This window comes from Furipterus horrens, unplaced genomic scaffold (genome assembly GCF_987537825.1).
Source record: "Furipterus horrens unplaced genomic scaffold, mFurHor1.1.pri manual_scaffold_17, whole genome shotgun sequence".
NCBI lineage: Eukaryota > Metazoa > Chordata > Mammalia > Chiroptera > Furipteridae > Furipterus > Furipterus horrens.
In genome coordinates, this window is record NW_028327187.1 from 113,414,546 (window position 1) to 113,486,634 (window position 72,089).

The 72,089-nt window shown below is 43.9% G+C and overlaps 1 protein-coding gene across 1 annotated transcript; it reads right to left on the reverse strand.

Moving 5' to 3' along the window:
• Positions 1–3,496: 3,496 nt before the first annotated feature.
• EGFL6 (EGF like domain multiple 6) lies at positions 3,497–50,423 on the reverse strand. Its single transcript, XM_090264563.1, has 12 exons — positions 50,118–50,423; positions 34,005–34,117; positions 29,764–29,856; positions 25,322–25,441; positions 22,186–22,305; positions 20,419–20,553; positions 18,311–18,433; positions 15,447–15,773; positions 13,982–14,062; positions 9,909–10,013; positions 7,032–7,297; positions 3,497–4,041 (listed from the first exon to the last, which is right to left on the reverse strand). Exons 1-12 carry the CDS (start codon positions 50,189–50,191, stop codon positions 3,931–3,933), a joined length of 1,668 nt encoding a protein of 555 aa, XP_090120689.1. The 5' UTR covers positions 50,192–50,423; the 3' UTR covers positions 3,497–3,930.
• Positions 50,424–72,089: the final 21,666 nt, after the last annotated feature.

The window sequence follows — 72,089 nt, forward strand, 5'->3', positions numbered from 1 at the left end:
GCTTCATTGTCTGCTGTTCTTGCCCCATGTGGCTTCAGGGCTTATTCTGGGGTCTACTGTACACACGACTCACAGCCCTCCTTTCATGATGTACCCTGGGCGTGCTGCTAGCAGGGACCATTCATCAAAACGACACTACAAAGGACAACCATGTTCCTTCCAGGTCTTCTAAGTCTTCAGGGGCGCACATATTTGGCCAGAGTGCACCGTTCTGATTTATGGTGCCCAAGAGAAGCATTTTCCATATTGGCCTCACACCCCTCCCCCCTTAACAACCTAACACATTGTACTTGCTGCATCATTTGGCTCATACACTAGGTTTTATCAGTTGTTTTTCATTTCAAACCTGACCCAAACGCCACCTAGGTCTCTAGTTGCCGAAGAGAATGAAAGCATCGGCCCCTTTGTCATGACAAGAGTAAATCATTTAGATTGGTATGTTGACTGGGACAACTGCGTGTAATCAGTCCCAGCTGTTATGTGATATGGTCCACGTGATAGACTTCGGTGGGTTTGCGCCAGCAGCTTTGAGCCCGCTTTCTGAACGGCTAATTAGGCACCCCGACCTGCCCTAGCTAGGGGGCAGCCACGTGACCCAGGCTGGCCTGACTGCACGCCCTTCCCCAGAATGTGAATTTTCAGCAGGGTAATGTGGAGAATAACATGGTGAGCGATCATTCCGGCAATGGTGACATCCCGATGAGCAAGGGCTTTCTTTCATACCTGTTTCTAGTGCTACAGCCCCTTCCCAAGGCTGGATTGCTGGCCTTTTCACCTGCCTGCATGCTCCTGCTTCTGTCCTGCAGCTTCCCTTTGGCATAAGTTGGCTGAGGTCTGTTTTTGTTGCTTGTTGCCAGCGAACACTCACCCACACAGCCCTCGTCTTAATGTAGCTGTGATGTTTGAGGGCCATCAGAAGAGAGCCCTGATTTTACCAAGGTGCTCACTCCTTCGTATGAAAATATTAGTCAGGGTTATACACTTGCAGCTGTTTATTCCCGACCCTTGAGTTATCTTGTAAGGGTAGCATCCCTTCACTTGTCACGCAGGACCAGGAAGCGTTGACAGGAAAGAATGCGAGTTCTGCAAGATTGGATTCCCCAAGATCTCAGGGGTGACTGAACTGAAAGAAGCATGACTTCGTTCCCAGGACACCAGGGGAGGGAGAAATGGAGGAAAGTGGGGAGCAGCAGATACTGAACACAGCCCTTCCAGCTGCTTGCCTGGGGGCAGCCACACACGTATCTGCACACAGACTGCCACAAGGGGGCACTGCCAGAACTCTGAGAAAGGGTCTGAAAAATGAATGGCGCAGGTGGCAAAGTGTCATTTAGCCGGCAGGAGAGCTGTGTGACTGCAGGTTGGACTCGTGAGGAAAAAGATTTTTAAAAGGCCAGTGACAGGGAGGAGGTGATGGTAACTGGGATAGAGGAAGTCAAAGCACTGTGAGGCCAGGATATTGGACGGGTCATTTGCATAGATGTCATTTGTACAGATTGGTTGACAATGGCTAGGAAGGACAGAGGGCTGTAGAGCTACTTAACAGCACCTCCAATAACAATGGGTTTTACATGGAAGTTGAAAAATAAGAGATTGTAAACAAGACTAGGGCACGAAAGATGTTGCCTTCAACTCCAGACCCTGCCTGACCCTGTGTGCAGTGTGAGAGGATGAGTGGCAGTCATCTGATAAGGCTTCAGGAGTCGAAGCAGCTCTGGGAGAGAGCTCAGTTCAGCTAAGGCTGAAAGACAGAGGAAGACATCACTGGCATGAATTAAGATGAAGCAGTTTGTTTTCCAGACCATGGGGTATGTGTGATGGGGGAGGGGCAGAAACAGTGGGAGTAGGTGTCCAGAAGAGGAAGCCCGTAACAGTGTGGGGATGAGCAGGTGGGAGAGGACAGATGACCTGGGGGCTTTGCGCACTGGATAATGGCCAGGGTCAACAGATACGAGAGTCATGGCTGAACTGGGTGACCTTAGGTCTCCTTAAAGGAAGCAAAGTATGAGTCGGTGCTGGTGCAGGCTAGAGCCCCATGACACTACAGGCTTTCGGGTGGGATTTAAAATGATTTGTTGGTATTTAAGGGTCTAGGAAGTCAGTCCCAAAGACCGTGCTCTTGGGGTAGAAATGGCAGAAGCAGCCTCCAGGAATCGGAGAGTCATGACCTGAGTCTGGATTGTGCTTTGTTTCAAATCCTAGATGGGCCAAGGAAGGATTTACGTTTCTTTCACTTAATAAAATATCGAGCAGTGGCCAGTCTGGGACAGGGGTAGAGATGCCAGAATGTCATTAGTGACCCAGGCTTCCTCCAACTATGCGCTCCTTCATACCATGTGGTCCTTGCCCTCAAGATCACAAGGTAGCTCCCAGAGCTTCTGCCTTCACTACCACATTGAAGGCAGGAAGAGAGATGGCAAAAGTGGGCTGCCAGCGAGAGCCCTTTTAAATGATCCTTCCTAGAATTGCCACCGATGCTTCAACTGAAAGAGATTTTGAGAAACAGTGTTTTAGTTGATGACATTGCCCCCTAATCTCCCAAATATATTTATATATGGTTATATTAGCAAGGAAAAAGGTAAGGATGGATATTGGGTAGGTAACCAGAAGTCTCTGCTACAGATATTAGGGAAACGGGAAATATTATTATTCAGTTCAACTTAGCTCAGCTTCATGATTTCATTTTGGATCCAAAAAAGAAATCTTCCTCAGATTCTACCACAGTATTCAAAACCACATGTATCAGTTATCTTTTGCTGTGTAACAAATTACTCCAACTTTGAATGTTTTAAAACAACCATTTCATTATCTCTTACAATTCTGTGGGCTGATTTGACGTAGCTGGGCAGTTCTTCAATTAATCTCACTAGAAACACCATTTTGGGGGGTTTCTGTAATTACTAGTTATCCTCACACTAAAAAAAAAAAAAAAAAAAAACCAATGTGTCCCACCCCCACCTCTACCACCTGCCAAGAGTTTCAGTATAAAAACACTTTAAGAGTGAGACTACAAATGCCTTCATTGCTTTAGGGGAGAGCAAGCAAGTATCTGGAGTGCCTTCTATTTGGGAGCTATCTTGGAGCAATTTGTGATTCAGAATCTTAAAGCAAAATATCCTTTCATCCTCACAGAATTCACTCAGGACTCATTACCACATGAAGCTGTTCTTGGATTTGGAAAAGAGAAACAGAAAAGAAGGTATCCATCTTTCTTTTGAGTCCTGCTACTTGCTTAATTTAGTTTTAGGTCCTCTGAGGCCTTGAATTCAACGATTTATGCTAATATGCATCACAGTTATGATGCCTAATAAAGGAGTCACGTATTCCCATAATAGATAGTAATTTTAAGAATTTTTAAGGGCACAAAGTATTTCCATAGAGAAAAAATAAAAACCATGTTTTCCAGCAAAGCAAATAATTATATACATAATTGAACATAAGATCAAACAACCACATTTTCTTACTTAAAAAAAAACTTAAACCATAACACAAGGTGATTATTTTAATGTTATTATTACAAAGAATTTATATATACAAGCTTGGCTATAAAAAATCTGGCTAAGCCACTTAGGTAAAAGTCTATCTGTGATGTCATAGTTTCTAAGATGTGCCATAAAAGTCACACACTTAAATATTACTCTGTTGTTTTTATGTAATTCTAGAAATGTTATATGGAGAGGCTCATTATCTCATGTAGACATATCAGATATACAGGGTGGGGGGTAAGCTTAACTGACAGTTTCACATTTTATTTATTCAGAAATGAATTTAAAGCAAATATCGATGCACCTATACAAGAAAGGCATCTTACAACAATGTTTTTCAGTTTGTACTTTTAAAATGGAAGGGTCTCTATAATGTAATATTTAAAAAAAACATCGAACTGACATTAAAAGTGAAATATAATGATAGAAAAGACAACAATAACATTCATGCATCCACCGACAAAAAGCTGCCCGGACAGAAGCCCGGCGCCAGCACAACACCGTCTACTGCGATCTCTCCGGTTTCGCCCTTGCCACGCTCGGCTTCAAAAATGATCTAAGAATGGAGAGGGAATACAAAATTACTTCAAAATACTCAAAACAACGATATGATCAGACTATTTAATGGCTATTAAAGAGGATTAAACTCATGTATCCCTACTGCACAGAAACAAGCTTTGACATTGAATAGTAGTAATATATTCTATTTTTTCAGATGACAGGTAGCCGTGCTGCGTGGGTGATGTGCAGAGAAAACAGAGTCACTGTAACACCTAAAACCCCTGGGAACCCATGTAAAGCTGAGAAGGGTAAGGTTGAAGAAGAAATTTTTCAATTCCCACTTCAAAAAAAAGCAAAAATAAAAGAATATGGTTTTCTTTAAAAAAAAGTGGCTAAAAGAAATGTAATATTCACTGTAAACATCTCATATAAAACTATATAGTTGAAAGGGAATTATTCCGATCTATTCAGATTTTGGTAATTTGTAATAATACGGTATAGTTTGTTTTTTCTTAAAATATTGATTCACATATTCAGAAATCATATGGCATGTCATTGTTTTCATGTGTTGAGAAATGTTTCATAATAGGCTATAATCACTTTTATCTAAGACATTTATTAATAATAAAGAGAGAACTAAACTTCTTTATGTTTTAGAAATTTCTACAGTAGAAAGAAGATGAATACTAAAAATACATCTTCAAATTGAACATAAAATGACAGGGGTGACTCACTTAACAAAATTAAAGATATATAGTGACTATTTATATTCACTCATTCACCTAAAAATATTTCCAAAGATATATTATTAAAATAAATTTCTGCTGAATGATGTTTATAAGTGTCTTCAATTTCTAAATGTTTTAAAAAATAGTTCATGTTAGTTTTATAATCAGAAAAAGACACCAAAGTATTTTAATTTGATAATTATGAAAGTAATAATAGCTACAATTTATGAAGCACCTATTAAATACCATTAATTATAAGGAGAGACAATAAAAAGGGTAATGTTCTTAGTGTGCTCTTTAATTCTTTAATTCTCACAACCAGAGATAAGCAGATTTAGAGGACAGCAAAATTACTCTGATTCAAACATGATTAAGGTTACCCTGGAACAAAAATTTTAGAAAATAAAAGAATATTTAAGCTGGAACGTGTTATTCTTCTTTAACATGCCACACACATGTAATTCTCTCAAAGTGAATTCAACGACAACATGTACTGTGTTTGTACTGTGGATATAAATACATTAACATATGTATTCATGTGGAAAGTAAAATACAAAATATAGAAGCGTTGAAGCTACTGTGGAATGATTATGAATCTTTAATTTTTTCCAATAAAGTCATTTCCCTTTGTCTTTTCTAAGCTTTTAAAAAAAATCAATTCAAACTTACAGCAAATTGGCCTTGTAAAGAAAGATCCTTTAAAAATCACGGTCACAACAATACCATCATGCAGCTATTCGCCATCCCCAACATCATCTCTTTCCTGCTTCACAAGTAATCGTGGAATAGTTTGCAAGGACGCAGAGATGAAGTGATTGTAGGCTCCTTCTCCTCACTGCCCTAATTTCCCAGGATCTCCAAATAGAGAAGGGGAAGGCTCAGAGGGATAAATGGGGTGAAGAGAGACTATAAACTACTTGGATTCATTTTCTTGAGAACTGCTGGAGACAAGTCATCACCAGGCAGCAAGTGATAGCTCAGCTGGGTATAGAAATTTCTTCCTCCCCTCGTCTCTTTGTGGGAAGGAACAGCTTTCAGAAAGATGTCCTTCTGGGTAGTTTTAAAAAGTAATAGGCTAGAAAGCAGGCCTCTCACAGCAGCTGCACTAGGTAGGATAATGAGGGCAGGCAGGTCTAGATCTTGGGATATGGCAGCTTCTCCAGGACTGAAACCCCTGACTGGTCCCCCTGGATAACTAAAAGGAAATGTCAGGATAATTCATTGCCTTCCTAATTTGTGTTGGTGTTTAACTGCATTTTTCCTTATCCTGGTACAAAAATATGAGGCAGGCTTCTTATGTTGTCTTTTATAAAGGACATTTGGGATCTAACGATCGAAAGCAGACTTTTCTGCAAGACAAGTCCCTTCCTGATGTTGGTCCCCACAAGCTTAACCTCCCTGAGTAGACAATGGCAACAGAAGGTGGAGTGGCCTTTGGTTCCTGGGATATCACCTCTAAGTCCTTGGAATATTCGACCTCTTAAGAGCATTGTTGGTCACACCAGACAACTGATGATAACGATGTGACTTATGGTGGGGCCTTGAGTCCCATAAGTTTATCAGCCTGACCTCCGGAGAAGCTAGAGACTGAGCAAGTAAGGCCAGCCACAGGGTCAAGTCATGCAGGCAGGCCGACCCCCAACAAAAACCCTGAACTCCAAGGCTTGGGTGAGTGGCCGTGGTGGGCAGTACTTTGTACACACTGTCACACATCATTGCTGAGAGAATTAAGAGCTGTCTATATGATTCTACCGGCAGAGGACAGCTATAAGCTTGTGCCCAGGCTCTCCAAGACTCTGGCCTCAGTCTATATTCTTTGGCTGTAACAAACTGCGATCATGACTGTAACAGTTTTTCCAAGTTCTTTAAGTCTTTCTAGGGCTAATGGAATGTGAGGCTGGTTATGGGGCCTTCAGACAACAGTCACTTTCTCAATTCAGTTCAAAAAACATTTTTAAAATGACCTTGGGGTTTTCACTTGTCCTGACAAGTGCTGGGCATAGAATGAATGAGCAAGATGTTCTTTTACATATGAAGGAATTTATAGCCTGACGCAAGGAAGTTAGTGTGAGGAGCTTGACCCACAAACGGATCGTTCCCACACAATGTGGTGTGTGTGCACTTGACAAGTATTATCGCTAGCTGTGCTGATCACTGCCTTGCCTGTTTTGTTCCAGGATATAAGCTCTTTAAGTGTAGGAGAAAAGCCTTATTCACCTTGGCAGTCCTAGTGCCCAGGTACTTCAGTAAGTCTTTTGTTCCTTAAATCATTGAAAAAGAACATCAATATCTCGTGTAATACTCTTTTCCCACTTACGCTTTCGGTAGTGTCAGTCCCTTGATGTAACTGAATTTTCCCTGTCTTCCACCTTTCATCCTCACTCTTGGTCTCCTCCCATGCCAGAGGACTGTTACTGTTTTTCACAAACACTCGAAGTTTCCCTACTTTGTCTCCGGCCAGCCAGTAGTGAAAGAGCAAACAGAAGTTGCTTTGGGGCTGCAGGTCGGGGAGGAGAAGTTTCAATCGGCCAATGCCTTTCTCATGGCCTGCCAGGGCTGGAACTGCCATGTAGTAGCCGACAGCTTCAAGAGAAGAAAGATGCATAGTTAATGAGGCCATTGTAAAGGGGTTGGCCATAGTGTATAAAAGAGCTATTAAAAAAGGGATGGTAGTCTCCTATAGGGAAAGTTGAAGTCCTTTTCATTTCAAACATAGGAACAAAATTTTCATGCTAAAATAGACTTTAGGGAATCATGGAGTTGAAATCCTTTAAAATTTTTTTTTTAAATTTTGTTCATTTATTTTTCAGAGCCAACATCAGTTGGCTGCCTCATGTACACCCCCGACACAGGGACCTGGCCTGCAACCCAGGGACGTGCCCTGACTGGGAATCAAACCCGTGACCTTTTGGTTCACAGGCTGGTGCTCAGTCCACTCACTAAGTGACAACAGCCAGGGCTGAAATCCTTTTTTTTTTTTTTAATAGAAAAGGCAATTGAGGATCAGAGAAACTGAGGAACTTGTCCACATTCACAAAACTTGGAAGTAGCAGATATGGAGTAAGAATCTAATTAAATGATCCTTAGCATTGTAGATAATTCACAGCTGATCGAGAACTTGTGCTCCAGAACTTTCCGCTTGGTTTTTTGAACCACAGAATGCATTTCCCCACTGAATCAATGATATTTATGATAGTCAGCTCTTCAGGTTGGTTCACAATATGGTATGTAACCCACAACATACCTGAATTTATACTAATGGTTTCATAGAGCTGAACCACCATGTGTAATGTATCTTTTCAACTTCTAATTTAAGGTGACAGGAACACATCTAGTATTTGTAAATATCCATCTTCTAAGTATCTTTTAATCAGGGGTAGTAGATGTTTGTTTATTTCCAATCTTCTGATTGTGGCTTTGATGAACTTGGTAAAAACTCTCATTGAGTGGGGTCTGAAGAAGTTGGTAAGAAAGAGGGATTCCTGTAGAAGCTGGGAGGAAGACACAGGGGTGGGGTGGAGTCTTCTGCTAGTGCAATTCCTGGAGACACTTGAGGACACCGGACTCAGAGACTGTCTGGTCTTCTTAGCCAGCTAGTAAGATTGTCAGATTCAGCAAATGAAAACACAGGATGCCCAGTGGAGTTTGAATTTCAGATAAACAACATGCATGAGATACATGGACAAGTATTCATTGCTTATCTGAAAGTTGCGCATCCTCTGCTTTATCTGGTAACTCCACTAGCTACATTCCCACTGTGGCAGGTTTCCCTTTCTTACCCAGCTAAAACCCACTTTAATCTGACCTTGAGATTTTATCCTTTTAATGATGTTGATTCAGCCTATGGAACTTTTTTCACACTTAACTCTGTAGGCAAAGACAAGCCCACCTAGAGATGGAGGTACAGAAGGGGAGGAAGTATGATTTGGGTGACGCAAACCCCATGGTCTTTTGTGAATCAGGTGTTTGTAAATAGGGGACTTTCCACAGATGGAAATCCCAACTGAAGACATTGTTGACTGTGTGAGCGGTCGAGATCCTGGAATAACCTATGGCCTCCCAATGTGAGAGAGCTCTGGTAAACATAAAATTGGAGATTCTGTGGTATTAGAAAGGAGAATATCAGGTTAGTTATAACAAGACAGCGTCTTCAAATATGGATTGTCTCTGGACTGGTTAAGCTTGCCCAGTGCCTGCTCTGATTCTTCACCGGCAGTCCCAGTCACACAACTTGCTGTGTAGGGTGCATTCCCTCTACCATAATTCCAAATTCTAAAAGGAATTTTTGTCAGGAGATATCCAGGTTTCCTGATGCATGTGTGGGCTTGAACGAAAAAACCGCAGGAAGGAATCAGTCTAGAGGAAGGGTCTAGAAGACGGACCTATTAACTGAGGGGTGAGCCTGTCCATCCCCAAATAAACAAGTTGTATGGTAAGGAACTAGAATCCCTGAAGGTATAACAATTGTGTCTAATTACATCACCGCCCTTAGGAGACAGGGATTCAATATATTCTCCAAATGGAATCTGCCAGCCAAATGGTGTGCCCCAAAGGAAAGTTAGGGCCCAGCAAGAGTGTTTAGGTAGGCAGTGGAAAGTGGGCAGATCACAGCCGAGGCTGAGACATGTCCAAGGTGCAGTAGAAAGAAAGACATCCTCAAGGAACAGAAGGGAATGTTCAGTCCAGGAGCACAAGTGGCTGACTGGACACTCATTACACTTTTGATGCTTTGAGCAGTGACTCTACTAAAATCCCAGGTTTAGGTAGAGGTCCTACTTCCTTTCAAGATTTATTCCTCACTGCCCCCAAAACAAACAAACAAACAAACAAACTATAGAGCACCATAGCTGGTTAACTGGGGAAAAGGAACAACTTCTTTTTACCTTTTCTCCAATACTTTTAAGTCTTACGCAAATCCCAATGTCTCTCTCAGCAGCAGGAGAGGGAGGATGGAAGAGGTTCGCTGGAGCATCGTTTGTGGGGGTAGTAGGTGGTTGAAAGAGGGATTGAGGAGAATACAATATGCTGGACCAAGTAAGTCATTCATCTGGGGAGACTTGGGAAGACCTAACAGTTTCCAAATACAACAAACAACCCTCACCTAAAAGTGATGGGAGTAATAACCCTCCCATTTCTGGACAGCTTTCTTTACCTGAGCTATATCACAGAACATGAACTGGTGAAATCTAAATACCATTATCTCCACCAGCAGGACTCCAGTCAAAATCATCTTCCACATCCTGTTTCCAGTCACAGGCCCCATGGTCGAAGCTGCAGTCAACTGAGATATTTAAATCTGCTAAGAGAAAGGGCGCATTTCATAATCATTAAGAACATTAGAAAAAATGTCTAACATTTGGAGCTTTGGAAGGCAATGTCGTGTTTTCCATTTCGTTTGGCCAAGCAGCCCGTGGGGGCTTTAAATTGATACTAGCCATCATGCAAGCACATGCCCTACCTAGATTTTAGCCTGCAGTGTCACAAGTAAATGTAAGTTTCTGATATGACTCCTCCAATAGTCCTAGTGATAAGCAGTCTCCCCTGCTTCCCAAGGCCTTCCCCTTAGGTAAGACCTCCACAGAGCTTACCTAATCTCTGATCTTGTTGGTTCAAATCAACCAATCCAGCCTTAGCTTGGGAACCGCAGAGTGCTCCACAAATGGACCCTAATAAAGGCATGTGTCCCAGGTCCTGCCTTTCTCTGTCAGCACCCTGCCTTGACCTCCCCATGTGACCATGGGCTTCTGCCAGGACCTATCAGTACTAAACTTTTCTATCTCAATTTCTTCGGTTGTCTTTTGTTGAACCCTGGGGCTCTACTTAACAAATGTTAATTTAACAAAATCATAACAACTGAACTGAGTACTGGGCCAGCATTACAAGTGTGGACCAGTACCTCAAGTTACTTTTATGTATACCAGGGGTGGACAAACTACCATCCCGGCCCACTGCTTGTTTTTGTAAATATAGTTTTATTGCAACCTACTGCGCCCATTCATTTACATATGGTCTGTGGCTGCTTTTCAGCTACAGTGACAGAGTTGAGTAGTTACAAGAGAGCCTACATGGCTCAAAAAGCTGAAACTGGTTTCTATCAAGTCCTTTACAGAAAAGAAGTCTTTTGATTCCTGATGCAGATAACAGGTATTACAACTGGGAAAGGGGCAAGACTGAGATGCTTCCAGTTATAAACCAGTGGCAGCCTCTGGCTCTGACTTGGGGCTTCGGCAGTTGATGCTGAGAAACAGGAATGGCAAGTGAAAGAGAGAAGTGGCAGCGGCTGGTTGTTGACATGACAATCTTGCACAAGATTCTCACATACCTTATATCATGTGATTGTTGCAAAAATTCTAAAATCAGACCCATTTTCAGGAAAGTAAAACTGAGGGTCATACCTGATGTGTCCAAGTCCTACACACATGGAGTGCTAGAATTGGGCCTACATCCCAGATCAGATGGAAACACAGGGCCGTCTATCCTGCCAATATTCTCAGCCAGCATAAACACACTGCTGTTTCCCCAACTCTTCTCGCTTCTAAAGCTTTATCTCCCCCTGGTCCACTGAGGATATTTTATTTCCAGCCTCAGTTTTAAAAGTAAAAGATGCCAGGTACTGCTTGCTTCCAGGCTTCAATATCCTTGAGAGAGTGCTATTACTAGCTTGAGAAGTTGATCTAATGAGCTCACACATTGTGCAACATAAACGTTTCACTTGCTTTATATCGGCGGTGGCATGTTTGTCTCCCAGTCCCTCCTTTCCTCAACATGCAGGAAACCAGGAATATAAACTGGGTCAGTGGAACAGTATAAAGCCAACTGCTCCTCAAAGAGAGAAAAGTCAAGGCTTTGGTCTCTCGAGGACAATATTTCATTTGTACAGCGCTGCGTGGTTTGCAAAGTGCTTTCAAATACATTCTCCAATTGAATCCGCATCACCCCTGAAACAGATGCTGTTGGTGCCACACCAATATCTGTCACAGGTGCACACTTTCCTGCTGCAAACACCCACAACCATCTTCATGGAGGTGCTTTCTGGCTAGAGCACCCTATTTCTCCAGGAGACTCCCCAGCCAGTGATTGACAGGCATTCATGGACACATACCCCCATTTCCTTGCCTTTGGGTAGGACCACTAAGTGCTGGAATTAGACACAGATCTCAAGTCAGATTGAACTCCAGCTTCTGGCCAGTCTTGCAGAAGGTCCGACTAGGATGGAGGTCCGGTCGCCTTGGTGGTGCCCTTCCCTGCTTTCATGGAGGGCCAGGAGCACCAGGAAACTAACAGCCTCCTGGGAGCAGCCTTCAATCAGTGTCAGGTAGGAGTTCGTGTATGAGCACCACAGCTCCCTTGCCCCTCCAGTAGGACAATTCTGAGCTGCATGTCCTACACTGGCCCCCAAACTTCCCCAGCGGGACTGAGCTCCAGTTGCCCACAGAGGAAACTTGTTTGGGAACGCACCCTTTATTGTCTCCTGGTCTTCCCTGTCTCAAGTCTTCCCTCCAAACCACTGTTTCCTGGGCTCACCTCCCACATAAACCGCCTGCACACATATTCTTGCCTCAGGGTCTGTTCCTGAGGGACCTAGCCTAACACAGTACCTTAGACAGGAGTGCTCAAGGCGGCATCTCAGGTCTAAGGGATTTGTTCAAGGTCAACAGCAAGCAGAAGACTTGGCGTGCCCACCTGAGTCTTCTAATTGAGACTAAGTGCTCCGGGCCACCTTACTCTTAAGACTTTGAAATCACAGGGTCATATGACCACAGGCCAAATTGTAAAATTTCTGTGTTTCATTAAGGCTCATGGATGAAAAAGTAAAATATGAAACCCGGTAGGTTTGGAGATCCAAAGAGGACTCAAAAACTTGATTAATGTCACTTAGCAAGTGTAAAACACAGCTGGGGCAGAAGTTCTGAGCTCCAGGGGAATGTCGCTTATTCCCTGAGCTAGGAAACAGTTTCTTCCTAACCAAGAAAATGGGCGATAAGGGGTTGGGTGCAGATTTGTTTTTTAAAGGAACATGGAGGAAAACAAGATGCCTGCACGAGCTGGGTCATAGGTTGTTAATTTGGGGACTTTAGTAGAGCTTCCCAGATTAATCTGGAGAACTGAACTAGAGAGCTGCTTTGTTCATGGCAGAGACTGCCTTATAAACCACAGGGATCAAGTTGAAGGATGTGTTCGTGGGGTAAACACAAAAGGGAATCAAATTAGCAGAAGCTCAGGAAACGTACAATGGTAAATACAAGTTTGAAAAGGAAACAGAAGATCAAGGAATTCATACTGAGACTGAGTAAAAAGGTAAATATACAAGTAGGTTTTTCCTGATGTCTTTAGAGAGCTGCCATATATAATTTGCCATGGGTTGTAAAAATGCTACGTAAACTCAGAGAAATTAGGGATCATACCTAAGGAATTCCAGATTATGAGGCTTTGATAGATTGATTTAAAAAAAAAAAAAAAGGTCTGATTTTACCCTGGTCTATATTCATGCTCATTGCAATATGACTTGCCTTGGCTGAGAGAATATGGTGGAAGTGACATTGGGCCAGTTCTGCACCTAGACCTCAAAAGGCCTGTGTGTCTCTGACCTCTTTCTTGTTTATGAGAACAAGCTTGGTTAGCCTGTTGGAGGATGAGAGACCACGTGGAGCACAGCTGAGTCAGCCCAGTTTTCTGAACTGAGGCCCCGGACATGTGAGAGAGCAGAGCTAAGATCATTAAAGTCACTGAGCAGGTCTGCAGCTGACTGCAGACACACGGGTAAGCGCAACCGGGCCAGCTCAGATCAGCAGGACTGACTAGCCAATCCATAGACTCGTAACCAAAAATAAATATTTATTGCTATAGGCCACTGAGGGTTTGTGGCTGTTTGTTACACAGCACTATTGTGGCAATTGGTAACTGACTGATGCAGGCACTCTGGGCCAGATTTTAGTACATGGGGAGTTTCAGACTGTGAGCCCTCAGGTGCTTGAGTTGAAGCAAACGAGTCATTTTCTCCCACCTCTATACATATAATCTGCCTCAGCTCTTCCCTCTAGGTGTCAGGTGGGAGTGGTGGAGAGGAGAAGACAGGTCACTATGCTGTAATCGTTGGTCTTAATCATGTAAGGACCTACTGTTTTCATACTGGCACTGTGCGTCACAATGTAACGATTTTTCCCTTGGGTGCTTAGGCATGAAGCAGTGACTCATCCACCATCATCTCATCCTGTGAAGAAATGAAAATGACATGGGACTGTGTCCTTGGGAGAAAGGGTTATTTACCTTTGTGTTCCAGTCTGGATGTGATAGCTTTTCTTTGGCCCAGAGCCAGTCCAAATTCTCCTGGTTCATTCACCTTAGGGGCTAATACAGAAGACTCGATCAGATAGGAACAACCCGAAAGCCCCACAAGCTTAGAAGATGTGAACGACTGACTGAACAAACTCTACTGACAGCGTATGTTAGAGCACTGTACCCTAACATTTGCAAGGCACTCACTTGGGTCCAGCTGCCTCCTCCAGAACATCTTTTTCCAAAGATCCCCCAGCTGACCTGAGTATCTACAGCATTCCCTCACTTATCACAGGTATTACATTCTAGATGTCCCCGTGACAGGTGAAAATCCGCGAAGTAGGAACCTTACATTTATTTTAGTATTTATATCTATATTAAGGCTTTATAAACCCTTCCCACACACTTACAAACCATTCCCAGTCCCTTATTAACCTTTCCCACTCCCTTATTAACCTTTCCCACACTTGTATAAACACTGCTTATGTTCTTAAACATATTCTACACTCTTAAACCTATGTCACTTTAACAACATATGTATACAGTACCGCAAAATCCCATGATATAGCAAAAAATCCGCGATAAATAATTAAATATAATATTTTTAAAAATCCTGCGATACAGTGAGGCCGCGATAAGTGAACCATGATATAGAGAGGGACTACTGTACACTAGTAACCCGTCCCTTCTCACCAGGTGTTGGAGATGATGGCATTGGCACACTAGCGCTTGGACGGGTGGGCCTGGGTCTATTTCTCACGTGGTTAAATCCAACAGGCATAGGAGCCAAGAACAGATGAGGCAAGACATAGAGGGAGCAACAGCTGCCCAGTGAGAGTGAGATGGAAAGTCTCAGGGTGAGGGGTTCAGGGTGGGTGAGAAACTGTCTTGGAGGGGCTGTGATTTATGGTGGGTGTGCAGCCACCCAGTTCATGGGGAAAACAGAAGCTTAAGCTCTACTATAGAACTTTCTTCCCTACGATTGTCTGCTTTGGCCTTTAAAATCATAACCACATGACTGTGAAATTCTCCTTTCATTCAATGGGCCCCTGGAAGGTACCTTCAAGAAGGAAAAATGTCGAGTTTGGCAGATCCGTTTGGTAAGGGTCTCTTTGGTTTGGGGGTAGAGATCTGGGCGGCCAGCCAGACAACTGTGGTTGTGGGACAAGTAGGCCGACCTTGCTGGGAGTGGAAGGACAAGGTCTGGGTCAAACAGGAACCCCTGCCCACAGGTAGGGGGAAAGGACCTACGCTCTTTGTTTCCCATAGGAGCGAATTTGATTTCGTACCTATGAAAGACGTTCATTTCCAGGCCTTATAGAGAACCCCGCTTCTTAGGACTTCAAGTTCAACCCGCTTTAGTTAAGGGGTGAAACTGTCTTTTCTGCTTGAATTTCCCAGAGAAACCACAATTCATTTTTCATAAAATGTACACAGTAACAAGAATGATACCCACCAAACACATCTCCTCGAAGGCTTTGCTCCTGCTCCACGTGGTTCTTCAAGGCTATCTCATCTCTTTTCTCTTCCCCCAGCCCTTCTTTCTTTCTCCCCTCAGTCTCCTTTTTCGCTCCATTTGGGTTTCCATCTCTGGAAACACTGTCTTCAGAGTTGAAGGGCCACAGGTTATCCTGAGGGGCAGGAGTCGCAGCAGGTTCTACGGTGATGTTTTTTATTTTCACCTTCTTTTTCATGCTGTTTTTGTGAGCAAGCAACTTCTTGATTCTGTCTTTGATGGTACCAGGTGCTCTGAGGACTTCTTTTGCAGACTTTTCAGGGATAACTAAAACAAACAATCGCAGGGGAGAAGTTCCCCCGTGGCCAATAATTAGATAACACAAAAAATAGAGCATTTAAACTGTTAGGGCAGGAAATGAATGTTTCCAGCAACAACTCACATGAGGCTCTACCATCTGATATTTTCAGAAGAACTATATTTGCATCTGTTTTAAGCAGTTCCAATGTTATGGTAGTACATGAATTACCTTTCCTTAGAGGACATGCTTTTGTTTTGCTTCAGAGAGTATGGTGATGAAATACCTGCTCCTACCAAGTCGAGCTACAGGTTCTAAGGTGATGGATTTTCCCAGTCCTCTAATACTTCCACTTTCACACACGTATTCTCCAAAGCTGGTGCTGTCCAGGTAGCCCTACAGATTTGTCCACATTTGCTGTTCAAAAATTACAGCCATAGCATTAGGCTGACCCATATAAATTGTCAATAATGGGCCATTCGTGACCTACAAAATGGTGAGTTATGGGTTAATGTGTACATACCCAATTTTCCTTCCCTATTCTCTCTCCGCCTTGAATTTCTTATCTCAATCCACTACTACCTAAAGGGAAATAATTTTATTTATTGAATACTTATAAAGAGCCTTCTATATGTACTGTTTTACATGCATTTCCTATTTCTCACCACTAAATGAAGTTGCTTTAAAAATGCACCTCTAGGTTGATCCCTCCTACCCTCAGTGGATCAATGACCCTTGTGGGGGGGGAATGTTAGTGTAGAAGAACTCAGGAGGTAGAAACAAGGCCATTTAGCCCAACACTTTTGTTTTATAGGTGGAACAATGGGGTCATGTTAAGTGACTTGCCCAAAGTCACTCAGATACCCAGGAACAGAGCTAGGATTTGAGGGTGAAGCAGACGAATGACATTTCTCCAGTTATATTACCATGACAGGTTTATTCCTGCTTTAGGGTTGAGGGTTATTTTTTTCTAGACTGGCTCAGATTTCTTGAGATCTAGAATCCAAAGGTACGTGTCCCCCTTTCCAGGGATCTGCTCATGGTAATTAAGAATATCCAGCTGGTGGGGAAAAAAGTAATTTAAAAAAATTAAAAACACTGATCTTTAAAATCAAATATACTGTCATTTTGTAAAATATCTAGGCATGTTCTAGTCTAAAACTAAGCAAGGAGGGGTCTAATAACACCTGAACCAATTTATTCAATTCTACTAATTGGATATAGTTTAGAGGGAAATTAAATAAGGGTATAGATTTCCATTTCAGGCCCGAAAAAGAATACTATAAAAGAAACTGGAAATAACATTTTGCTTGGCAATGTTTTAATCTCTTCTCTTGCTAAATTCCTTCTCTATCATTTGTCTGATTCAATATGTACATAAGTGGTAGACAAATAAACAAGGAGACATCCACAATATTTTGGGCAATGAAAAGGAAAAACAAATGCTTTGAATAATATACATGCTCTTAATTAATACATTGCTTTTACTTTGAAATCAATCCAAGGCTGTTATAAAATGAGCTATGTTTCCCTTTTCAATGAAATGTCCCTTTTCAATGTGACAGCCTCTAGTTACAGGTTCGAAACCAAGTACTGCTAATACAAGTAACACATCAGTACTCATTCCCCTGACCTTCAGATGGGCACAGTACCCATGGGGGCACTGTGAAACGGTTACAGGTGTGCTACTCAGTGCCTCTTGGGGTATGGACAGTTTCTCTTCGCCATCACCAAGTGGCCACTCTGTTGTATCACCAGGAGCATTGGCCAGATGGGGGCATGGGCTGTGATACAAGTCAAGATACAGCTTGCAGCCATACTTATTGGAACACATAGGAACTCTGCTAACAGGCTACATGAGGGAGTAGGGTCAGGGCAGAAAACAATTCTAGTCACCCAACGAGCCAAAAAGAACACGAACAGAGGGAAAAACCTGCATGAGTTAAAACACTGTGAGACGCTTTTGGTCAAGGGAGTGATATTCTATTGTTACACACTTGGTTTATAAATTTAATATTTTACCACCTAAGCATTAGGGAATTCACAAGCAAGAACAATGGGACTCTTTGCTACGCACTAAAAATGTGAATCCTGGTTTGAGGATGAGTGATGAAGTGGCATTGGCTTTATCATACTTTGTTTTGGTTGCACATTCAGGAAAAAAGTCCTCATTCACATGGTTAAAAAACTTTCATGGTCCTAAGCCACTGACATTTCCAGGACTGCTTGTTACTGCACCATAACATAGCCTATTCTGACAGATACGTTTACTCACTGTCATTTGTCTTTCAATTTTATTTTCAGTATTTGAAAGTATGCTGTGACCAGAAAAACATCTAGAACCCTTGCTATTCTTTAAACTGAGCGCCTACAACTTCAGTATTGGAGCATTGGAGATGTGGTTTGATTAGCAGAGAAGAGAGGACTGAAGTAGAGTTAAGTTTTCAAACACTGCAGGCAGAGCCACACCGGAGTGGGTGGGGCAGTACCGATGAAGGGAGGAAGGATGAAGGGAGTGGATGCCTTATGTGGGATAGCTAAGACACCACGACTAAATGCTACTTACCAGAACACTGAAGTCCACTGCCTTTATATCCCTGCTTGCACTTGCACTTGAAGGATCCTTGGGTATTGAGGCAGTTGGCGTAGAGGCTGCACGTATGGGTATTCACAAGACATTCATTTATATCTAAAAATGTGAACATCCTGTGAACAAACTTGTGGTAACAGGGCACGCTGAAAGGCTACCAGCCCTTACACTTGAGCCAACCAGCAACAAATCAAGCGTGGCTGCGGAACTGAGAGGCGCGCATAACCCCTGGTGCCTTGGTCCAGAGCCCCAGCTTGCTTGGTGCCGGGTAGGTGGGGAGTGTCTGTAGCTCGCCAGCCCCATCTGCTTATCAATACTGCTGACATCTGTAAGGTGTTCAGGTTGTTTTCTTAACGGCTTCATCTGTCTAACTTAGAACTAAACCACAATACAAGGACGTAAATTCTATGCATGGAAGGGCTTGGGACACCTAACTGACAGAGGACAAGTCAGGCTAGGAACCACTGACATCATGTGAATATGTAGGCCTTTTGTTCAAAGATTACCGGGAGCAAGGGCAGGCTGGTCGAGCTCATCGGCTGGACTTAGAGCAGGGAAAGCTCTCCAGATTCCACCCAGGGGCGGAGCGCATCGGGCCTCTGTCTGTCCCACTTTCACACTCTGCTTTAGGAGATGTATGCTCACAAAATAACCTATTGCTTTTAATTTTGCCACAAAGGGAGCTCAGATGCTGGTCTCGGGGACTTGTAAATCACATAGATTTGTTTGCTTTGAAAGCTCTCCATGTGACTTCACCCCCTGCCCTGTGGAACCTCCCTGCAGGTATCAGGGAACAGTATCATGCTCTGCGACATGGCCTGACTGACAACGGAGCTGTATGGGTCTGCGGTAGGGTGTGGGGGCCACGCCCATGAGAAATGGGGACTTTTCCAGCTTGTCTAGGGCGGCATTTGTATTTGAGGACTTTCAAGGGAAGAGTTGTGGAAGCTTCACAAGTTCAAAACCCAGGCACTGGGTGCTGCCCCCAACAGGATTATGCGGTTAGTGTCTTGGGACACTCCGAGTGCAGGGTTGAATGAAACCCGACTTTTCTCCCAGCTATTAGCTTTCTGTGTCATGTGCACGTTTGCCGCACACATTATGTGAGTGGGAGTCTACAGGGAGCCCAAACTCCTCTTCGCTGTAGGACAGGCTCCGTCCCACATCATATCAGAGTGATGGGAGGGCACCCAAGGGTTCTGCACTTGCCCCACTGCACATGCTCATTGATATTTGGAATCCTTTCACTAAGGGATAAGTATTTCTTTCTTTCTTTCTTTCTTTCTTTGTTTATTTTTAGAAAGAGGGGAAAGGAGAAAGAGAGGGAGAGAAACATCACTGTGTGGTTGCCTCTCACTCGTGCCCCCAACTGGGGAACTGGCCTACAACCCAGGCATGCGCACTGACTGGGAATCGAACCAGCAACAGTTGGCTTGCAGGCTGACGCTCAATCCACTGAGCCACAGCAGCCAGGTAGGGGATAAGTATTTTATCTCACACAGATCCAGCCCACAGCTGACTGACTCCAGAATCTCAGCACAGTGGTTTCGGGAACCCTGGGAAGGGAACATTTTAGGGGATGCGGAGCTTAAACCTTGAAAGGGCTGAAAAAGGGGAAAAGAGCATGTGCCTTCCTCTCCTTCAGCCATTTTTCTAAAGCCACCCCTGCTGGAAACTCTCATGAACAGATCACTGAGATCAAGATTAAATAGGTCTTGTTATTCTTCCTGTTATCAAATATAAAAGCTGCTCTATTGTTCCCATTTTTACATATGTACCTGGACAAAGAATCAAAAATTAAAAACAAAACTAACCAACTTTTTTTAAAAGGCCACAAAACACTTCAAAATATTTGTCCCCATAACAGATTTATATAGACTGAAGTTTCTTAATTTAAGTCTTTACTGGCCTGGCTTCGTATAATTCATGTCATCAGAATTCCCTAAATGCCGGAAACATTAAAAAAAAAAAATGCAACCTTTTCTGTGTTGTTAAGCTGGTTGGTACTGTTGATTGTTCAATTGATAGACTGAATTGAAATAGCTGGGTACAGGGAAAAAGAAAAAAGTGCCACCAAAGCTTACCTACACAGTCATATCGGCCACCGATATATTTTAGTTCGAAACCAACATGACATTTGCAGTAGTAGCTTCCAAATGTGTTCACACACCTTCGATTGTAGGGGCAGACAGCTTTGTCAGAGGCACACTCATCGATATCTAGGGCAGAGAGCCAGGCGTCAGTAAGAGGAAGGAAAGCACTCGCCCTCTGAAATACGCACGCACGCGCACGCACACACACGTTACATGTTTGCTGAGCGAATTATTATTTTTTTTCCAACTCTGTACACTGCAAAGCACAGAGAATTTTTGAAAACAAAGTCAGATAGCTGCACTTGAAGCACACTGAATACATCAACATTTCAATTTTGCATTTTGCAAAAGAATTACTTCATTAGCAGGCTCCTTCGAGGCCTACAGTATGGACCCGAATCACAGAAATATGCTTTCTGAAGCATGTACCTTATACATAAATTTTAGGTCAAGGGTAATGATGTAATAATGCAACTTTAGCAGACAATAGGCTTCCAGCCCTTTCTCCTACTGACAGTCATGTTCCAGAGGGGCTGACAGCTTTGTTCAGCGAACTATTAAGGTTCAGGCTTTGCTTTTCCTTTCAGATAGCAAATCAAATAGATATAATGTCATTATTTTAGAACTGTGGTTAAACATACAAGTTAGTGATGGATTATAGTTGCCTTTGCATTCTTAAAATAATTAATAAATAAGTGACGCATCGACAAAAATTATTTTTCCATGATCCCTCTCCTGCATAGCCTCTTCCCCCATGAAAAATGGCACCACACCAATCAAAGAGATGGGTGAAAATGTGGATTAGCCTTGGTCAGGAATAAGCCTTGTCATAGAAATCTTGTTGGACTACAGAGAACTACATCTGTGATTCTTTTTTTAAAAAAATTATTTATTTATTTTTAGAGAGAGGGGAAAGGAGAAAGAGAGGGAGAGAAACATCACTGCGTGGTTGCCTCTCACTCACGCCACCAACTGGGGACCTGACGTGCAACCTAGTCATGTGCCCTGACTGGGAATCGAACCAGCGACGCTTGGCTTGCAGGCCGACGCTCAGTCCACTGAGCCACAGCAGCCAGAGCTTAGATCTGTGATTCTAAATACATCTTTGATTACTCTCAAAGAGCAGAGCCAAAATTTTAACTTATATGATTTTTTAAAAAGTGTTTAACTGATTCAGTACCTATTTGACTGAGCTTTCTAAATGTAGTTTATCAAATTACATACATCTAGGATTAATAAACATCCAGCACCTTGAGTAAAAAATATTTCTACTGTGGTAAGGAAGAAAGAATATGAAATCATACTGATATTGCCTTATTTAAATAAAAAGATTAAGAACTCTTTCAACATTCTGATTTGGTTGGACATTGCTTACTAATGCTGTATACTCCTTGCTCTAAATATTGTGTATATTTGGTGCAATATAATTAAGTACAGTACTATGAGAGTATACAGTTTGGTGGCTGAAAAAAACATGTGCAGGGTAAAGATACTAAAATAAAATCATTTTTATTCTTTTTCCACTATGACATTAGGCAACCCCAAAATAACGGAGAAGTATTCTTCCTAGCATTCTAAAGTGTGTCTAGAGCATACGTGGGTAACAATGTTGTCTCAGAAACGGACATCAATATGTACTTTTAGGAGCTTATGGTGTCTAGTCACCCAGCAGGTTGTGATAAAGGAAAAAGGGGGAAATAAGTAAAGGGAGCAGTCAAGGGAAGGGGACGGGATGTGGGGGCAATCCTGCTGCTCTACCAATGCAAACTCTTCCATCTGGGGCCAGGTGGAGTCCCGAGGACGGACACAGGCAGCGCGGCCCTTCCTCTGTGTCTTCACAGCCGTACTGGCAGTTTGTCATGGTGCACATCCTAGAGCCTGAAAAAGTAGGGAAGGATGTCAAGTATAACACGTGGAATGGAATTATAGGATTAACTTCACCGAGAGTCAAATGGAATCTGGGCACGGTGGTGCCTCGGTGGCTCCATGGTCAATTTCTTTTTCTAAGATTTTATATATTTATTTGTAGAGAGAGGGGAAGGGAAGGAGAAAGAAAGGGAGAGAAACATGAATGTACAAGAGACACATCAATTGGTTGCCTCTTGCACACCCCAACCGGGGACCTGGTCCACAATCCAGTCTTGTGCCCTGACTGGGAATTGAACTGGCAGGATGATGCTCAACCCACTGAGCCACACCAGTCAGGACTCCATGGTCAGTTTTGTTGGCCAGTGCATTGAGCTTGACTGGCTTTAGGTAGGGCACGCACCCCTCAGTTACCAGACTGCATCTGTCTCTCCTCCTATATAAGCTCTAAGCACTCCTTTATGTCACCTGGCTATAGGGTTGAAATGCAACTTCTGATGCAGGTGATTGATCTGAGTAATTAGGGTAAAAGAATTCATTCTCGAGATCTCTCCATGCATGTCTAGCCTCAATGAGAGTCACTCAAGTCACGAGACTTGGCCTTTTAGGTGCCAGTTTTAAAACATGTGGCAGATACAACTGATTGGCTGCCATAAAGCCTTTCCAGACCCCCTTTTCTCTTGCTATTGTCGTCATTGAGGCTGAAAATGCATTTACTTGTATTTCCCCCCGTTGTTCTTGCAGCAACAAGGGGTGTCCATGTGACCCAGTTGTGGCCAAAGAAATATATAGACGAGTCTGCTGGAGGGAGAGGGACCTCTCAGAAAGATGCTGCTGCATGGTAAAAGGGATGCTCATGAAAGAGGTGTCCATTCGTCGGCATCACTCCCTTCCCCCTTGGTCTTGCCTGCCTTAAATGTAAGTGTGATATCTGGAGCTGTGGCAGCCATATAGTGACTCGGAGGCAACAAGCGCGAGAATGAAATCAACATCTAGGGGATGGCAGAGCCTGAGTCCTTGCTGAGCTGTTGTGGAACTGCCTGCCTCCATCTTTTTGTGGGAAAGGAGATGATTTAGCTGGATTTTTCCGTCACTCATTGCTAAATATAACTTATCGCACAAAAAATGCATTTTCGCAGCAGGAGTCCAGTATGCGTGGATCACATGCTTCTCCAACAGGGGAGCATGGTGAATATGTTCCCTTCACCTACCCCATCCGTAATGTGCCAGTCACCCAGTGAACAAAAGACACTGCAGAGGGACAGGTGAAATAAAATCAGCATTCAGGAGAGAAGTCCAGGGCTACCTGGGCACTGAGCTGTAAACAGGCAGGCCCAGGCCACCCTTACATATACAGAAATAGACGAAGAGCATATAGAGCTAAGAACAGGCCAATGTAATGTAACAAACATCTGCCGATGGTTATAGTTCTAGCTTATTCTTCCTTCTCTTTAGTTGTCTTCTTTGAAAATTAATCTTTAAAATTACCTAATTCTATCTTTCCATTTGGAGAAAGATATCTCTTTTGGCATGGACTGCACTTTCACGGAATGTTTTAGAAACATCCATTAGCATATATCTTCTCAAAAATGTTAAGTGATGACTATAAAAGCCTGGTGAGGGTGAGGGTGAGGGGTTCTGGCAAAGTTCTCTTGGGTACTAGTTACATGGGTGTTCACCGTATAAGAACTCATTTTGCTATGTATTTGCCTCTTGTGGGTTTCTGTTTAATTTATAATAGTAAGGATTTTTTCAAGCCTCTTTGAATGCCTGCTTTATCTCTTCAGTTTGCTTGCTAATAAAGAATCTAGATGACTGGTGGTGCTGGGGCACTTTGCCAAGGAGAGACAGCACCAAGATGAGCCAGGGGAGCAGTGACCTGAGCATTAGCCAAGATTTTACATCGGCAGGAAAGCCCGGGATGGGCTGGAAAATCCATGAGACTCTGCAACCCTAGGCTGTGGGTAGAAGACACAGGCTCCAGGCTTGTTGGGGGCTGCAGGGCAGTGGAAAGGGAGACGGGGAGAGGGGAGAGAGCAGGGGAGGCAGGCAGGGAGGAGGGGTTTACCTCTTAGCTGCAACATCAAACCTGAAAAGCCTTCCTTCTCTATAAATGAATGGATGTAGACTCTCACCCTCCCACAGGACATGGGTTTCTCTCTATCACAGAAGGGCTTTTCTTTTCGGGAATGTGAATCAGAGTGTGTTTGCAACAGGAGTCCCTAATCGCTGAGCCTGGGGTAAAGGGCGTGAGAAACGTAGGTAGTGGGATTGATGTCCCAAGATGGAATTTACATTTATCACCTTCCTTCAACAACATGCCTATTTTATTCTACATGCTTATTTTGGTAAAGAAGCCCAATACATCCCTGCATATATGTAGACACAGAATTTATTTTTTCCTTCAGCTAGTCCTTTCATTAAAAAGTAAATGTCCAGAATAGCCACATCCATAGAGACAGAGAGCAGATGCATCACCTCCAGAGGAGTAGGGGTGTGGCTGCTAATGGGGATAGCTCCTTTTGCGGTGAAGATGTTCTGGAATTAGTGGTGATAATTATACAACACTGTGAATGTATAAAGTGCCACTGAACTTTATACTTTAAAATGGTTAACATGGTGAATTCCGTGTTATATGTATTTTACCACATTTTTTTGTAAGTGTGCAAAGATGTTTTAGCCTGGGGTGATGCTAGAGTTTATTTATTTATTTAGTTTTTAAAGATTTTATTTATTTTTAGAGAACAGGGAAGAGAGGGAAAAATAGAGGGAGAGAAGCATCAATGTGTGGTTGCCTCTCATGCTCCCCCAACTGGGGTCCTGGCCCGCAACCCAGTCACGTGCCCTGACTGGGAATCGAACTGGCAACCCTCTGGTTTGCAGGCCAGCTCTCAATCCACTGAGCCACACCAACCAGGCCAAGAGATTTTTTTTTTTTAATCACTCAAGTCAACTTCCCCCCGGGCATCAAATGGTAAAAGTCAAGCTGCAAAGGTTGACTGACAGCAGCCTGGCTGTTGGCACTTACTGGCACATGTAGCATCTGGCATGAGCATGTGGCCACTGAGGCAAAAGCACTTGTAGCTTCCTTGTGTGTTCACACATCTGTGTTGGCATGGCCGGGGTTTCTCTCCACACTCGTTCACATCTGCAGGGGGCAGTGAGAACACAAGAAAGGTTACCCGAATCAGGAAACATCCAGGCGTGGAACTAGGTTGGCCTCCCCGGACCCCACTCATGGGGTCAGGGGCACAGGACAATGACTGGCCTCTTCTCTGACCTCGGTAAAGGGTTGGTGAGGATGTGGAGCAAACGGAATGACGGTACACTGTTGGAGGGAATATAAATGGGTACAACCACTTGGGAAAACTGTTTGGTGGAATCTACTAAGTCTACATAAGAGAACATACCTATGACCTAGCAATTCCACTCCCAGCTGTCTACCGAACAAAAGCATGGATTATTGCTCGCCCGGAAACTCCCAACAGAAGGTTGGATTCCAACCTGTGTACTCATGTGTTGGAATACTATACAGCAATGAGAGTGGACAAACTATAGCTACAGGTACAGGGATGAAGCTCACGAACATGCTATTGAGTAGGAGAAGCTAAATACAATGTGTACATTAAAAAACAGGCATAACTAATCTATTGTGTGAGAGGTCAAGATATGGTTCCTTGTTGTGGGGGACAATTGACTGGACAGGAGTGGGAGGAGTCTTTGGGTAGTCAATGAAGTTTCTGTTTCTTGATCTGAATAGCAGTCTCGTGGGCATTTTTGAAAATTCATTGAGCTGTATATTTTTGATATATGCACAATTCGGTGTGTACACTACGTGAATAAAAAGTTAGAAACATACATTTTAGATAATACTACTTTTAATGCTATCCCAAGCAGCCTATGACAGATGCCCACAGCAAAGCCTCCTTTCAGTTGTTATTGTGGGAGGCCCTGCACTGGCAGCTACTGGTGGTCAGGCCTTAGGACAATATTATATTAATCCCACGTAAAGATGTTCAGAGGATATTGTTAAATGAGAACAGAACATTTTAAGACCACCTATACAGATCAATGCCAAATGTGTAAAAAATAAAATAAAATAAAAATGCATAGGAAAAAAGGTATGGGCCCTGGCAGGTGTGGCTCCGTTGGTTGCCGTGTCATCCTGTAAAATGAAAAGTCGTGGATTCGATTCCCAGTCAGGGCACACGCCTGGGTTGCAGGTTCAGTGTCCTGCAGGTTGGGGGCGTATGAGAGGCAACTGATCGATGCTTTTCACATCAATGCTTCTGTCCCTCTCTCCCTCCCTCCCCTCCCCTCTAAAATCAATAAGCATGTCCTCAGGTGAGGATAAAAAGAGGCCTGGGAGGCTACGCTCTAAATGCTAATAATGGTTATCTCCAGGAGCTGAGACCGAGGGTGACCTTCTTCTCTGTGCCTTTCAGTGTTCACTAAACAAAATTTGAACATTAACAATATGAGATGTTAAAGGGACTGGTTTAAAAAAAAACAGAAGCTAGGGAGAAGAAACAAAGGCAAACTAAACAGGCAACAAGAGTGGAAAAGGAACTGTGGGTACGGGAAGCATATTGGGGGGAGGTCAACAGGGAGGGGGAGTGGGGAGAGGGAGGGAGATGATATAGGAATTGGGGATCAAGGTAGGAGGGAATGGAATAGACGGAGAGAGGTTGGGAGGAACTGTATGCACAACTAATGGACATAATCTAAAAGGGGGGGACAACTGGAGGGAGGGGGGCCACCGGGTGGAGGGGAGCAGAGGGAAGGGAAATTGGCACAAATGTAATATTTTAATCAATAAAACACATTAAATCTGAAAAAAAAAAACAATGAATAACCTATTACAATAAAAAATGGTACAGAAGGAAAACAAAACTTAGGAAGTGATTGTGGGTACAGAAGCCTGTGTTTGGAAATGCTATCACGTGGGTGCCTCATGCCTTAACCCCAAACATATATGCACCCAACATAGGAGCACCCAAATACATAAAGCAAATACTAGAAGACCACAAGAAGGATATTAACAACAACACACTCATAGTAGGGGACTTCAACACTCCATTATCAACAATAGACAGATCATCCAAGCAAAGAAACACCAAGGATATCAAGGAAGATATAGAAAGGAGAAAACTACCATGTTCGTCATGGGGGAGAAATTCAGCATGGCAGAAGGCAAAGTGCATTGTGGAAAATAAGGAAGTAGCTGCTCTCACCTCTGAAAAGAACCTTATATGGGCTAGTTGGACGTTTGAAAGCCCCTTGTCCACTGCCTGTCCCCTGCACCCTGCCATCTCTCGCATGGACCCTAACTGCTTCAAAAGGGGGAGCTGAAGAATGCTGATTGGACACAACGGGAAATCCAGGAATACCCATCCTTTGGCCCTAACTCAGAGGTGATGCTCTCGTCTCTTGGAAGAAGCATTTTTGGGAAAGCCATCAGTGGCGGGCCGAGGCCTGTTGCCATTAATGGATAAATACACAGACTTTGATCAGGCTGTCCCGGGACAGGGAGGCTGTGGGGAGAAGACAGACAGTCCCAAATCTGAGCCAACTGGACAACTCCCTCAATCTTAATATTTTACTGAGCCTTGAAAACCAGCATGGAAAACATCTCCTGTATTCCAAATCTCTTAAAAAGGCATCTTGGTACAGAATCCAAGACATATGGAAAAGGAGGTTTCCTGGTGTGAAGACCCTGGTAAGGGATACAGCTGAATTATTACTTAACAAGTGTGATTCTTGATGCGCCTTTCTCAAGCAACTGGAGGCAGTCCTAGGAAGCACCTTAGGGTGCTGGCCTCTATGCTTGTGGTAGGACATAAGAGAGTCACAGACACATCTCTGAAGCTGCAGGGCTGAAGCTCAAAGAAAGGCTATTTCAGTGTATACATCTAAGCCCTGGCTTGGCAGCAAGGGCGGGGCATGGCGAGGGGAGTGGGTGCCTGCCCTGTTCGGGAACTTCATTCTCCCTTCAAGAACACTGGCAGCTTTATTCTCTTAAAAATATTTTTACTTATTTAGTTTTAGAGAGAGGGGAAGGGAGGGAGAAAGAAAGGGAGAGAAACATCTATGTGCGAGGGATAAATCAATCAGTTGCCTCTTGCACGCCCCCAATCAGGGACCTGGCCTGCAATGCACACATGTGCCCTGACTGGAAATTGAACCAGCAACCTTTTGGTTCGCAGGCTGACAATCCACTGAGCCACACCAGCCCGGGTGGCAGCCCTGTTCTTAAGGGCAGCTGACCTTGATTCACTGCTCTTTGCTCAACTGCATTATAGAACAGGGGACACTTTCTGAGTTATTGCAGGTTTCTTCATGCCAGGGTTTCTCCCCTTAGCACTGTTGACATTTAAGTCAGATTATTCTTTGTTGTAGGGCTGTGTTGCACACTCTACGATGCTTTAGCCACATCCCTGGTCTCCACCCACTACATGTGTTCAGATGTCCCCTGGAATAAGGTTCCCAGATTTAGCAAATAAAAATACAGGATGTCCAGTTAAATTTCAATTTCAGATAAGTGACTAACACTTTTTTAGTATATATGCATATATATATATCCCACTCAATATTTGGAACACATGTACACTATAAACTTATTTCTTGTTCATCTGATATTTAAATCCTACTATAGGTATCTGTATTTTATTTGGCACTTCTTCCTGGGGGACGATATTACCCAGATTGAGAACTACTGTTCTGAGTATGATAAATAAACTCTACAATATCTTCAAATAAATAGCCTATGACCAAAGTCACAAGTTGCCTTTTAAAATATGGCCTATTACAATTAAAATATGCATGTTATCCACTCCAACAATTCCAGGTTTAGAATCGATGCTAGGAAAATACTCGGGGGCAAGGACATGCGCAGAATGATGTCTGCGTTAGCGTTGTTTGTAACGGCGAATAGCTGGAGAGAGCTTAGATGACCGTGGTTAACAAAGCAGTTTTTACATACATGATAAAAGCGTTCCCACTAGGGCCGAGGTGCAGGCCGACACAGTGTGGGGCGGCTCTGTACGCGCTGATATGGGAGACGCCCGTGAGAACAACAGTGAGACCTGCAGACTATGGCTAGAGTAGGGTCTGCGGGTGGACACTCACTTTTTAATTACATTGCTTTTCTTTTTGTCTGTCTGTCTGTTGGCTTTTTAGTGAAAAATATGTATTCATTAGCTTGAAAACACAATAAAATAATTTGTTTGGAGCAAAAGAAAGACCTTTTCTCTGACATCTTGACCAAAGCATGAGAATGACTTTTATATCTTTCTGGGAGAAGAGACTGACTGAAAATCTAGTTCTGAAATCACTTTCATTTGAAGATTGGAGTTAAAACCTGTGACATCTTGAGCACTGCATCACGTCACAAATCCCACTGCAGTGACAGAAATGCTTGTGAAAGGTCTGGGGTAGGTCTGGACTACGACCCTGGCCTGTCTGACTGACCTTGACTGCAGGTCTTCCCGGTGTATCCTGGGAAGCATCTGCATTTGCCTGGTCCCACACACTCACCGAACTTGCAGCCAGGTTCACATGTAGCTGTGGGAAGAAAAGGTGTTTTGATGAGAAAAGAACGGAAAAAGTTGTGCAGTGAAATGCATGCATGTCAAACTCAACCACCTTCGCTGGTCTGTTGGCACCATTAACATACTGGAAAGCGTTTTCCTTGTGAACTAGATCATCCCTCGCCATGCCTGTATGCCAACGAGAGCAAGCTGATTGCTTAGCTCTACCACACTTCCAGTGGCATTGAAAGAAAGATACAGCCTTCCAGACCACAGCCAGCTAGTGCTGCATGTCAACACAAAGATTTAATGAAAATATAATAGATCAGCCAGAAGAGTCTCATGGGGCAAGTGCTGAGGACCCTTCCCTTCTTTTTGTTGCTTGCCTCCTTTTTTCTCTTCCATATCTTCTCTCCTGCTCTCCTTTTGCATGATTAAAATCTTCTCAGTGGTCTGCATGATCAGTAAAAAGAACAACCTGCAGAGTGGAGGCAGGGAGGATGGGAAGCTCCAGCCCTAAAGACAGGAACGAAAGCATGAAGATGATGATGATGATGATGATGATGATGATGATGATGATGATAGCAGAATGATAAAGGCATGATTTTTCTGTTTTGTTTTGTTTTTTAATTTCTGTACCCATACCCCTGACACAAATGAAGCACTCAGCAAATATTTGTTTGCTGAAAGAAGTGGTAAGAGAAACTAGGATAGGATGTGCAACTGATTGGGTTAGAGGCAAGAAAAACATAGCCAAAGATGATGGAAAGGTTGAGTCCAGCTCGTAGGGAGGAGACAGGAAGAAAAAGCAGCAGATAGAAAGAAAGGAAAATGAGACAACCCAAAGAGAAGAAAGAGACAGAGAGAAAATAATGAATGGGGGGACATGTAGGAAATCAAGGGTCCTCAGCAATTTTTGGATCTAGAAGGAGCTCAGGAAATAGCCATGGTTAAAAGAAAGACTCAGTAGTTGTCCCGGAATGTTCCTGACTTCTCTGCCCATTTGATTCCCTGGCTCATGGTAGAGCCACCTCTGAGCAAGCCTGTTCCTAAAGACCCCAGCACCTTCCCCTTCAATTCCAGACTCCAGTTTTTGTCAATGTCACCATTCATCTCCCAGTTACCTGGAATCAAAATTTCACACATCTCTATTTTTTCTTGTCCCCAAACCAATCACAACATTTGATTCCTGTTCTTACCACTGATTCATTAACTGAGCAAATATTTATCTAGCTAATTGGAACTATTTTGCCCATAGATATCTAGGAGATTACACCACCTTGCTCTCCTCAAAGCCCTGCCCTTTTCTTCTGCCACTGCTTGTGACCAGAGCACAACAGAGGGGTCTAACAGCCTAGCCCCTGGTTCCCGGGCAGGACAAACTCTGTGATGCAAGGTACACGCCACAGCTCCTGTGGGAGCAGGCTGAAGCTAGACTTCTCTTGGAATCACATCTTTGACTAGCTTCTTCTCCTGTCCCCTAACTGCCTTACAGATGTCTCCCGAGAGCATCCCTCAATAGAATATTTGTACAAGAATTCCCTTTAAAGACTCTGATCCCAGGAAGTCTGCTGTCAGACATGATGCTAAACTGATAGTCCAAAAGCATAGCTCTGATCATGCCATGCCTTGCATAGAAGTCATTAAATAATCTATTGCCTCTTGAATAAGGGACATGCACCACAACCGTGATCTGGCTTCCATCTCCTCTCTCAGCCTTAGCTTACTCTGTTCCCTACACATAGGCAACACTGTGGTCAACGTAGATTGCCTGCCTACCCCCTTGCTTTCTGCCTCTTCCTACCTTGTTACCCCGCCTGGGGCCCCCCTCCCCAACCCTCCAGCAATTAACATCCTCCTGATCCGTCAAGGACTACCTTGCACAACCCCTCCTTCCACAACCCTTCACAGATTTCTCTAGCCACAAGCAAACTTCTGTTCAACTTTGAGAGCACCACACAACTTTGGCAGGCCTCCCCCAGGAAATTGGTCAATCTTTGTCTTATTAAATAATTAGACATACATTTGACTTCTACCTACTACCTGATTCTAAGTGCCTTCAGAACAGGGACTTAAATATTCATCTTTGGTTTTCCTGCTGCATTCAATCGTGTTGTGAACATGTTAGATACCCAAATAGTTTTGAATAGTATATAAAATAATAGTAATAAATGAAGTGGAGAACTTTTAACAGGGAAACATTTATAGCTCTGAATAAATCATAAGTCAGAAGATAGAGGGGAAAATACTTTGCAGCAAATTTGTTGCAGTTTTGGAGACAAAAGAGATAGAAATTGATTCCCAGTGTCTATTTTGTTATAGATATGTACTTGGGATGTAGGTTTAAGTTTACATGTTACAAAAATAAATCTTTTTTTTTAAGCCCCGAAGACCTCTGATTGTTTATTCCCTGGAAAGTTACTCTCAATATGGCCCAGATCGGAAAGCCCAGGATAAATGCCAAATAGAACACAGAAGCAATGGTAAATAATCCTCTCACTGCTATGAGGTCAAAGCTCCACAAAGATATTTCAATTTACAGAAATTTGGATCTGTGACTTGAATAGCCAGCCAATCCACAGCAAAATTCAGTTGATGTCTAAAATGGTCTGAGATTCAAGCAGGCTTTAGAGAAAGTAAAGCTGTCTTGCTCAATTCGCTCCCAAACCCCACCATCTGTAGCTTTCATTAGTGATTTGTTCGTAGACAGCATCTGGCTAAGTGACACACATTTGAAGGTTAACGATGTGGAGTTGAGCAGACCCTGCCTGGGAAAGAGATTTTGGCCAAGATCTAGGAAGCTCTGGCATTGAGGCAGGGCCTTTCAAGGAATGAAGGCTGACTAGAGAGAGGGAGGTGAAGTCTTGTGTGACCCGGGACCCCACAGGCTGGGGTCTAATTCTGTGCTCTTGTCCCATTATCAGGCAGCACACACTCTGGCTTAGAAATCAGAGACCTGAGGACCGGGGCCTAACCACCTTGTTATCTGGTGCTTCAGGAAACATATATGAGTTGGCTATCAAGAAGGCATGCAAGTTGGATAAAAAATATGATACAGTTTTTAGATATAAAAACCACGGCAACAGCATTAATCTGAACATTGTACTGGGGGTGCTTACAGCCTGGCCCGCTGGCCAGACTTGCACAGTGAGTGTTGTTCTTGAACCCTCTGCCCTTGCCCTTTTCACGTCTTGCTTTAAATTCTTTTGTGACTATAGCATTCTATCATCCCCAAAAGCACTGGGGACGTGATCGGCCCTATGTACCATGGTGAAACTGCTCTGAGCTAGTTACAGACTGACCCTTCCAGAAAGCCAAAGCTCACCCTCATTTATTCGCCAGAGACATGCAAGTTTTATGGCAGTTGGTGCTGAGGTTCGTGTGACTGTAAGAGAGGTCCCAACTCATGGGACTCACATGGTTTTTGCCCCTTTCCACCTGACTGGCTGCAAATAAAAATGTGCCTTGTTGTGTCTAGAAAAAGAATAAGTCAACACTTAATTCCCCCATCACCTGAAGCCTGGGAGGAGACTTATTGGCCCTTTTTGAAGCAAGGGTAATTCAGAGGTATTTTCTCTGCGAGCCAGGGAATGACCATACTCTTGAATGCTTATTCTCCCTCCCCTCTGAAGTAGGTATTACTGTGTTTGTGGCGGACACGGGGCCTCAGTGAGCTTAGCTAGGCCCCTTGCCTAAGGCCAGCTGTGCCATTCTGGGTCTAAAGGTAACACCCATTATCGTGATATTATCAGTGTGAGTACCTACCCTTCTAACTGACAGAGTCCCAGGGGGACGGCTAACTTTCTTTGTCTAGGTAAGCAATGATGTCTCATCACAAGGAAACTGTGACGGTGGAAGGTTTCGAATAATATTGAGCATGTGGGAGTGATGTGTATGTCTCCCCATGTCTCATGGATTCTGGAGATGATCAAGTTCTGTCCTCACCGATCCAGAAACTTTTTGAACCAGAAAGAGAGGGGGCAGGTTGGGGCTGGGACAGACCAGCCAAAAGAAGGCAGCACTGCCATTCTTAAAAAGAGCAAAATTTTTTGTGATTTATAGTTTATAATCTAATGTGACCCACACCAACACCTAAAGTGCGTGGGACATGCAGTGGTGTATCTGCCCACTTAACTGACAAAACACGGAGGTTCAGGCACAGGGTGGCCTGAACAAACTAACCTTCACAGACTCCCTTGCTGCTTCTTCTCCAGCCATAGCAGCAGGCCAGTTTGGTTCCATAGCGACAGACCCCAGGCTGGAGTGCTGGTGCCAACAACCCGTGATCCCTTGGACTGGAGACAAAGAGTCACATGTTAGTACTGAGAAAACAGAAAGGGCAACAGAGACCCCCTCCCTGCTACTACATGAGAGGCAGAGATGTCAGTTGCTTGGTTAATTTCAAGAAACCTGTGCAAATGCCAAATTCCACTTTGAAAACCTGAATTTTGGGTGGCCTATCTGTGCAACCGTCCCTTGTCTGCCTTCCCCAATAATCAGTGTCTTTTATTTCCTTCTTCCTTAGGGTTAAAAGAATTGGGCTACACAGTCTCTAAAACTAGGTGACAGAAAAGTGGCTGAAAGTTTATGCTCCTGAACCTCACAGAACGCCAATTTTCAAGTCTGCTCTGCGTAGACACAATGGCTCCTCGGGCCTGTGTCTGTTTCAGTGCTGAGTGTGGTAACATGACTCCCCAGCCCTGTGGCTCTGTCCCAGAGAAGAGCACTGAACTTTTACCCCACTGGCCACCTGGGAACCACTGATACAACTAGAAGGTCCGCACATTATAGTAGGGTAAGAGCTGGAAGGGCTCTAGAGACCCTTCAGCCAAGCCCTCCCATGTTACAGATGAGGAAACTCCAGCCCTCGGGCAAAGAGGCCCCTCTTCAGCAGACTTGGTTGGGGATAACAGGCCTGGAGCCTTCTCCTTCCTCTCCGCCTCCTGGAAACACAATTTGCTAACCTCTTTAGCCACACAGCAGGGGTGGGCAAACATTTTCCATGCAGGGTCAGATGGTAAATATTTTATGCTTTGTGGGTTATACCTGCTCTGTCCAATTGCAAAGGTAGCCGCAGGCAATCATAAATAGGTGAAGTGGCTGTGTTCAATCAAACTTTATTTATGGACAGTGAAATTTGAACTTAATATACTTTTCATGTGTCATGTCATAGTATTCTTTTGATTTAGCTTTAACCATTTGAAAAGGCAGAAAGTATTCTTAACTCAGGGGCCACATAAACATAGATGCCCACCCAGCCTTGGCCTGTAGGCTGCAGTTTGCCAGCCCCTGGTCAAGTGAGCCCTGCCACCAAGTGCCCCTAAGTGTCCTGGGCCATGGAGGAAGCTAGTAGGGGACAGGGTTGTTACCAGAGTCTGGAAGGAAAGATTTGAGTTGTATATTTTACGGAGGGCTGTGATTATTTCCACACACATATGAAATCCACTATAAAATGTTTCCTGGGCTGTTTAACAGACAAGGAATCCACATTTTACCATGAGCTTTCTGCTGCAGGACTGAATTTTATGCAAGTTAATAACATCTGAGTCAAGGTTGGGAAGTTAGCCTCGTCGCTTTCCGTTGTGCTCTGCCTCCCATCAACTTGGTTACTCAGTTAAAATATGATCAGTGACGTTTCACTGAGAACACCAAATTCAAGGATGAGTTTATTCTTTACTTTTCCTTGAAGGGACTTTTTCATCCCCTAGAAGAATTCATTTGGGGGATTTATAAGTCATTTGCTAAGCCCCAGAATGGGGTTTTTCAATCTCTGTAGCCTCTACATGACCAATATTTTGAACCAGATAAATCTTTGTCCTTGGAGGCTGTCCCGTGCATTGTAAGATACTTAGCAGCATCCCTGGCCTTTATCCATAGACACCAGTAGTACCTCCCCCTCCAGCTTTGTCAGGCAAAAATGTCTTTAGACATTACCACATGCCCCTGAAGGACAAAACTGTCCCCTGTCAAGTACCACTGCATTAAAGTGAAACATTTACTGAGCACTTGCTATATTCCAAACACTGTTTCAGGCACGTGGAGTGATGAAAATGACCCTATCTTTACTCTCTTAAGTTGATGGTATACTATGAACAGGTATGTTACATCATCTGTTCATTCATCATTTAATAGATCAGTCACTCACTCATTCATTTATTTTCTTTCTTTCTTTCTTTCTTTCTCTCTTTCTTTCTTTCTTTCTTTCTTTCTTTCTTTCTTTCTTTCTTTCTTTCTTTCTTTCTTTCTTTCTTTATTGAGCACGTACAATGTTTCAGGCACTGGGTTAGTCTCCAGAGGTTCAGTAGCAACCAAGAGGGATATAACATCTCTGCTCTCATGCAGATCATATTTTGGCCAATTGGATGGGGTATGAGAGGGATGCATTATTGGGTGTTGTGTTTCTGGAATGAGGAATACGGAGGGAGGAACATGTCAGGGAATAGACTGTATTGTGGGTTCTTATTTGTATATGCTCATTTTGAGGGCTCATTAGGCAGACAGCCAGGTGTGGGGGGGGGGGGGCGTGTTGAGTAAGAAGTTGGATATCTGGGCCAGAAGTCCAAGGAGCAGGATGAATTTTGGGAGTCATCTGCAGGGTAGCTGGTTACTGACTCTAGGGGAATCAACGTAGTGTGAGAGGAGAAGGAGACCTAGGGCAGAGCCTCAATGAAACTAGCATGTGAGAGGCGGACCAAGGAGAAGGAAGGTGCAGAAAGACTCCCAGGCAATGCTCTGAAAGGTAACAGGAACGCTTGGTGAGTAAGGTGTCAAGTAAGCCAAATGCGGAGTGTTTCTACAGTGAGCAGGATCAGCTCTGAGGTTGAGAGGCTGTAAAATATGGTGGTTAGGACGATGGTTGATTTTCTGAGTTTGAATCCTGGCTCTGCTATATGTTAACCTGTCACTTTCAGCACATAACTCCATCTTGCTATGTAAGAGCTCAGAGCAGTGACTAACACAGCAGATGATCTCTTATTGATTTCTTTGAGTAGCACTAGCAGTAGAACTAATATTATTTGCATTGAGTAAGATATAAAGTTGAAAATTGCTATTTACTCATAATCAGTCAAACACATCTCAGTTTGAAATAGGTTTCTGCTGTAGTCTGAGTCCTCTGAGAAGCAGAAGCCAAGATGGAATTCAACATGCAAGGGTTTTATTAGGGGAAACCCCTGTGAGGGAAAATGGGAAGAGGGCTAAGGAAGGTTGGAAGAGCCACTGGACCATCATGGAAGTCCGACCCTGAATGAAGGACAGAGGAAAAGAAGGTTGGGTGGAAGCACCCAAGGCTACTGTACAGTCTCCGAAGGTTCAGCAAAGCTGTGGGGGAGGCCAGGAGCCAAAGTCAACCATCAGAGGAGAGCAGTGTTTCCTACAAAAGGTCCCAGCCTGGGAGGAGGCCTGGCAGAAGCAGCCTGTGGAAACATGATGATGGATTTCTAAGAGCAGAGGAGTTGGGGCACTGCCTTTAGTCAATGATCAACTATACCCTCAGCTGCTGGAGGTCTCATGGCTGCCAGTTTCCATGTGACTTGACTTTTTCATGTAAGAAGGAATCCATTTTCACCATAAGGTATAAGAGGAGATTGTCATAGAATTTCATATTAAGGAAGGTGACCTTAGATGGCAACCAGTGCTAACCTATAATTTTACACATAAAGAAACTAGGAGCAAGAAAGACTGGGTCACTTTCCATTGGCATTAGAAGTCAGAGGTGAATACACTTCACCAGACTATTCATGGGGAGCAGAATTTGCCACCCTAAAATATGCCTCTTTGGGCTGATTATTTTTAAGTAATAGCAGACAAAAGACACTCAAAAACCCAGGGAGAAGTTACCCTTTTGTGAGAGACATTTATATTTATAAGGGGAATCTCCATGTGTAATGGTGTCTCGCTCTCTGTACCAGGAAGAGAAGGGTGACTCTAAATCTCTAGATGCTGTATCCATTGAGAAGTCAAAGACTTAAATTTGCATGACACCTTACCCTTGTTTCCTGTGTTTTGCTTAACAACCGCCCATACCTGGCCTTCTCTCCCCACCTCCAACAGCTTCTTTTGCCTCTAAAAGGGGATCTATGATATTTAAGATGCTGGCTTGGACCATCTGAGGGAGTTAGTTACTCCGTTTTCCTGTGTCTTTCTCATGTATACAGGAGGTATCCATGTTATTAAACTTCTGTTTGTCTTTCTCCTGTTAATCTACACAGGGGAGGTCTCAGCCAAGAACCTACAAAGGTATAGGGAATATTATTTTTCCTGCTCTACACTATTCATCCATCCATCTATCCATTTAGCCACCCAAACTTTATTAGGTAATCACACGCCAGGCACTGTGAATCTAGAGGTATATGAGAACAGCCCCTTCCCACAAAGAGTCTGTAGTCTAGAAATAAAGATGGGTAAGTGGATTAATTATACTCCACCATGATGAATCCTGCCAAAGGGTAAATTCGCAGGAGCCAGGGGAAGATACAGGAGTTGTTAGGTTGAGGTGGGTGGGGAGGGTGAATTAGTCATTCATTCATTCATTGGCAGCCGTCCGTCTCGAGAGACGATGGTGTAGCTTCTTAAGAGTCTATCTGCACCACCGAGAATGGTTGTGCAGTCCGACTCGGGAGTGACACGGTATCTGTCTCCTCCCGTGTTGAATCGACATCTTGCGATGACGCTGGAGTGTCCTCTCCAGTGAAGCTGAAGCTACAGAGCCTGGGCAGGGTGATATGGAGGGTCTGCTGTTGCCCATGCAGCAGACCCCCCCCCTCTCTTCGCAGCTGAAGGGTCCAAGGGAAAGACGGAGTCAATACAGCTTGGCTTCAGGTGCGTCACAGGGACTCCGGCTCCAGATTTTCTGTCGGGGTTTACTCCCTTAGCCTTTCCCCTGAAGAGGTATGCCGCAAGGCAGCGGAGGTTTTTTGGAGTCAGAGTTTTCCTTCTCTGATGTGCCCTGACTGGAAGATCGAACCAGCGACACTTAGCTCGCAGGCCGATGCTCAATCCACTGAGCCAAACCAGCCAGGGTGGTTTAAGGGTGAATTAGTATATGTGATGAAATGGCTATAATCCATAAGGACTATCAAGGAGATAGTAAAACAAACCCCCAATGGATTTTTGATTAGGACTGGCACAACCCAGCTCGATCCAACATGGTGACTAATCTCATCTTATGGTGACCCCTAGCCTCATTATATGCTCATTGTAATACATTAGCATGCTTAATGCCACACTAGAGCCGCTATGATTGGAAACAGAAAGCCCATATAAGGGCACAACATGGCCACTAGGACTCTTCCCAGAAATCACCCTTTTCGTGGGAAGGTCCTGAACATTCCTCCTTCCCCTTATTTGAATGTCTTACCCCTTGATGAAATGAGCATCAATAAAAAAAAGTCAGTCCCACTAGAGAAGGGATGCTCTGTCCGTGGAGCAGCCACTCTCTGTCACACCGCTTCACTGATAAACCCTTTCACTGTAAACTCTATGCTGGCTTGTCTTCGGATTCTTTTCTTGCACGAAGCAAGAAATGGGCCAGACTGCAGGGTCCTCGGACCCCTGGAATGCCTGCATCAAGGGCCTTTCTGGAGGAAATTGGGCCTGATATGAATTCTGGTGACTGCAGGAACTCACCCAGGTGCAAGGGAGCGGTCTGTTTAGTGGGGAAGGGGTTCCAGGCAGAGAAAATAGGCTGCATGAAGGATGAAGGCACTAAGAACATGAGTTGCTGGCCTATAAAGTCGAGCATATAAAGTACTGTGTCTTTGGACTCGGGGAGTGGAAAGGGAAGCAGAGAGAATAAACAGCAGGGTGGAGAAGGAGCAGGGGCCAGAAAGAAGAGACCTGAGTCCACGTGAAATGTTTTGTCCATCCCGAGAGCTCTGGAGAGTTATGGAGGGCTTTCAAAAGCAGTTGGAAATATCAAAGATGCGACTAAACACAAACCAGCCTCCGTAGAACTATGGTGACCTTGATAAACTCTAACGAGATCGCTAAAACTGTTAGACTTGAAATCACACAGAAAACAAAATGAAATTTGTTGAAATAGAATATGTTTTAAAATCTAATAAGAAACTTTGGTAAAAGAGCCCAGGGTCCCCAGCACAGGTGGCCAAATCCGTTCCACATGCATTGGGCAAAGTCAATCACCGTTGATTAGTTAGAATACTGCCTGACGTTAACTAACAGGAGAAAGTTAGCAGAGGATGAAACTCATACACGGTTTGCACATTACCACAGCTCTCCAGAGACAGCCTCTTGCTCGAGTTTTATTGCTTTCACATGTGTGCCTGTAGGTGAAAAGGTGAAACAGAAATCCGAGGTGTATTAATTTCTCCCAAGTCATCATTTTTGACATGGTACAAAGTATCACTTGTAAAACTCTCCAAAATGTTAATGAGTAACACTTGGGCCATCAAAAACTTGTTAATAAAGTAAAATGTCTCCTTCACTCTCAGAAAGTCCTTCCCCAGTCACAAATGCAGTTTAGGATTCAAGCTCCGTTAGGAGAAATCAGAAAATTGTTCTTCAATCTAGCCTTAGTCTCCCTTGTTTAAAAAATGAAAACAATAGTTAAGAATCAACTGATGATTAGAAACTATAAAATGGATTCTGACGTCTGGGCAACTATACAAATCAGAAAACGCTGGTTCAGCCTCCAGCTGCTCTGTAGATGCAGCAACACGCTCTGTGCATATTTTCTAAAGACGACCAAACAGCTTCAAAGAACACTGAAGGAAAAACCATCAGAGAGCCATGTGAGTTCATAAATGAGCAACCCACCGCTTAATTAATGGCTGTGCCATCCATGTATGTATTCACCTAGTTTTGAGAGACAGAGTTCCAAAGGGACAGCTACAAATGGGATTTTACTGGTTTGATCATCAGCTTCTACATCTGGCCATGAAAATGGAAAATTAGTTTCAAGGGGCGAATTCCCTACTGGACAGAACTGCTAATAATTACTTGCTGATTTATAGATGCCAGAGGAAATTGATTTATTACACCAAGAATCTAGCTCTGCATTCTATGCTTGCCAGTTTGTTTTAATGTACATGTGCAGCTATTTAAAATTGTGACTAAAAAGAACATTAATTATTAAATGCTTTTGTTGAAATTGAAACAATATTATTGAGGGGAAGAAAGGAATCCAGCATAGGCTAGCATGATATTGACAGTAATAGTAGGGCACACTATCTTATAAAATCTTTTGAAAACTGCTAAAAAAAAAAAGTTTTAACTTTCAGTTTCTACATAGTTCCCACATGCCATTCCATGTTAATATCAGCAAATGATTCAAATTACCTTCCCAGCAGCCTTTCCTATCATTGCTCCAGTACCATGCCCATTCATAAACTTTCCCATCACTGATTCAATTATTATTTTACTTCAACAACTGGTTGTGCATCTTCTGGATCAGGGCCATAAACTATTAGGTTAAACTATATGACAGTGCCATTTTTTTTAAAGTTAAAAATGGCCAAATCTCTTTAATTGCATACATTGCAATTTAACCTTCTCTCATGGAAGAGAAGGTAAAGTGCTCCTGGGCACAAAGCTACACTGTACTTCCCGGGCAGCCTGCCAATTAGTTGGGGCCACATGACTGGTTTTGGTCAATGGAACGTGAATAGATCGCCTGCAGGCCTGCTCACAACACCTCCCAAGCGATCCTTGATGTGCTCCTTTTCAATCAGCCCATGGACTAAAGAGGACTCTGTGGTCCTGAAGGAAGCTGGTGCCTCTCAAGATGGATGGAGGCTGGCCTTGTGTGAAGGCATGCAGTCATCTTTGAAATATGCCTTGGACTTAAAGGCAAGCAAAGAAATAAACAGCTGTGTTCAGCCACTGAGATTTTCAGATGGCTTCATGCAGAGGTTATCCTACCATGATCAACACAGTAGTGTTTCAAGAACCGTTTCTTTTCCTAAAGTCTAGTGCACATGATTTTTTCCCCTTATATGTGAATCCAGTCATATAAAAAAACCTTACGAAGCTATCACTATGAATTGCATTTAGTTCCATATTTAGTGAAGCACATATTTTTTTAAATGCACAATGTCTGTCCAGGAAGTATCCAGCCACGCACAATGAAAAATGAAGACATTTATTGAACAAGATACAAGATACAAGAAACATTGTACACAGGACAATAACACCTAAGTCCCTTTCAAAGTAGGCATCTTGGGACCTTACACAGCTTTCCTGATCGTCATCAGCTGCCCCATCGTATTTTCCTGAATCCCGTCAATCATCTGAAATCTTCCCTTTCAAAGGTGGTTTTAGTTTGGGAAAAGCCAGAAGTTGCAGGGAGCAGAATCATAGCTGTAGACCCACAATTCATCTCTGGTTATGGCCATCCTGAGGAAAGCTGGTGCATTTGGTAGCGGTTTGAACTAAGTCATTAGCAACTGCACTGTGATGTTCCTTCTGCCCTGGTAGCAGAAGCCACAGAATAAATTTTGCCACGACGCACTTCATGCCAAGATTCTGCATCAAAATCTCGGACACAGCAGTGTTTGGAATCCCCAGATTAGCTTCTAGTTCTCGCACCGTCAGTCGCCGATCTGTGTTCATTGCAGCCTGTACATGTTCAACACTCTCAGGTGTTCTGCTTGTTGCAGGCCGTCCAGAACATGACTCACTTTCAACAGATTCTCAACCAGCTTTGAAGCGTTTGTGCCACACTTTTATTTGTGCTGCATGCATTGCATCGTCCCTGAAAGCCTTCTGAATCATCCGAATAGTTTCAGTGGAGGAATATTCAAGCATAAGCCAAATTAGATGCAGATGTGTTGCTCTACTCGTTCAGTCATTTTGAATGCAACAGCCACACAGTACACACATTCACTCAGTGGCGTCTACCGCCCCCACTGACTAGTACAGTGAAGTCGTCATTGTTCACGCATGCGCATTCCAGTCCACTCTCCTTGGCTGCCAGGTTACATCAATGTCACCCAAACCGTTCTTGTTATAATAACAATGGCTGGACTTTTTCTGGACAGACCTTGTATAATATCAGAGCAGTGCATTCTGGGATTATCAAGGAAACATGGTTAAGGTATAGTATCAATCATCTGAATTTAACAGATGTCTGAGTATAAAGAACTTTAATGTATTTGGCTGGATTGACCGAACCACATGGAACCTGATAAACCTGGAGTCATCAACAAAAAGGACTTTATGAACCTACATAAAAACTCGTGATCTTAAACTAAAATGATCCCACCAACATCCTCTGTGCTCTGTCCCCTTGGGATGTCTGGCTGAGCTGGCCAGCTTCTCTTTCTCTTATGCACATCTGTCTTCTTAAACGATGTTTGGCACACAGAAGACCCAGGGAACCCAGTCCTAAGGCAGGGAAGTATTAAACGAAGGTGAGCAAGGCTCTGTGAAGAGGAAGCCCTGAGCTGTGGGGCTCTCAGCAACATGCTGAGTTGCCAGATTTCTTTTAATGCACTGTAGAGCTTGCTGTCTACATTGGTCAAATTAATCAGAAAATTGCTGTCTCCACAGCTGAAGTTAATTTAAAAACATTCCATGGATTATGTAAGTAGGATAGTATTTCTTCATGGGATTCTTTATTGTCTGCAAAAATATACTGTGCCAGAATTCTCTATATGCTTGCTTATGGTTCCAGGAAACTTTATGATATTCTCCAAGACAAATTGAAAGTTAAAACTTCTTTTCTGATGTTTAAATCTGTTTAAATATTGCCAAGCAAATAACAGAAACGTGTTTTTCTAAATAGGAAAAACAAGGTCCAATTATGATGTTTTTTTTCTTTCTGACTTTTGTTTTCTTTTATTCAGAGTTCCCAGGATGAGTTCCGATCCAGGTTCAAGATACAGATTCCAAGTGCAATAGGCCCAGGGATATCCCGAAGTACCTCTCTCACCTTCCTGAATGTACAGGCTATCAAACTCTCTGGTCCCCAATGTGTACTGAGGCATCTTCAAATTCCCCATGCTGTGAGTGGTAGGGCAAAACTTGGAACTTTCCATTGCTTCTTCTATTTCTTTCATTTATCTGCCAAGCTAGGAGTTCAGTGGAAATTGCGGAAGAGAGGAGTGTTAGTGTGGGCTCCCCCAGAAGCAGATCATGAGACAAGGATTTGAAAGCCAGTGGTTTATTGATGAGGTAAAGGGAAGATGGGTAGGGGCGTGGGGAAGCGAGACAAGGGAGGGAAGGTAGTCAAAAAAGCCAGTGCTATCAAGACAGCTGCATTTATTTTCCATCACATCCATCCGTTCAGAGTGAACATGGGAGAGAATGACTTAAGGTGGAGCTACAGAAATTGGAAAAGGCTACATCAAGCAGGTCCTTTCGTGACATTTTGAACAGAACAGATTCTATTCTTAATCCAGTGGAAAGCCACTGAAAGATTTTAAGGAGAGGGCCGATGTGATCTGATTTAAATTTTAAGAGCACACTTTGGGCTGTAGACTGGACAAAGCAAAAGGAGCAAATGAAAGCTATTCTGAGGCTTTACGTGAGATGATGGTCATGCAGCTGGGTGGCAGAGGCAGAAGGGAGGGGAGATGGACTTGAGATGTGGTGGGTAGTAGGACTTAATGCCATGTTGAATACAGGCAGGGAGGGAGAGCAAATGGTTAGAGATAATGCCCAGGCTTCTGGCTCGAATCAGTTTGGATGTAGTTTGTTCTGACATAGCGGGGTGAATAAGTTCTGGAGAGCTGATCAAGAATTCAGTGTTAGACTTCTGGTAAACATTGAGGCATAGGAAGACACGCTTAGCCTCCTCATGAAACCACAAGAAGAATTACAACTAACATCAAAACAAATATCACGCATAACTGCCAGAAAATCAAACCATATGGAAGTCCAACAACCAAAGATTTAAAGAAGCCACAGTCATCCAGATGGGTGGCAGAGGCAGAGATGTGGAGTTGGGGCAGACGGGCGGTGGTGGCAGCAGAACAGACGGTCCCACATTCATGTGAGGTGGATAAAAATTGGGAGGGATACCTTGGGAGCAAGCAATCCCAGCTCCAGGCCAGACCACTCAGCCCAGGGTTCCAGCACCTGGAAGTTAAAGACCCATAACCACTGACTATAAAAACCAGTGGGGGTTGGGGGAGTGGAAGAAGCTGTCCATTTATCAGGAGAGTCCATTTAAAGGGCTCACACAGACTTAGAACATACACAAACCCAGCCACTCTGGCATTCACCACCAGGGCAACAGCTGGAAGGGTTTCAGTCACATACAAGCACTGGGCGAAGTGACCGGAAACAGGGGAAGTGTCGGGCAAACCTCCAGAAGCCAAGCAGCAGCATTGTCCCCTCTCTAAGTCCCCCCCCCCCACAGAGCCACAAAATGAAGTGGGTAACCCTGCCCTGGTGATTACCTTAGGCTCCATCCCACATAGTTTACAGGTGCCTTTTCTACAACAGGCTGAGCTACTAAGCCAGGGAGTCAAAGCGGCTCTACCTAATACACAGAAGCAAACACAGGGAGGCTGCCAAACTGAGGGGGCAAAGAAATATGGCCCAAATGAAAGAACAGAACAAAACCCGAGAAAAAAGAACTAAACAAAAGAGATAGCCAACCTATCGGATGTAGAGTTCAAAACACTGGTGATCAGGATACTCAGAGAACTGAGTACAGCAATAACATAAAGGAAGAAGTGAAGGCTATACTAAGTGAAATAAAAATATACAGGGAACCAACAGTGAAGGGAAGGAGGCCAGGGTTCAAATAAACTATTTAGAACATAAGGAAGAAATAAACATTCTACCAGAACAGAATGAAGAAACAAGAATTCAAAAAAATGAGGAAAGTATAAGAAGACTCTGGGACATCTCCAAAGGTAGCAACATCCAAATCATAGGGTTGCCAGAAAGAGAAAAGGAAGAGCAAGAAATTGAAAAGTTATTTGAAAAAATAATAAAAGAAAACTTCCTTAATCTGGCAAAGGAAATAGACATACAAGTCCAGGAACCACAGAGAGTCCCAAATAAGCTGGACCCAAAGAGGACCATACCAAGACACATCATAATTAAAATACTAAAGGTTAAAGATAAAGAAAGACTGTTAAAAACAGTGAGAGAAAAGCAGTTAGTTACCTACAAAGGAGTTTCCATAAGACTATCAGTTGATTTCTCAAAAGAAACTTTGCTGACAAGAAAGGACTGGCAAGAGGTATTCAAAGTGATGAAAAGCAAGGACCTACAACCAAGATTACTCTGTCCAGCAAAGCTACCATTTAGAATGGAAGGGCAGATAAAGTGCTTCCCAGACAAGGTAAAGCTAAAGGAGTTCATCATCACCAAGCCAATATTAAAGGGACTTATTTAAGAAAAAGAACATCAAAACTATGAACATTAAAATGACAACACACTCACAACTATCAACAACCAAATCTTAAAAAACAAACAAACTAAGCCACAACCAGAACAGGAACAGAATCACAGGTATGGAGATCTGGAGATCATTTGCAGGGTTATCAGCTGGGGGGGGGTGAGAAATGGGGAAATGGTGCAGGGACTAAGAAGCATAATCGGTTGGTACAAAATAGACAGGGGGATGTTAAGAACAGTATAGGAAATGGAGAAGCCAGAAGAACTTACATACATGACCCATGGACATGAATTACGGAGGGGGACTGCTGGAGGGAATGGGGGTACCAGGCAGAGGGCGGCAAAGGCGGAAAATTGGGACAACTGTAATAGCATAATCAATAAAATATACTTTAAAAAAGAATTTAGTTTTAGATGTCCTAAGCTCAGTGAGAGCCAGGAACATGAGATTCCTATTTTGCTTAATCTGCATATAAATATATTGAAAACGCTAGGACTGAAGAGGGTACAGATAAGGAGAAAACAGGGTCAGAGGCCAATCTCTGGAAATGAAGACTGGTAAGAAGAGGTTGGGAAGGAGTAACCAGTGTGGGAGGAGAAAAATCAGCACGTACGGTGTGTTGGTTTTAAAATAGGTCCACAAAAATAAAACTTAATTCCCCCTCCCCTTATGTGGAACTGTACTTAGTGCTGGCTTCTGACAAAGGGAACACAGTGGCGATAATGAAGGGTAATTTCTGAGATTAGAACATAGAAGGCATTGGTATAAGGGAAGTCACCTGCCATGTCATGAGGACACTCAAACAGGCCTATGGAGAGGTCCACAAGATGAAGACCTGAGTCCTCCTGCCCACAGCCATGTGAGTGCGCCATCTTCATAGCAGAGTCTCCAGCTGGAGTCAAGCCAGCAACTTGACTGCAGCCTGGTGAGAAGCCCCAAGCCCCGTCCCACTAAAATGCTCCTGAATTCCTGCCTCACGGAAACTGTGTGAGATAATATATGTTGTTTTCAGCCACTACGTTTTGGGGTATTTTGTTAAATAGCAATAGACAACTAATACATATGCTGCCCAGAAACCCAGCAAAGAGAATACTGGAAGAGCAAGGTAATAACCCTTTCTAAAGATATCTGTAGCTTTGGTACCTTGATTAAAAAAAACAAAAAACATTTTTAACTTACTGATGTGAGGGAGGGAGGGACAGAGACAGGGAAAGGAGAGAGAGAGAAGTATCAAATTGTTGTTCCACTTATTGATGCATTCACTGGTTGCTTTTTTTATGTGCCCTGACCGGGAATGGAACCCACAACCTTAGCATATCGGGACAACACTCTAAACAACTGAGCTACCTGGCCAGGGTGGTACTTTGAATCTCAGATGCCATGGATCATAAGCACACTATTACTAGGTACATTAAGAAAGGAAAATGCTGCCAATTAAACTAAATTATGACTCATGACCTTAATGATAATTCTGAGCAATTCCGTGATAATCATGAGCACGAACTGGTCATAATCTTTAAAGAACACAGACCCTGCAATACCCTGCTTTGCTTTCTAATGCTCCCAGAAAAATGTCCAAACTCCTTGGCTTGACATACGGGGGTCCTCACAGCCTGGTCCTAGCCTGCCCTCTTTACTGCTTGGCAGCCAGTGGGCTCATGACCCCAAATGCTGGCCAATTCACTCTGTATTTTGGGCCAGCGCCTTCTATTTGCATTCCTCTTGCAAGTATGTGTCTACTCACCCAGATATAAATTTATTCCTGTGCAATACTGATGTCATACCTTGGACATTTCATGGCCATTATTTCCTAGAAATGCTCAGCTCTTTAGTTTTGACTATATTCCCACAAATCCCGGTTTGAAGAATAAATAAATAACATGCAAACCATTTACAAATCACTAAAATCATGTTTCAAAATAAGATCTAGTCCATAAATCTAAAATAACAGATTCATGGCTCAGGCTTCCTGGAGAAGGTTCAATAGCACCCTGATAATTATATTACAAATCTCTCCATAGCAGAGGCAATTTTTGTTATAAGTTTTGAAACCTCACAATAGCACCCTGATAATTATATTACAAATCTCTCCATAGCAGAGGCAATTTTTGTTATAAGTTTTGAAACCTCAGAGAAGAATCAGCAGACATACTTTTCTGCAGTCGCCGCCTAGCCTTTTTCTGTAGTGTGTCCCTGCAACGGGGGGTCTGGAGTTGATTCCACACAGTTCCTGGCAGTTCCCTGAAGAGCTGTCCACTTGCCATTTCCAAGCATGGTGAGGAGATAATAAGCACGTGCCCTGGTGAACCTGAGCCAGTGTAATGAAGCCACATTTCACATCTTGAAAACGGCAGAATCCTGACACGGATTCTCCATTTCAATATTCTGTGATTTACTTGGGGGCTTGGGGACTTTTCGTTTAATTTGGTGGCACTTTGAGAGTGATGCTCCTGGAGGTTAGTTTGCTGGTTGCTAGAGACCTAGTGATCTCATCTCCAAAGACCACCTGGCCTTTCTGGAGTGAGCTTTCTAGCAGTAAAAGAACTGGCACCTTCCAGGACAATGGGATTATGGGCGAATGGCATCTGCTCCCATTCTTATCACAAAAAGGACATTGAAACTTGTGACCATACATTCTAAGAACCTGATTTGAGGTTGGTTCTTTTTGGGCTTCAAAATCCCTTAACACTGTGGTACATTCTGATGAAAGCCTTTTACCTGTAAAAAGTCAAACCCAGATAGGCTCACCTTCAAGAAGCCTGCTCTCCCAGGAACTGCCCACTAAAAAATCTCAATAGCCAAGTGGCTGTCATTCAGGTAAAGGTGATTCTGCTTCCTGCCCCCAGGGGACTCCGGATCCTGGACAATACCGGGGCACATTTTTTGGTTGTCACAACTTGGGGAGATTGCTACTGGCATCTAGTGGGTAGAGGCACCACAGATGTTGCTACTGAAAATCCCACAATGCACACAGCAGCCCCTGTCCCCCAGTAATTGTCCATCTCAGCCACAGTGGGGAAGCCCTGCTCTCATGGACACCTCAGAAAGCAAGACATCGCAGCCAGGGAGCCAGGAACCGGTTTCCAGTGAGTGATTCCCAAAAGGCTGCCTGAATGACTGGTGAAGGAAGAGGAGGGACTCTGGGCCAGTCTGCCTGGGTTTGAATGCTGGGGCCATCAGCTACTGGCTGTGCCTTCTCGTTCATTTTCTCCCCTCCCTGTGTGACAGTTTTCTCCTCTACAACACGAGCATGGTAATAATAGTACGTTCCACACACCAGAGTCATGGGGCTTTAAATGGAGTAATAGTCCTAAAGTGTTGCAAACAGTGCCAGGGAGCACTAGCTAAGTGTGTATGTCCTCAGTGGGCTTGCTGATCTCTGCAAAAATAAGTTTCAGGGCTCAGAAAAGGTTATGGGGAGTAAAGAGAGAGCGTCAGATCCTGAACTGCCACAGCAAGAAGAATGAGTCGATTTCATCTGACAACCATAGCCTTTCTTTCCAGCCCATCAACCCAAATCAGAAAGCCACTGAGTAGAGGAACCCCCTTCACAAGGGCCTCAGCCTACAAATGGTAAGCGGTTAGTCTGCATCCTCCCCAGTTTCTTCCCCTCCTTCCCCAGCAAAGCTAGTGACTGACAATCAGTTGGCGCCGTTATAGAGCGGAAAACACGCAACTGCCCAGGGACAGACCCACCCTCTCCCCCACAGACAGCTTCTCACACATCCGCCCCCACAGGAGATGCCTGCAGACCACTAAACCGGACCGCACCCACGGGGCTGCGCACAGAGTCTCCCTCCCCTAGAACCGCCAGGCATGGTCAGGTGGGACGCCGTGGATGGAAAGTAGGCTGGAGAGAAGCCCGTGGACACTCCGGGGCTGCGTTCTTGTTACGTTCCGTCTCAGCACGCACACGCACAGAGAGTAGGGGCCCCGTGGGGGAGCTCAGGCGTGGTGGGGGGCGATCGCCAGCCACTCACCTGGCCGCGTTCCCTAATTCACCTGCCACCCAGGGGAGCAGCAGCTGGAGCGCAAAGGCCCAGGGCGACGGCATCTTCGTGCAGAGCCTCCCTCCGCCACTGTCGCCTGCTGCTCCTCCTCCTGCCCCCAGGGAGGGTGCAGGATAGAGTGCAGCGGGGGCCCGCGGCTTCCTCTCTCCTCCGCTGCTCTGCTTGTGTCTCCAGCCCGGTCCTGCGGTCCTGAGGGGGCAGGGAGGGAGACTGCAGCGGGCAGGAGGGCGGGCGCTCACAGCCCCTGGAGAGGTAGGGGCGCCCTGGCCAGGCCACCACGGCTCCTCTGCGGGTAAAGCAGGGTCCGTGCGCGAGGGAGGGCGGGGCGGGCCATGCACATCTGGCTGGGACCCGCCTCCAGCACCACTCACGCTCAACCTCCGCGTTGCCTTCACCAAGAAACGTACTCCAGACTCAGTGCGCTTCTCTCCGGTTGTATCGCCATCTATTTCAGACACGGGCAGCTTTCAGTGATACCTGTGCTGGAGGAGTTAAGAACTTGGTTGAGAACTCAAAGCAGGAACTGAGGATGTAGGTTCCCAATGACACTCCTACCCTATTTCTGTTTAGATTTCGACATTGCTGAGTTTTCATCCACAGAGTCAAGTCGTGTGCAACCCCTTCCTCTGATAAGCGACCTGCCATGCTCATCCCCGCTGGCTTACTTACATGGGACCAGCACATGATATAGGAATGTAATAACCAGTGCAGAAATTAATGGCACAAACACAAATGCGATGTGAGTTCAGAGAATTCACTTGGGTACCTAATTTGATCTTTATTTTGACAACTTTTATAGTAGGATGAAAGATTGGTCTCTCCGTCATCCCCCCGCCCCCCGCCCCGTATCCACCCTCTCTGTCTTCATGGTGGGCAGACCCCATGACCTCACACTCTGCCTTTGGACTTGACTATGTGCTTTGGCCAGTGGCATTACGGCCACTTGCAACCCCAGGCCTTCAAACACCTGAGTTTCTCTCACGGTCACGAAGGGAGTGTGCCCCAGCTAGCCGCACAGCTCAAGGAGAATGAGAAACAGATAGAACAGAGCTACCTGACCAATGTGCAGACCTACAGCAGAGTTAGTTGGTCTTAGTGTATGCCAGCAAAGGTCAGTGGCGCCAGCCAAGCTCCCAAGGTTTATCGGGATGACTTGTTACACAAGCTATAGCTGACACCCGTGTGGCCTGATGTTGGAAATAAGATAAAGAAGAATATGGAGAAAGAGGAGGCTTGTCTTGATTATGAGCTTCATTCACGGTTTTATAATGGGTTTGTGAACCCTGAGGAAAAAAAAGACACCTACTAAGAAGGGTTCCTGGTGGCTACATGGGCTGAAACACACACACACACACACACACACACACACAGACCCTTACAGCCATTTCTAAGCAGGGGCCTCCCACACAAGCCATGCTTCAGGGAGAAGCCTGCACTGAATTGCCTGCCTGCACTGTGTTCCTCCCATCTGAGCCAGCCTTTATAAGGGAGTTCCTGGGGTTCTTTTTTTATATATATATATAATTTATTTATTTGTTTGCTTGTTTATTTTATTTTTAGAGAGAGGGGAGAGGAGAAAGACAGGGAGAGAAACATCACTGTGTGGTTGCCTCTCACTCGCGTCCCCCACTGGGGACCTGGCCTGCAACCTAGTCATGTGCCCTGACTGGGAATCGAACCAGCGACACTTGGCTCGCAGGCCGATGCTCAATCCACTGAGCCACAGCAGTTAGGGCTGGGGTCCTATTTTAACCAATAGCACTGAGACCGTTCCATCCAATTGGAGCCAGGGCCAATCACAGCAGTTCTATTTTGACTAATCAGGACAGTGCCTTTTGGACCAAACTGAAAGAATTTGATGTCCTCATAGATGCACCAATCAGGGACCAGGGGTGGGGACTCCTGTCCATATAAGCCAGCTCCCCTCCTGCTTGGGAAGTGCACTTTCCCTTTCCACCAAGGATAAAGACTTAGAGCAGAGCTGTCTAGCCAGAAAGGGGCCTGTCCCCAGGACTGCCTCACAGCCATGCTTTTTCACAACTGAGCTGTTTTGCACTGAATGAAGTTTCCTTCTTCAGCACACCCTAAATTGGGGATTCCTGTTGGCATTGAATTGGTGCCAATGACCATCAGTTGACAAGTTTATGCCATAAATCTCGCCAATGAAATGTGATGAGGATGAGGAAGAGTCTTGCTGCAGCCTCCTGGTTCACACCATAGCTGCCCTTACTAATGTAAGCCATGTTCAGTTGGATCCTCTGCATTATGGTGGAAGGCATCGTAATGGATTCAACACGCCTGGTTCGTAACCAGTTAGGCCATTGAGCTGCTCATCGCCAACAGGGACAGGCATCGTCCTAAACACTTTGCAGGCCTCAGCTTCCTGAACACCCACCCCCTTCTCATCATCTCACCCCTTTGCGACTTTAGATATCAGATGAGTCTCATGAAGAAGGCAAGCACGTGGTTTCATCCAGGCTGTTACCAAAACCCTTTGAACTCTTCATATCATAACTGTTTTTTTTTTTAATAACTTGTTTTGTTTACTGAAAATATAGTAGAATTGAAAGGAAAGAATATAAGGTATGAACTGGACACCTGCCGATATCCTAACGCAGGTGGAATATAAAATTTGTCTTGGTTGGGGTTTGCCCACAAGCAGGTTCCGAGGCAAGGACTGAAGTGGCCGCAGTTTGTTCTGGAGGAGCAGGGGAGGTAGGCGGTGACTCCGGGGAGGGAAGGCAGACAACAGCAGGTGTGGATCAAGGTACCATTGGGGCGACTGCAGCTGCGTGCTACTGGGCACCTCCCAGAGCCAGCCTAGAATACACATTTCCATGTGATCTCGCCTGAAAGGCCAGGGAGCTGGGGTATTTAGACACCATCTCCATTCAGTCATTGCCTGAAGGCTTCCAGCAGAGCGCTGACCCTGGGACTTCTGCCTGCTGCGCTGAGGGCAGAGAAAGTCCCACTGGTGCTGACTACTGAGATGCTACTGGCGCTGTCCGACCCGGGAGGAGGTGGCTGGGGCATCACAGCAATTGAATTGAATTGAAAATGATAGTTATGTCCTTGCCACTTCTCCCTAGACAGTCTGACCCAAATCCCTCCCTCCCCCAAATATACCATTATTCAAGAAAAAAAAAAAGTCCTAGTAAAACACAATGAGCCTCAAATGTGGGGGCCATCCTGCTTTCTTAGCCCTGAGTAGCACCTTGAATAATGTTTATCCATCACTTTCTAGCTTTATTTTGATGCTGCTTCTGCTCTTTGTTTGTTTCAGAGCCCACTTCCCTTTGGTAGGCTTAAACATGATGAACATTATGGCAGGACACTTCCAGGGGAGGTCAAATGCTCCTCGGCCAACCCACCTATTACTTTGGGGGCGGGGGGAGCAAATGTGCCATCAGATAGTATGAGGAACAGAGAAGGAACCGGGAAATGATGTGTTGCCAGGTTGGATACAAACTGCCTTGCAAAGGCAGGTGTTTTTAATAATCATCCTGGCCCCCTGGCATTGCTGACTTTGAAGAGAACTACTCTTTAGGGGGCCCTACTCCATTCTACTACCCTGGCTGGTTTGGCTCAGTGGATTGAGTGTCGGCCTGCGAGATAAGTGTCGCTGGTTCGATTCCCAGTCAGGGTACATCAGAGAAGGAAAACTCTGACTCCAAAAAACCTCCGCTGCCTTGCGGCATACCTCTTCAGGGGAAAGGCTAAGGGAGTAAACCCCGACAGAAAATCCGGAGCCGGAGTCCCTAAGGCGGTTTGACGTTGTAGTCAACACCGGCAACTCCTGCGGCGCACCTGAAGTCAAGCTGTATTGACTCCGTCTTTCCCTTGGGCCCTTCAGCTGCGAAGAGAGGGGGGGTCTGCTGCATGGGCAACAGCAGACCCTCCATATCACCCTGCCCAGGCTCTGTAGCTTCAGCTTCACTGGAGAGGACACTCCAGCGTCATCGCAAGATGTCGATTCATCACGGGAGGAGACAGATACCGTGTCACTCCCGAGTCGGACTGCACAGCCATTCTCGGTGGTGCAGATAGACTCTTAAGAAGCTACACCATCGTCTCTCGAGACGGACGGCTGCCGCCGCCGACTCCATTCTACAAAGAAATAACAATCTTTGACCAGAATCTCATAAAATCATCCACACCTTTTACAGGGCTACATTTTGCTCTGCAAATCTATTTCCACTCAGCCCCCCCGGGTAGAACAGGTGTGATGGGATATTTTTGTGCTTTCTGAATATATACATGTAACACACATATAAAACTTTTGACACTTACAATGTGCCTGGTGCCGAGATCCAAAACTTATATTGCAATATCAGCACCAGAAGCAAAGCACTGTCGGATGAAAGAGTCTAGGCCAGAGATTTGAATTTCAATACAGATTACTGGGGGGGTGGGGGGGGAGGGTCTTGTTAAAATGGAGATTCTGATTGTGTAGCTTTGGGATGAGGCCTGAGTCTTGATGACTAAAAAAATCCCAATGATGGCCATGCCAGGTCTAGAGATCACCTGGACCAGCAGCTCTCAAGTTCAGCCGCGCAGTGGAATCATCGAGGAAGCTGTGAAACTACTGGGCTGCACCTCAAGAGATTCTAATGTGTGGACTATGGCTTGGGCATGGGGACCCTTTGACCTTCCTCGGGAGTTTTCATGGAGAGCCGAGACCGAGAGCCATTGATCTGGACTAACTCCGACCTCTTAGAGGTGGAAAAACTCAGGTCCAGCGTGTGAAGTGCCTTGCCCAAGGTCACACACAGGATGAGTTCACCTCTCGCTGTTTCCGTCATATAGTCCTTCCCCCTCAGACTTCATGACATTTATCTAGACCATCCCTACAGAGGAAGACCATGGTACCTTTGTTTTTTAATCTTCTATGTTTATTGTAGCTCAGCAACATGTTCTAGAAATTGATGTTTTGTCCTACTCTGCTTCTTTCCACTCCTTCTAGTTCCATGAAAGGAATCAATGAAGTGTGAGGCTCTCAATGGAGACACTCCCACACTCTGTATGGGAAGGTGTATCTTGAGATAGAAACCATTTTTTCTTCATTCTGTGCCTGTCCAGGACCCTGCTCTTGGAGCTCTATGGCAGAAGCAAAGTCCCAAGCACGCCCAGTCTCCCTTCTCTCCCTCACCCCCACTCCTTCCCTCTCACTCTCTCCTCTTTCTCCATTCTTGCTCAAACATTTAACTAGAACCTACGAAGTGCCAAGCCCTGTGCTGGGCAACAGGGACCACTTAGTGGAAAAGCGTCCACCAGCTCCTGTTTTTTTTTTTTTTTTTTTCTCCTCCCTTGGTGACCTAGGCTGGACAACTAACATATATATTTTAGAAGGTCTTGTCTTCTTTAACATGAGTCTCTCCCACCTCATGGGGAGAATCACTAAAATGAAATTAAAAGAGAAAAAAATGACACCTTGATTCATTTCCTCTCAAAAAATGTGCCAGCTTTTAGAACATTCTCCTTGATGAAGAAAAATAAATTGATATTCGTGGATGATTACTACAGGCTAGACATTTTAGAGTGGGTAGTTATTTACTCTTGGCAACACCTATAAGACAGATATTATTGCACAATTTTACAAATGAGGAATTGAGGATTAGAGTAGTTAACTATTGCATCCAAGGTCATCTATCAATGTAATAGAAAGAACACGAAGATTGAAGTCAGACCTCACCAGAGATTAATTTTGCCACTGAATTTCATTCTTCATAGCAGATTCATAACCTGGTGGTGGAGGAGGCAGGGTGGAGTGAGTTCACCACCGGAAACAGTGAATAACATTTTATATGCAGGGAAGTATGTTCTGGTGAGAGACAACATGGCTTTCATCCAGTTTTTAAGGGAGCTATGACCCTTAAAATGTCACTATTACATAGAGAAAATCCCATTGCCATGAATAAAATCTCATTGTCCAAACGTTAGCTCCCTTCACTTTTACGAGATTTTTCAGTTTCCAACTTAAGGCACTCAGTCATCAGGGGTTTTTCTTTCTGTCTCTATTGGGAGTAGATGTGGCTTAAGTCCATCCTGTACACTTCCTTCCTGTTCTGTGTGTAGATATCCTTTGCTATTTTCCTGTTCACAATTGAATGTAATAATAACTTGGCAAGGCTTGTCTATTTATTTTTACCCACATAAAGCCTATATACTGATTTGCAAGAACGAAACCCAGGCAACTCAGTTTAGACAGGCCTTACAAATAAAGACTCTTTACTCAAAGTCACTCCAACTTAATCTGGGAAAATTTGATTGAGAAGTCTTCTGTGCAACGTAGAGTTGGAACTACACTTTTTATCCCTCTTTTTAGAAAATAAACATAGCAAACCTTTTTAAAACAAAATTCTTTTTTTCTTTCTTTCTGTTTTACATATACACCTCCATATTTTTTAAAAAAGTTCTCAGATATGGCTTACAGATTTATTCATTCCATTAACAAACATTTGTTGTACCCACACCAATCATGTGCTGGACAGTGTGTTTGACTAAGTTATAAAGATGAAGAAGACATAATCCCTTGCCCTGGGTGACAGAAATGTAAATATATTATTAGAATTAATGGCACAAGTGGTAAAAAAAAAAACTTCAGGGTGCTGTGGAAACAAGGAAGAAGAGAAAATTCTTTGTGTTCTATACATTTAAATGTTTGTTCCTGTGTTATCCATTACCTTTTTAAAAGATGTTATTTATTTATTTTTAGAGAGAGGAGAAAGGAGAGAGAAAGAGAGGGAGAGAAACATTGACCAGCTGCCTCTTGCACACCCCCAACTGGGGACCTGGTCCACAACCCAGGCATGTGCCCTGATTGGGACTTGAACTGGAGACCTTTTGGTTTGCAGGCTGGTGCTTAGTCCACTGAGCCACACCAGCCAGGGCTATTATACCCTACTTTCATGAATTATATTATAAAATGACCTGTAGATGGAAAGATTTTCAGAAAATAGAAAATCTTGCCAATTGTATTTGTGCAGATAACAACTTGCCCTGCACCCCACTGCCCATTGTTTGTTAAGAAGAGGCCAGGTTTGGAAATGAGGAGGGTCAGGATTTAGTTCAGGGTTCTACCAACTAATTTCCTCAACTTGGGCAAGCCAGTTTACCTCTTTGGGCCTCCATTTCTACATCTATATTATGCTTGCAAAAGATTCTGGATCCTTCAGTATCTTTCTCCAAAGTCCTCTGACTCTAACATTTTCTTTGGCAGGAAGGTAGGGGGAAAATCAACTATGACCCTAAGACTGCATTTGAAATCGCAAAGTTGAGTTCATGTCAGCAAATAAAGAATTCTCACCCAATGAATAAGTGGGTAGATCAATGAGTGAATGAACTTTTCCTTCTATTGCAGCTGAGATACAGCCTGCTTTGCCTCTGGCTCTGGTCCCACGCACTCTGTGAGACCTTGCCCACATACACATGGATTTCTTCATTACCCACCTGGTGCCAGGCACCATGCTTGGTGCTGGTGATAGAACATTCAGAACATTCAGAACATTCGTGTCCCCAATCATTGTGACTTACTCAAAACCCACTGCACGTTTCCTAAACACCCTCATGGGTGGCACCATCCTATTGAGAAGCACAGGCCTAACACGGTGGGGAGCTTTGCCCTATGGGCTTCGGGAGCCACTGGGGCACTTGGAACAGGACAGTGACATGATACATGATCATATGTGAGTTTGAGAGCACTAAGGCTTCTGGAGAGAGAATGGACTGAAAACCAGACTCAGAGGCTCAGGGGGCCGTGGTGACAGTCCAGACAAATGGACCTGCACTGCACCGAGGTGGCTACAGCGATGATGGAGAGGACGAGAACCTGTGTAATAAGGGGAGAGCGGAGGGAATAAGCCAGACCTTGGCTGTTAGAGCCAGACAGCTTCGTGATCTTGGACTGGGTCACTGTGGGCAAGTTGTTCAGCCTCTCTGTCCCTCGGGTTCCTCATCTTTAAAAAAGGAGGTAATAACATCTACTGCATTGACATATGTTAATCATTCACATAAAAAATGTCTATGAAGGGTGTCTCTGCTCACCCTTGTGTCCTTAATGGCACTTAGTAAGTGCTTGATGAATGAATGAATGAATGAATGAATGAGTATTTACTGAATGGATGAAACAAAATTGAAAATCATGTAGCAAAATGTGGCCATTATTATGCTATACATCTCCTCAAATTGCTATACTTTCCCAGACCTGCCCCTTTCTAGTAACTTCTGGCGACCATCTATAGGATGTCCCAGTCCTTGCACTCTTATCTCCAGGGCTCTGTCTCTCATGTGCCATTTCTGTCCGTGTGTGCTCTGCTGGATAGGACCCAGCTCGCAAAGAAGACATGGCAGGGAATAGCTAGATGAACACTAAAGATTTTCCCCCTAGAATAGAGCTAGACTGAGATATATCTCCTAGGCTCCAGGCATTTACATGCGATACACTGGACAAAGGGAAGACTCATGTCCCAGAAGGGACACAGCTGGATAGAGCGAGGTTGCATCATGATATATCCCGAATGACACGCAATTTAAAACGTTTGAATCATTTGTCCCTGGAATTTCCCATTTAACATTTGCAGACGATGGTGGGCCGCATGTCACAAACCGCCAGGAGCCAAACCGCAGGTGAGGGGGCACTGCTGCGGTTGCCAAAGGCTGCTGGCCTGGGACGCCTGCAACATTTTAACCTGAGGATTTTTTCAGTCACCAATGGCTGCCCTAAACCAACCAAGGACAGGGATTTGGTGGCTCCACATCCCAGCCACCTCGCCCACCTCGGAGGCACATTGGGCAGCCGCTCAGCGTTCCCCAGAGGGGACTGGGCTCCAGATGCCCAGAGTGGAAGTGGCATGACAGCTTACGCCTTTCGGCCTCCCTCTCTTCCCTCACACTCCCCTTCCTTCGCCAACATTTCCTGGGTTCGCCTTCCAAGTAACCTACTGGCATTCCCTGCCTTGCCCTTGGGGAAACCCCAAACAAGATATTCCGGTAGAAACAGTTTCTGTACCAACTTCGAATTACATCTTGTCACAGATTTGGAAGGGAACCTCCTTTCAAGTTCACTTAACGTAACTTTTATGACATGTGTGAGTTCTGAGGTTCCCATGGCCAGTTTGACAACAGTGGGGTACTTTGCTGTTCTTCAGATGGGTAACTAGGCATTTTGCGTGGTGCTCCCAAGGCGTAAAACCTGTGACCCTAACACTAAACTCTTCGCTTGCTCCCGACCTTCCATTTCACTGAACTTGTAATCACGCGGTATTTTTTGTCTAGTGTGAAATTTGTATGGTGCGAAAGTGAAGAAAACATCTTTTACATTTTGTTCTCAGTACAACAAAATACACTATAAATTCCCTAAATGACAGGTTTACTATGTATGTAAATTCTAGCATTTCCTTCTTTTGTCAAACTCACGGCATTGCTTGGATGCCAGGAACAAGAATTCATGTAACTGGAAGCTTATGATGGAAACACAATATGATCATTATTATATATTTCCAAGGTTGCTGTCTTTGCTAAACAGAAAAGGGAATGCATAACAGTATTGTGTTGATGTTAAATAAGCTCCAGATTATGAAAATAAGATACCCCGTGTTTGCCCTGGCCACTGTGACTCAGTTGGAGCATCGTCCCGTAGACCAAAAGGTTGTGGGTTCAATTCCCAGTCAGGGTACATGCCCAGGTTGCGGGTTTGCGTCCTGGTCAGGGTGCATGCGAGAGGCAACTGATCGATGTTTCTCTCTTATATTGATGTTTCTCCCCTCCCTCCTCTCCCTTACCATGTCTCTAAAATCAATAAGCATGTCCAGGGGTGAGGATAAGAAAAAAAAAAAAAAAAAAGAAGAAGCTATCCCATATTTGCTACTGGGCTCCATTAAGATAAGTTAATTACTAAACATTTTAGATAATTGCATATATTCAGGAACTAACGATACAACATAGGTCTGCTGGAAATATTCAACTGTGCATGAGGTCTACTGCTAAAAAGTTGATTTTGCTTGCTCTTTCATTCAACAAAGGTTTACCCAGTGTCTATCTGTGGGACAGAACAGAGAACAAGAGAAAACTCTAAGAAAGCTTCCTTATGATGAGGAAAAATAGACAATAAACAAGTAAATAAATACACAAGTAATAGAACATATGCTTTTAGCTATAGAAAGATTTTTTTTAGTGCATTGGGCATCCTGTTATATACATAGGCCCTTTTCTTAATTTGGCTTTATAATTACAGAAAAACAAAATTGAAAATTTTTCTGAAGTCACTGGTCCATGTTTGGCTTTATGTATCATTTAGTTAAACCACATCTGTTTTCTAAAACATATCTTTGAAAGTAGTATTTTTAAGTGATTTTTTAAAAACAGCAAAACATTTTTGGGGGGGTTAAATGGAAAGGGGTATTCATTATTAATGTGTGACTGTAAATGTGACATTGGAGTTTGTGTAAAACGGCTGCACAAAACTTAGTATTACTAACTCCTGGTGATCAAGGGGCCGTTCCACATCAGGAAACGCGGAAAAAGAACACAAATCTCCAACCTCTGCGATAAAGCAGCAGGAGAGCTCCTCCTCAAAGGAGGAAAATGCCCGGGTAGGCGCTGTGCTGCATTGTCGAGTTTGCTTCCAGTTTGGGTTCTAAGTTAAGAAACTCCTTTTCTCTATTGTTCTTAATGAACTGAGCCAGAGTCCTGACTGAAAACTGCCAATGGGTGCCCCTGAAATCAACCCCATTATTGAGGTGCAGCGCAGCTCCAACCTCATCATTCCGAATTTTGATCTATTTCCCCATCATAAGCGAGTCCCGCGCGTGTATCTGTGAGATGGAAAACAGCTAGACTTCTAAGACTCAGAAATCAAGATATCTATCTAAGTAAGTGCTACCAGTTCTTGGTAAAGGGGATTGTTGGATGGCAGGGTTTCTTCACCAGTCCCAACGGGTCGATGAGAATACTTTCAGGATATGAGACATTTAGAAAGCCTGTATTCTCATTTGAGTCTAAGTGCGAATAGATATGAGATGCCACCTTTAAAGGAGGTGGGTCAACACCTGCCACCCATGGTTCATTCTCTTCTGGTGCCTTTCCCGTTCTGTCCAGTTTGAATTGATTCCAGGCCAATTGAGCACTTTGGTGTCTATTCTTATTCATAAAGTATGGGCATCAGAAGTCGTGAATTATGAGACAAATTTTAGAAAACAAACTTCTAAAGACGTAGATGACATTTTATTTGGTCTCTTCTGTCTTTATTTTGTTTTGACTCAGTTTTTATAGCATAGAATTTCAGAGGGAGATGGGACCTGTAATCACATTGATTGAGTTAAATTTCTGTTTCTTCATTTCCTCAGCCGCAAAATAGGAAAAAAAAAAAAAAAACCCTCCTAGGGTCATTGTGAACTTAAGCGAGTTAATACAGATTTAGCCTTTAGAAGGGTGTGCAGTACAGGTTAAGCACCCACTAAGTATTAGATATCATTGGGGTTGGAATTGTTTTTTACCAGATGTGTCCAAGGCCTAGGACTTGAGAGCGGCAACTAGAGCTTCAGACCCCCAGTCCTTAACACCACACTATGACCCACCTTCAAAACTAACATTGGGTTTGGTGTATGAGGGTCAAATTGAAGTTAAATCTCCCAGTTATGCTGTTTATTAGCATATCAAAGAGGTATGCATTTTGGAAGGCCTAATTTTCTGCGTGATGACCAATAGAATGCCAGTATTTATTGCAAGAATTCTGCTCATGCTTTCTAACATAAAAAGCTTATTTAAAAGACATCCTGTTTGGCCTCCTGTTTCCTATAATAAACCCACTAAGTTTATTTTTTCTTCAGCCACGTAAAATCTTCAACACTCACAACCACACCAATGGGAAATCTCAGTCAAAAAATATGTTTTGTCACATGGTGATGCAGAGAAACCTTTGTACTTCAATGAAAAGCAATGCCCTGTTTAGATCACACCCTTCCTGGTTTTCTGATTCAAGCCTTTCATTGTCTTTGAGCTGTTTTACTGCAAGTTGTAAATGACTGGAAACAATGCAAAATCATTTATATCTATAGACAAGATCATAAAGTCCTCTGGAGGTTCAAGTGACTTCCCTTCCCCATGCAGGAAGAGGCCATTTGAAAGTCCATGTCAACATTCTTGATACATATATCTGTTTTTTGGTTCATCCTTTGAACTACTGGTAATATCTTATTAGTTACCATAGTAATGGGTTATAAAATCTTTAATATGGGTTCATTTTATATATTTATGAGACTCATGATTTTGCCTTTTTTGAAAATTATCCCTTAATAGTGAAAAAATCAGAGCTAACATATATAGTTTAAATATTTGAAACATATAAGTGTATGTGGTACAAAATACATTTTAAAATATTGGTTTTCTTCTATTGTGGGCACTGGCTTAATAACTTAAACATTCCCAGTTGCTGTTGCTTTAGTCTTCATTACTTTCATCAACTTGGATTTCCAAACCACTTTGGGTTTTTAAAAAATCCTTCTTTTGCTTGTTTTCAACCATTTCAAAATGTAAAAAATCATCCTTAGCTCCCAGAATATACAAAAACAGGCTGTGGAAAACATGCACTTAGACCATAGTTTTCTGATTCTTACCATACAAAGATCAGTTACCCAACCCAATTATATTTATACACAATTTCTGCCATTTCATGTTTCCACACCTTAGGAGACCAGCCTTGATGTGTGACCTGAAAACCCCATTTTCTGCTCAACTATGATCAGTTTCTCTCTCTTGGAGTAAGAGCTGGGAAAGACCTAACTTTCTTTAGAAGTTAAATTGTGGGACCAAATTGGTCGCTGTTTGGTGGAAATTTTTAATGAAAAAAATTATATTATGAGCTGAAAAGGATATTTTCAAGACTTTACAGAAGTCATTTCAAATATACACTTAAAAAGAAACTTGAACGAGAACAGAAAAATAGTCTGGAAACTAAAACTTAACTGAATAAGTATACAATTTGGTCTGAATTTTTGGAGAAAGAAGATATGGGAAGTTCCAAGACCATTCAACATTTATCTGTGGAAAGTCCTCAAAGGCGGAACAGCAGACAATACAGAGTGAGAGTTCCAAACATTTCACTGGCTGGTAAACATGTGGGGTGTGAGGGCTTCCTCAGGGATGGTAGGCAATGTTTTATTTCCTGTCAAAATGCCTTTCCCACTGTACCACCAAACTAGATGACCTGTCATTTTAGTAAACACTCTGTTCTCAGCATATAAGAAAAAGGAAAGTCATATTAAAATGACTTTTAAGTGTTACAGTGAGTTGTATATAATACAAAAAAAATACAGTTAAAGGTTTTGCAAATGTCGGCCTCTGGGCATTATAAATGTTGACATTCAAAATCAATCATTTAAGCAGCTGAAAATAGCTCAGAGGAATGTTATAGCCCTAGACTTTAGGGACTATAATAGTTTTTCAAAAAGAATTTTGGAGTTGGCCAAGACAGGACTGATACTTTGAATAAAATATGGCTTTTGACAGCCACCGACACTTTATATGTTGTAAGAATGCTGTTTTGAGTTTAGCGCTGTTGAGTTGAGGATCTTTTTCCTGCATTTTATTTCTGGAGAAACATAGGGTAGATCATTTTGCTGTGAAGTCTGAGAGGCAATAATGGTTCTAAGAAGACCACACGGAAGTATCTTGTTCATTTGTAGAATTAGAGTTCAGGGACTAAAGTCCATAGGTATGGAGAGCATAGACATTGTTTGAAAAATGAAAGCTTGGCATGCTCTCCCTCTCAGTAGTAGCCTCATACCCTTCTTCCCCCACAGGGAGGCATCTCTTAAACTCTAAGGGTCCCCATGAGACTTGCAACCAGGGGATCAATGGGCAGCTGGCAGCTCATCCTGGGCTCACTCCCTGAACCTGTCCCCAAAGCCCCCTTTTCTCTGTCTTCCCAGTGAGCTAAGAGCAGCCCTGCCTGGGCCCTCCTGTTGCTTCCTCTATGCTAAGTCCTCCCTTCTTTCCCTATCTCCAGCTTTAATAGATGTGCTCTCTACATAAAAGAAAAAAGGAAAAAAGAAGACTTGAGGATTCTGGCAGTAGGATTTGAGGGGAAAGGGTCCAAAGAGAAAAAAAGAATTGTGGGAGAAACAGGCAATGATGAAACAATTGGGAAATGTGGGATAAGCAAGAAATGATGGCAGAGCTAGAAATGGTGGGAGAGATGGGGACTTTTGGGGAGAGAATGGGAAAATGTGGGAGACCATGGAAAATTATCAGAGCAAAGGGAGAATTGTGGGAGCCTTCTCTCTGAGAGAGAACTGGAGGAGAGACAGAACATTTTGCGAGTCACTGGAATTGTGGCAAAGACTAGGAATTTGAGAAGAAACGGGAATTGTGGGAAGAAATGGGAAGCTGTAAGAGAACAGAGAATTGGGAGAGAATGTGGAACTGTGTGGGAGAACGGAGAATTGTAAAAGGGAGAAAAGGTTATAGGAAACTATGGAGAACTGTGGAAAAGAGCACGAATTGTGGGAGAGCACAGCAATTGTCAGGGGGCCACGGAACTGTGGGATGGAAGGGTAACTTTGGAAGAGACAGGAAATTGTGGGAGAGGATGGAGAATCGTGAGAGAGACAGAATTTGGGAGAAGCTGAGAAATGTGGGAAAGGATTACAATTATGGGGGAGAATGGAGAATTGTTGGAAAAAGTAAAGAATTCTGAGAGAGAGACAAAGAATCGTGGAAGCTGGGAGGAATACAAAAGCAACACTGATTTGAAAAAACAGAACCAAACATGAATTGTAGGTTTGGAAAGGTGACTCGTTTTACCAGGACCAATAGTAAGTGCGGGTGTGCAGCCCAGAGAGAGCTGCTGATGTTACCTCTCTGCTCAGCCCTCTGACAGCAGCAGTTCCTATTACACACCATGGGTTGGCAACCTCACAGGCACTGCCTCGTGTGGGCCAAGGTCTAGGATTGTTATTCCAAACCATCTGCAGTCTCCTTTCCTCACAGGCTCGCTCTGCCTCAGTTCGGAAAGTTAGACACCGTGCTTTGGTCCCTCTCAGCTTCGTATATCCGAGACTCTACCCTCAGGAACCCTGTGATAATGTCTAACTTAGACGGTTGCAAGACTCGTTTTTCATGTAATTTTGGGTTCCCAGTCCAGACGGAAAAGGTACACAGACCCTTCGCTAAGTGACATTTTCCCTCTTTTGTACTTTGTTTTCCAATAAACGCTAGGAAATCTGCTCATTCATCAGGAAATGGCCCATTCATCATTTTCATTAATAAAGGCAATGAGAACGCTAGTTTCAGCTTGGAAGTATTATAACTATAAATCATTAGCTTTGGAAGGAAAAAAAAAAAATCTTTGCTTGCCTCTGGCCAAGAATTGATGCCTTTGTATGGCTGCATTGATACATCAGTGATTTCATAAGCGTTTATAATTATAGCTGGGGAGATCTCTTGGCTATAATTCAGGAATCTTTCCCTTCTTGCTCCATAATACTTTCCATATGTTGGTTTAGAAATGTGGTACCTCTCTGTTAGCAGCCTTTCCCCCCCTTAAAAAGCCATCAGCTTTTTAAAACATTAAAAAGAGCACTGCAGTATTACAGATTGTTACTTTCTCTTGAGATAATTTTGCACCTGGACATAGATAGAGACTCTACAAAGACTTTAAGTGAAAGCTGACTGTCATTGGAAACAAAAGTGGTGAAATTCATTCCCCTACCCAGGAGCAAATGCGTGAAGGCTCAGTGATAATGAGATGCTATGTTACTGCACAAAGAATGGCACTGGCAGTCAGTCAGGTGCAAGGAGAAGTCAGTTAGTCAGGACTGTCACTGTCCAGCTGGTATGGCGGCAGTCAGAGCATAGGGTTCAATCAATTAGGTAAAACCAAATGTCTAAGCCATCCAAGGAGAATCACATTTTCACTGCATGGTAGCTTATTACGAGTTAATTTGTTTTTGTTTTTGTTTTTGTAAAGATTTTATTTACTTATTTTTAAAGAGAGGGAGAGAGAAATAGAAGGAGAGAAACATCAATTGGTTGCTTCTCCTGCACCTCCAACTGGGGACCTGTCCTGCAACCCACGCATGTGCCCTGACTGGGAATCGACCTGGTGACCCTTTGGTTCGTAGGTCGGTGCTCAATCCACTGAGCCACAGTAGCCAGGGCTCACTTTATTTTGTTGTTTAAAAACTTTTAGAAAACAATAGTAATACTTCTTTAGTACACAGCAAATCAAAATATTCAAAAGTGTGTTACGTGAGAAGTTTGCCTCGCCTTTGCCCCGTCCTCTAGTCACTCAATACTCAATATTCCTTCCTATAGATAATCATCAAATATTATTCAATATTTGACGCAGCAGATATTTGATTCCATTCAAACAAAATCACCTGCAATGAACTGAAATGAGATGTGACCTGTATTTGTGTATCCGCACAATGAGTGGAAAGAGGATGCTCAGTAAAACAGCGGGTGTAGTTGAATGGGAGACACCTGAATTGTCATGGAATCAGTGACTGCTGTGCCAGAAGGCCCTCTGTGGGTCATACTCAATCTAGAAATTGCTCCTCCAGCACCAAAATCCTGCAACTTTAACCCTCTTTGACAACATCAGTGTAACTCCGAAAGGCAAAGTCTGGAATGCCCCAAAATTCTGCAGTTCAGAAAGAGGCCAAAGGCATTCAACAGGGAATTTCAGACTCTATGAAAGGAGAGATGGAATTTGCTGGAATTTCTTAAATTTGTGCTAGGGGAAACCCTGGCGGGGCGTGTCACTAGACCTCATCTGACCCCAAGTGAAGGAGAGCGGGGAGGCCCGTTGGTGCATGCATTCTAGGCGGCTGTGCAGAATGAAGAAGGTTCAGCAAAGCTGCTGCGAAGTCTTGGAGCCTCAGTCACCACTAGATGAAAGTCATGACTCCGGTGCCTTAGTGTCCCCTTAGACTCGGTCACTGCAGGGAGCATTGCATGGGAGGCGTGGCCTCAACACCAATGCTGCGGTGGATTTCAGAGCACAGCCGCTGGGGCCCTTGGTTAATTACACTCCTGCAGTGAGACATCTCCAAGGTACATTCATGGGCATCATCGGCCAGGATGGATACTTCTCTCAAGCCTTCCTGTGTATGAATCGACTGTTGCCATCTGAGGCTGACTTGGAACGTGATGTCATAACCAGTCCATTGCCAGCTTTATCCTCATCAATCCCTACTTACATTAATTATTTAGAAGGCTATATATTGTCCATTTCCCTAGAGTGGGTTTAATTATTTCGACTCACTTTCCTGTCGCCATTATGATATGTTTAGCAACAACAACCCTCTCAATTATTGTTACTACAATTGGACTAGTGCACTCTGGCTACTGAAATCAAGTTTCTGGTGCTCAGAAGAGGCAGATCAGGTTACCAAGCGCTCTGACAATCTGGGTCCTGAGAAGGCCTGCATCTTTGGGTGCGTAAGCCTCGCCTGAGCACCTGGAGGGCAAAAGGCCAAAATACGATGGGCCAGCAGGCTGATGAAGTAACTAGACTCCTGGCTGAAGCTGAAAATGTGTAGTGGAAAAAGAGCAGCCCCAGAGGTGAGAGCAAGTCCCCCAACCCTGCCTAGCTGTCCCCAGTCGGCCCCTAACAAGGACTTGCTGTGATAGAAGAAAAATCCCTTTGAGCAGAGAAATGGAATATCGATGCTCTATTTGCATATGTTTGGGCTAGAGTTTGTCTCCTGTTTCATGATTTGTTCAGGTTTATATGAGAAGTGGAGATTAGAAAACGCAGCACATTCGTGGGAAAGCAATCCAATGCCAGCCTGTGAAATCCAACCCAGACAGAAGGGTGGTTTCTGCAGCGCAGGGAGCCAACTTGGGCACACAGTGCCCATCGTATCTTAGGAGTGAAACTCGGAACCGAGTTATCAAAACACTGGAAACGTTTCTAACCTCTCAGTGCTTTCACCGGAGTTTCAATAAACACAGCCTAAACCTTCTCTCTATACCCACAGTCCTGTGGGAAGAACTCTAACTGCAGCAAAAGAGCCTTCTGGAATTTGTGCTCTTCTATTTATTCACTTAACATTTATTGTAAGCTTTAGTATGAGTTTTAAGTGTTAGTATATTGTGGGTACATAAAATTCAAAGGGACAAAAGAAGACGCGAGGGATGATGATGTGGCACTCTGCCCGAGCCCTGTACCCCTGAGGAAATCGCACGCTGTGCTGACTGCGGATGACTATATACTGTATTTGAAAGTTGCTAAGACAGTAAATCTTAAAAGTTCTCTGCATAAGAAAAGAAAATGTTGTCAGTGTGTAAGATGACAGAAGTTAACTAGATGGATTGTGACGATCATTTCACAGTATATACAAATATTGAATGATTATGTCCTACAACTGAAATGAATATAACGTAATATGTCAATTACACCTCAATTAAAGACAGAAATCTCTCCCTGCTGTTGTTTCCTAGAAATGGCAAAGAATCGTGTTTCCCCAAATGACTCTGATAAGACTTGTGGATAAACTCCTTGTTTACATAGCACAAGGCCAGACCCAGACTCTTCAAATTTCCCTTTTTTTTCTTTTTGCCTTAAAAATGATTCACTGAGCTCTTTTGTCCCCACTGATCAATCAGAACAAAGTGCTTGTTAACCAAAATGTGGTTCAGCTTGTCTTCTTCCCCCAGATCCTGGGATTTGGGCCCATACTCAGTCTGAGCCAGCAGACAGTATCTCCCTAGGGCAGCCTGGCCTAGGGGGAAAACCTGCTCTGAGGAACTGTCCCATGGTGCCACTCCTGGTCACCCCTGCCTCACTGTGGCTCTTTCTAGCTTTGCTCACTCCTCCCTATAAAAGAAAACCCCTTTGCCTTACCCTTGAGAGCCTGCGTGTCTTTGCTGGCAGTGCTTTCTCTGTGGCAACAGCCCTTTTTTATTCTCTTTCAATAATCCTTCCAAATAAAGTCTCTAAAGACTAAGGCTGGATTTGTTTTTCATTTGACACCCTCTCTCAAGTCTCCACTCTGGAGACAACTGTTCCCCATTTCTTACTCATCCTTCCCTACAAGCCAGTAGTCCGCCTTATCTGCTGGCTGTTGGTGGAAGGCCTCAGCTCCTCCCCACGTGGGCCTCCCCTGGGCTGCTGGAGCATCCTCATGCCATGGTGGCTCGCTTTTCCCTCTAAGCAATCTGGGAGAGAAAAACAGAAGCCACACAGTGTTTTATGATAGAGCCTCAGAAGCTGCACACAACCACTTTGGCTGAATACGGTTGCTCACACAGATCAAGCCTGATACCATGTTGGAGGGAGACACACAAGGGTATAAACAGCAGGGGGGCATGCATCATTGGCAGCCCCCTGGGAAGTCGGAAAGCACCAGTTTGCAATCACAAATCCACACTGGGAAAATGCTACTGCTCAAACAGCCTAGGGCCTTCATGAGAGAAATTGTAAGCAAAAGCAGGAATGGGAAGAGACCCTACAGATGGGAAGAGACTTAACAGGCACATCAAACATGGATGAGACTATATATAGTGTCTTGGTACATATATCTGGGTAATAAAACTATTTAAAATGGCAAAGAAGTAACTAGTAGAACAGCCAAAATGATGGCTACTCATGGAGAGAGAGGTAGGAGAGGGACTGAGATTGGGACTGGACACATGGAAGGCACTTTGGGAATGATGAGCCAAATTCTTTCCTGACCTGGTGATAGTTCTGAGAGTGCTTAGAATACATCACTAAGGTGGGTATTTGCTTTATGTGATTTCCTGTATCTATATTTTATTTTGCAATAAAAATAACATTTAAAAAATTAGAAATCTGGCCATGGTCAGGTGGCTTAGTTGGTTGGAGCATCGTCTCATACACCAAAAGGTTGTAGGTTCAATTTCCGGTCAGGGCACATACCTAGGTTGCAGGTTCAATCCCCAGGGCATGTATAGGAGGCAACCGATTGATGTTTCTCTCCCTCTCCTCTCCCCTCTTCCTCTCTCTCTAAAAGTCAATAAACATATCCTCAGGGGGGAGGGGGATTAAAAAATTAGAAACCCAAATTTTGAGGTACAATGTTAAATCCTCCTAAGGATATTTGTTGGGCTCTGTGTAGAAAAAAATCCTAGTTCCTTTGAATACTATAAATGAGGAGACCAGAATATCGGTCATTTCAATGATATTTCTCAAAAGTATGAAATGCAAGCCTGTCACCATATTTACAACACTTGTGTTTTGTCCCCTGCCACTCTCTAAGGAATTTCAAATGACTGCTCATGAACCACATGAGCACAAGGACTTGCTCCTTCCTCAGAACCAGGTTCCCGTCTTTGAAATGGGAACAGGAAATTACGTGGGATGGAACATCCTTGCACCCACCTCTCATGAAAGGAATTTTCATTGCAAGTCTCGCCCGTATCTCAGGCCCCCTTTTGGATGAAAGAGTGAAATCCACCTCCTACGCCCTCCTCTCTCCAGAAGCGTTAGCTGCCCCAAAGAGCAACAGAGAGAAGCTCCCAGCAAAAGATGCCCTCTCCCATAGTTCCTGAGAAAGCCTTACAGGAAGAACAGAGGAGAAGCACCACCGTAATCCCACGTAATGTCTTAGTTATGCAGCTAAAACAAAATCAAATCAAACAGAAACTCATCTTTTTCCTTAAGCGAGAACTCATTTCCAGTGGAAATCAGGGTTCTTTTTACTGAGGTGTGTCTCAGTGAACTGCCTGCAAGGGGTACCTCTGAGCTTCGCACAGCTGGGACAGACTGGCTGCTGTTCATACTTGGTGGAGAGAAACCAGCTCTTGATCATCTTCTCTTCAACCAGTCCCGCAGTAGGCTGAATCCCCTCCTGCACTGATCTCCCGTCATGCCCGACTCTCATTGCCAGGAATAGTGATTTTTAAATTAGGTAGCAATAAGGAAAGAAGAGGCCTCATAGAGTACCTTTAAGACACACACCTGGGTGAGGCCACAGTTTAAAGGAGATCTTTCTGTCAGAAGAGGTCCAAGCCTGAACTGCCTCAATAACCTGAGGGCTTTGCTGTCTTTCTTTTTTCGTTCCTTTTCTCCTTCTCCTATTCTTCCTCCTCCTTGTATATTACACAAATGGGTTTTTGTTATTTTGGATTGGTTCAGGAGTCTTGAGGCATGTCAAATTACCTGGGCCAGGAGTCTTGTTTCTCTCTCTGCACTGTCTGGTAAGAATGAATGTCATTCATTTCATTGTTGTTATATATGAATTAAATTCAGACCAATTCAGTGACGCACTGAGAATATTTTACGGGTCAGATGTTCTTTTGGGCATTAAATATACAATATTAGTATGTCTCTCTGTCCATCCCTGGCATTTTGAGCAGGGCTGAGATGTACAGAAGCAAACTGTCAAACCACGCGGCATCTCAAAAGGTCAAGGATCTAAAGAAACAGATGGAATCTGGATTCTGACCAATGGAATAATTTGTGTGTCCAGAGACACGTGGGTAGGTAGGATGCCTGTCAGAAATGCCTCTTTGTAATCCACTCTTTTTGTAAGATTTTCCTGGAAAGAAGATTTAAGGAAGCTCGTCCATCCAGTGCTCTAGGTAAACATTTCTCAAAAGAGGTCCACGTGGGAACCCACTGGTAACACGGTTAAGAACATACACACAAGGTTCCAGCCAAGGGCACTTATTTAGGCCTAGGGCAAGAGCTGGGCAGATCATGGATGAAGCTCCCTAGGTGGTTTTTATATGCCTTCCTGGTGCCCCTCTCACCAAGGCCTCCATTCTCCATAAGAGTCCTACCCTAACACCGTGAGGGATACCTGCGGGGTCCTGTCAAATCCCAAGGGAGGATGGCCAGGCAAAGGTGCTGATACAGCTTCACGAAGCTCTGCAGTTCATTCAAACAGGCCTCCCCACTTCCCAGCTTAAATCAAGAATCACAGCTCTACAGTTTATCGTTGGTTTAAACAAGGCATCAGAAAGCTGTTGACCTGG

Bases quoted from the DNA above. Each gene is read 5' to 3' on its own strand.
- EGFL6 (XM_090264563.1), bottom strand. From the start codon at position 50,191: ATGCCGTCGCCCTGGGCCTTTGCGCTCCAGCTGCTGCTCCCCTGGGTG. The intron at 10,014-13,981 runs GTAAATAACCCT...CCTTTCTCTTAG, and splicing joins ATCCAGACTGGAACACAAAG to CAGATTTAAATATCTCAGTT. The intron at 7,298-9,908 runs GTATTTAGATTT...CTTCTCTTGAAG, and splicing joins TCCTGCTGGTGGAGATAATG to CTGTCGGCTACTACATGGCA.